This window comes from Adiantum capillus-veneris, chromosome 11, assembly GCF_014529385.1.
Source record: "Adiantum capillus-veneris isolate H3 chromosome 11, ASM1452938v2, whole genome shotgun sequence".
Lineage (NCBI taxonomy): Eukaryota > Viridiplantae > Streptophyta > Polypodiopsida > Polypodiales > Pteridaceae > Adiantum > Adiantum capillus-veneris.
This window is the reverse complement of record NC_140941.1, coordinates 158,971,063-159,043,151: the sequence shown is the minus strand read 5'-3', so window position 1 is coordinate 159,043,151 and position 72,089 is coordinate 158,971,063. Positions and strand designations below refer to the sequence as shown.

Here is a 72,089-nt window from a genome sequence, read left to right as displayed (position 1 = left end):
CATTTGATGCTGTAACAAATGTGATTTGTTTGTCGATGAGCGATTGACTTTTGGTGATTTCAGTCACTTGAGTGTAGCTTGAGTTAGATGCGAGTTGTTAGTTGTTTTTCGAGAGATTGACAACCTCTTGTAGCCTCTATGCACTAGTTGAGTCAGCTTCGTCCCATGATTTCACAAATTAATCGTGGTTCTCGCTAATACTACAATAAGATAGGATGGTGAGGTTAGACATGCGTCCCACATCCGCTCATGAGATAGCATCTTGTATGGTCTTCTTTGACAGCCTTACATTGTGTATCAATCGGCAGAGTCTCAACACAAAGCATACAAATGACGATCCCGAGCTTTCTGGTAGACTTTCAGTCTACTAAGAGGATGTCCAACCAAAATTTGGCATAAGTTCATTTCTTTAGACACTAAAGTATAAGTTTGTAACAAAGTGACTCTTGAGTATTAACAAGAATTGGTCTTGAAACAGTGGAAATGGTTTTTTGTACATTTTAATGATTGAACTAAGAACTTGTAAAGGAAGTTGGTATGGAAATGGCATGCTGACTAGTATGTGTATTAAAGAAGAGCTTTCCCTTTTATATATTCAAAATAAAATCCTCATGTGAGGCTCCTCAGAGAGGAGGACATGTTTAATTTGAAAAACGGACCTAATTACAAACAAAACTCTGCCAAAATTTTGGCAAAATTAGAAAAGATTTTTTTATACGTACTAAGGTAAAATTTGTCGAGTAGTTATGGGCTTATCATTTAAATCCTCATGTGAGGCTCCTAAAGAAGGAGGGCAGGGTTACTTTTTGAAAAATGTGTCTACTTACAAACAAAACTCTGCCATGATTTTACTAAAATATAGTACTTCTAGATTAAAGGTAGTATACATATAATCCTTTGAAAAGATCATCTACAGATTTTATGGCCCCAAACTTGATCTCTTTCTTTCTCTCTCTCTCTCTCTCTCTATCTTTATGTCTCTCTATATTCTCTCAAGATCTCACTCTTTCTAACTTTGGGATCGGTCCTTTAGGTTAAAATATAATCTCTGTACAAAAATGATGCTTGCCTCCTTAGTTGTCTCTAGCTATTCTCAGAAGATATCATTTCTAGCATAGACCACTAATAGACAATAATTGGTTTATGAAATTGTATTATAGGGTATGGTGCTTTCCATCGGAATCCCACATGCGGGGGAGATACCATCCTTTGAGAATGCCAGCCCTAAAACTCGCAAGCGATGTTACCTTTCCAATGGAAATTCACGTCCCTCCGCCATGCACAATTTTTCGGCAAGATGAAAACCACTTTTTCTCATCAAACCGGAAACAACCATTGTACCAATTGAAACTATGATAGATAAAAAACTACCAAACAAGCCTATTGTAGAAAATACCGTTAAAAAATGGATCATGCCTGGTAGAGTAGCAAAGAAAAAACTCCCTCAAAATGCATATAAGGAGAGTGAAGGGGTTTAAGGCTATGGGACAACAATAACAAACAGAATAGACTGTTTGGATACCATCTTCCCATCAAAGTTTCCCATGTGCTAACTGGCTGCTTGTGTTGGATGGTGGAAGGTATAGGTATTTTCTTTCATGGATTCTTAGGCTCAGTTAGTCTCCTACAAGAACTGGATGTGCCGGCATAAATTAAAGAAATTTAGCTTCTGATTGTTTTGTCTTTCTATATTGTCTACTGTCTTTTATGTCTTGTCTATTTGGTCAAGTGTCAATAAATGGTTCTCTACGAGAGGATATCAAATTTAACCTCTCTCTCTTTATTTCCCGAGTTGTCCTTGGTCGGACAACTACCATATATTGAACTTGCCTTCATTCTACACTGTTTATAATTTTGTCTCTTATAAAATCCTTTACATTGGCTGCATTGTATGTTTTACAGGTTTTGGTTACTCTGACAATAAAAGGATTCATATCCCTCCTATTGGTACACAATGCCTACTCTCGTGCTTCAAGGAGATGACTTTCATAAAAGTCTTCTGACTATGAGAAAAAGGTAATACAAGAACAAGAGCTTTCAGCTTTAAAAACAGCTTCTGTTAATGATTTGTTAAAACTCTTAGCCCTTGCTAGAAAAGATCCTACACAACTAATTAATGCACTAAGCTCTTTTTTATTATCATTATGCTTTATTGATGCTCAAGACTGCTCCAATTTAGACTTCTATTTCTCATCACTACCTCCCATAGTTAATAAGCTATATTTTATTAATAATCTCCCTATCCTTCCTCTTCCAATTAGGCAGTCTCGAGATTGTGAAATCGCTTTTAGATCTAGAGCTCTTAGATCAAGAAGAAAAGGAGGCCCTAGGCCTAACGGATGACCCTTCTTGTCAAAAAATTGAAAGGTCTATGCCCAGGCATTTTTCTAACGTCATTCCACTACTCCCTTCAGAAAAATTGAGCTAGATGCTATTCATCTTGAAAACGAACTCTGGGTTTTCTAGATATTAAGCCAATATGCTCCATTCACAATTGATTCTTTAACTCTACTTTGTAGTTTAACACCTAATGTGGTAGAACAATGCAAAATATCGGCACTTCAATCAAAGCATCTACTATCACAAGATAAACCTTTTACACTAAAACATATAAAACTATCGAACATTGAAAGTAAAAAGTGCTCTAACACTTCCATGGTTTCTTGTACAAAGGGACTATCACTTAATGAGAAAGAAAACAACATTCGAAAGTTCTTGAAGAATTGATGGAACACATACAGACCATTCATCAAGTGTACTTGTAAGATGAACCACGGTTTAAAAACCTCCCAAGGTTTTTCCCTTATTCCTCTGCATCCGCACAAGTATATGCTTTGATTGGATGGGTAACGTCATTTCCCATTGAAGTTCGACATGCGATAGTGGTTTTTTACGCTCTTCATGAATATCGGATTGATGTAGCAAAAGGTTTAGTATTATATACACCAGGGACTCCATTTCTCTCTCCTGTTTAGCATCACCCAATTGGCTTGACCATCAACACAATTTTCAAACCCTCTAGTAGTAGGGAACAACTAAAGCGTATTGCTAGCACACCAAGCAGTACGGCATCATCATCAAAACAACCTCGACAATTCCGTGGATCTGAGGACTTCGGCAAAACTCCAAGAATTCTAGAATACATTACAGATGACAAGGTACGACATTTAATAACTAGAACTAATGTTTGTAATGGTTTAAACAAGGTAAAAAAAGTAGACCGGTTTATTCACCTAACTTTCACTAATAAATTTATGGAGTTTGTACACCCTCACACTTTTTTTGATAAATTGTTTAAGGATATTGCAATCAAAAATAATCTCGGGTACTTTCACATTAAATTTGGATGGAAATACACGAACAATATTGGCCAGTATTTATATAAACCCTTTGACACATTTGCTTAGCCTTTTGATCTTAGTAAACCTTATATTTGCCATACCCAAAAAAGATTTAAAAACTTTCTAAAACATTTTGGCCATCTTGGTGAGCATGTTCTTACTACTCATGCAACTTTCATAAGACACCACACATTAAGGGATAATGTATCAAAAGGCCTCAACCATATCCCTCTTGTCCCTGTACATTTGCATTCAGTTAAACTTGTCGAGTTCAAGAAGGGTTGGGCAAAATTATGCTAATTACTAAATCTGATTTGTATGCCGTCTCACTTTCAGGTAATTGAAGATAGACTTGAAAAAACCTTCCATTCCATCTTTCCTAACTATAGGCATAATGAAATTCCATGGTTCATGGACAACGAGATCTTAGACGAAATAGATTTTATCCATAAACACATTTTTATATGTGGTTTGGAAAAATCGGCCCAAACGCTTATCTTTATTTGTAAATGAATCATTAGATTACAAGCAAAGAACAGATTGAATTCTTCAGAATTCATGCCTATACACGAATGCAATAACACCATTGTATCACTCATTAACTCACGATGCAAGGAGTTTGATGTTATACCTTCTCCTGATCGAGGTCTTCCCTACATTATGGGAAATTATAAAATTCATAAATCAAAGTTTAGTTGGATAACAAATGCCCATGATTGTGTTTTCTCCCCTGTGGCTAGTATGATAACTAAATTTTTGCATGGTTTATCTAGAGAACGTATTGAATAAACCGAGAACTTTCAAAAAAACCTTCAAACATTCTCAAAGGTTAATACAAACGCATACTGGATCATTAACAACCAGAATGAAGCTTTGATAAACCTTCGTAAACGGATTTACTCTATCCATACATACGATATTAAAGCTTGCTATGAAGAAATTCCCCACCATGGGAAGCATGGCCTAATGGAGTCTTTGAGAATCATTAAAAGATTAATAACTGGTCAAGGTTATAAAGGTTTTAGATCATCTAGAAACCAGATCACCCTTACAAAAAGAAGTCAAATGTAAAATGGTCCTTTGAATTCTCTGAAGCCTTAAATATCTTTGTGTTAGACAACTGCTTCTCAAGGTTAGCATCTGATACATACCAACAAACTAAAGGAATCCCAATGGGATACTCATGTTCTCATTTATGGTGCAATCTATACCTTGCTTGGTTTGAGCTAGAGTATGTTAGAAAATTATCTAGACTCAAAAAATTTGATATGCTTTCAGCTTTCATACACTCTAATCGGTATATGGATGATCGTCTATTCATCAATAACACGTGTATTACACGGTGCATGAATCACAACAAACCCTTGTCCCCTGAGGGCACCTTTACAATATATCCATTGGATATCATTTCAGTTAAACCAACTCATAAGGTTTGGCTCTACATATTTGAACACAAAAATAATTCTACATAGACATTTCATCAAGGAATACGCTACTAAAACAGCATGGAAAAAAGACGCATTACCAGGACACCAAGTATCTTTCGTACAAGTAGCCAGCAATCGCCCTACACGGTTAGTATACAAAGTATGTGTATCACAGGTCTTACCCATCATTTATAATGCATCATGCGTAGTTACATCATATAATGATTTACAACGCCTAGCTTTATGTTTACTTCTAACAGATTAAAAAATAACCACATCAAAACATTATTCAGACAGTTTCTTTTAAAGGGTAACTTTTTTGATATCAAATTCAAGGTCAAATCTTTGACAAATATATTGAACAAACAAGAAATAGAACACGATGTACATAATTGTGATAATAATATGACAAATATCTCTAAAAAAACTGGTTTGAATGCAGGAGAGTAATCAACAAAGCGAGGACACACAATGAAAAGAAACAATGGAGGACAGACATACCATTTCAGCACACAACATGATGGTGTCTTTTTATCTCTTCTGTAATTCAGATGACTTAATGTATTTTCAACAAAATTTGGATGTTTACCCCATCAATTCTTTGGAAAATGGAACGGGTACCATGACAGATGTACAAAAGTTTTTTCCTTAAAAATAAACACTGCAACATAACTAGTTACCTGATGTATTACAGTACTAATCATGTATAATATGGTTTGCATGGTCATGAATAGTATGTACTATTGGATAAAGTATATTTTGCTAAACACCAGATTTTGTAAGAATTGATACAGTCTCAAGTTGGTAGACAATTTAAAAATTGAGAACTTCAAGTTCATGATTTAAGACAACTCAAAATTTTAATCATTGGCGGAGGATATGTCCACCTGGTGGGCTATCCCCCACCAAGTGGACATACTCCCAAGGTTGGGGGTGGGCCTCTCTCTCTCTCTCTCTCTCTCTCTCTCTCTCTCTCAACAAGCACCTGAGTGTTTACTCCCCTAAGCCCTTAAAAGCCCCTTTTTTTTCACTCTATCTTTGGATGATATTGGGCGACATACAAACACCACCAAAGGATCTAAAGAAAAAGAAAAATTTTCTCATCCTCGCTATATAACTGTCTCTATCCATCTCTCTCTCTCTCTCTGAGGTAATCCTTGCCGAGATATGTGGAAAATCTATGTCAATACTTTTTGGAAAACATTTCTTGGGGTGGTAAAGACATCCACTTGTCTCTCTCTCTCTTTCTCTCTCTCTCACGCTCTCTTTCCCTTACACATTGGAAATCCAAGCTAAATAGGGAATGGAACCTAACTCAAAGAGGCTCAGTTATATTGTATGCATTGAACATGGATGGGGACAAACAAAAGAATGTTAAAAAATATTGAAGACACCGTGAGGTGCATGCTTGATAAGGAAATCAAAAAGTTGGCGTCTTACACTGAGTATATTACCACATGGTTGTACTGAAGGCACCAAATGGGGTTCTGGTGTGCTATACTTATAAAAATGCAGGTTTGGAAATCAGAAATCCACCAAACATATGCATATGCATAGCGCTCTTCACATATTAAGGTGATCATTAGGAAAACTATGAACTCTCCATGGGCCTTGTAGGAATTCCTAATTTCAAGGAAGCCTGCCAAGATTAAGGGGGACAAAGGCTTTAAATGGGGCTGTTTTGGTAGGATCTCCTCCACCTTTGACCCCTAAAAAGGTAGGGGGAAGGAAGGGGGGGGGGGGGGGGTAAACCATTTGAAAAGTAGGGGGGGAGGGGGGAGAATGCTATCTTCTCTCTCTAGATTTTTGGCCAACTTGTAAGTGGCCTCTTAACTCTCCCATGCCACCTAATCAAATCCGTGGGTCAAAGAGGTCAAAAAAGTGACTTTTTTTTCAAAAACTTTCAAATAAACTTTATTTCCGTCTAAAAAGTGGCCCCAACATATATACATATAAAAAAAAAGATTTTAAAGATAAATTACTCATAATTCAGTATTTTTTGACTTCCTCCAAAACTTTTAAGAAATCCCCCCCCAATATTGACCACTCTCCCTCCTAATCTAAGCTCCTCTCCTACACCCATCCCCCTTGCACCTGCACCTGCACCTGCTGGCTGCACCTACACACCCATCTCCTTTTCATCTCTCCATCCTACAATGCCTCTTGACGATGTGGCCAATGTCCTAGCAAGCTCTTCACACGGTAGATCTCCACGGCTTTTCCTACGCCTACCTCAAGAGTATGTTCCGACAAAGAAGACATGCTTGGGTACATTACCTTCAACCAACGAACACCGCGCCCAAGGGGAGAAGAATGTGGATCTCTAGATAGAGGGATGCTTGTACCCAAAGGATCCTTCTCTCAATGTCCATCTGCCTTTTACAAACCTTCCATCACTGTTGCAATATGTTGGAAATGAAGAGCAAGGTTTTTTGGCCTACTGCAAGAGACTCAACAGACACGAGATTGCTCGGTCCGAGATCTACTTGCGTTGTCAGGAGTTTTTTGGAGAAATGGATTGAGCATTTGTACATACACATGCATGGTGCATCGAATAAAGGATTGCCCATTTTCCAGAGCCAGGTGGTTACGTGGGGCCCACATGTGTACATGTAGGATAGGGTGTACATAGTGCATCGATTTTCACTATTACCAGTACCACTGTGTTTTTTCTACAATAAGGAGGAGTTGGTAGCGCGTAAAACTTCTTGAGGAAGCTATCCACGGGCCGACGACATGAGGTAAGCAGGTGCGTCAGATGGCATCGAGTGGCGTCAGGAGACCGAATGGGGTCAATATTTGCACGTGGATGAATACGGACACAACGTGGGTGTTTTCTAGTGAGAGTTATGCAGAAAGGTCATCATTAGGACCACTTTTTGGGGCCACTTCACGTGGTGGCGAGATGCATTATTGGAAAAAAGCTGAGTGCAAGGTGTGCGAATGATGCAAAAAGGTGACAACTATGCACTGCGAGGTCAGTTTTTGGCCTGTTCGGGGTCCGTTTGAGGTCATCTAAAAGGCCAAGGGTGCCCAACTAATAAAGCTAAGTGTGGGAACTGAAAAAAGAGAGAGAAGACCAGAAAAAAACGTGGAGAAGAGAGGAGGAACAGCCGCAGGTGTGTTTTTGCTCATTTTGGAGCCTGTTTTGGCCGTAAACTGCTCATCCGAGGTCGGATTTGAGCACTTTGACATTGTAGACTGGGGTTTTGGGCCGTTCCGGACGCGATGGCGCTGTCCATTTTGCCAAATTCCTCACTCTTTTCCTGCTGTTTTTCTGTGTAAGTTCCTCCTATGAGCGAAGTTTCTGCTCCAGTTTGTGATTGTATCTGGCTTCTTTCACCCATAGTGTGTGAGCTATTTGCCCCATTGGTGTTGGCCCAAGCTCAATTGTATCTAAACATCAGAAATTCTCCTCTTTTGAGCTGAGTTTTTTGGGTGTGTGTGTGTGTGTGTGTGTGTCTGTGTGGAGTGGGCAAGTGGATAGTCTCTCTCCTCTCACTCCAGAGGTGTGTTCCCTGTCTCGGCCAGGTGTGTTGTCTAAGCCGAGTGGTGCCCCATAGTGTGTGTGTGTATCTTCCCAAGAGTGTGTGACGGGTCGTTATAGAGGCGCTGTGTGTGTTTTCATCCCGCTCACATTCTTTTGGTGCCCCCACTGAGGATCTTCTTCGAGTACCTTCTGCTTCGAGCTTCGAGCTTCGAGCTTCGGGATTACACGTTGCAGGTTGCAGATTACAGGTTACAGGTTATAGGTTACAGGGGCAGGTACAGGTACAGGTGATTCACACAGGTACAGGTAGCTGGAGTACAGTGATATACTAGCAGTGATGTCACTTGCAGTTGTTGTGGGTATGCATCACTTGGCGCCTATTTGAGCGCATTGTCTGCTGGATTGTACGTTGCTTGTGGAAACTATCATTGTACGCATTTGTGGAGCCATACTTGGTTGTATTTGGCAGTCCCAGCCATTTCTGAGACTTGGTCTGGAAGATAGTCATTTCTGAGACTTGACTATACGCGATTTGCATTAGCCTTCGTGTGAGGGTCGATAGCGTGAGGTTTTTATTGAGCTGGGGGATTCTCAAATGTGGAGATCCTTTCGGTGATACAAGTAGCTAGAGCACCCTTTTTGTGACCTCGCCATAGGCTATGTACTAGTGAGTCCTACTTGATGCTCAGGTTCTATTGTTGACAGTTTATGCATACAGATACAGTCTATATTTTGGGTTCTCATTGCTCTACTTCTGGGGAAGCTCTGTCAAAATTTTTCCAAGTTATGATGGCTGGTCTTTTGGTCTTTTAAGCCATTTATGCTGTTATGCTGCTGAAATTTTGGCAAAATCAGTGGTTGAGTCAGGTGTGCCTTCTTGGGAGCTTCATGGTTGGCTTTAATGGATGATCAAAATGGCCCTCAATTCACTCCTTTTCATTTAACTCAAAGAATCCAGATTAATGTTCATGTGTCCAGGAAGATCTTTTTCCAGCAGCGCCTAGTCTTTATGTTCGGGTCAAGAAGATTAAGAGAGATACTGGAATGTCCTTTGCCTGTTGTAATTCCGATGATCAACTATGAAAACTCATTTGATGTGCATGTGTTTGTCCTTATCTAAAGCTGAGCTCCATTGAAGTTTCTAGGGATTGGGTAGTGAAAAGTTTTGGGTTCTTGCACGTGTGTTCGTAGGGGTTCTCAAAGCATTGTAACTTGGGTAACCATGGCTTTCTCTTATCCGGAATTTCATGGAAGAAGTGGTGAAGATGCGGAAGACTTTCTGGAGCAAGTCGAGGTGGCATGCATAAGCAACAATATGTGTGATGAGGACAAGATTTTGAGGCTATTTGGATTGCTTTTGAAAGATGAGGCCCGTGTTTGGTTCATGGATTTGGAAGCTAAAGAAGCAGTGGCTTCTTCTTATGGTTTGAGTCTTGACAAGTTTATAGAAGCTTTTTTAGAGCGTTTCCAGGTTGTGGAAGATGCAAATGCAGTATGGAATGAGCTCAATGCTCTTAAGCAAGGTTCTTGTCAAGGTGTTGATGCCTATATACAAGTTTTTACAGATTTATGGACTCATTGGTGTGTTGCTCTTAAGGATGAGACCCCTCCTTGTTCATTGAAGAAAAGTTTTTTTGTTGATGGTTTGTCACCTTGGTTGCGGTTCGAGGTTGAGTTGAAGAGGCCCGAGTCTTTTGAAGATGCGGTATGCATTGCAAAGCACAAGGAATGGAAGTTTAAGCGTCTTGAGGAACATGGTATCAGTACAGGTATGCATGTGCAAGATAGATTTGACATGGAAGATGAAGTTAAGCTTAAGCAGGTGAAAAGTAGCCTATCCTATGATGTTTCTTGTTTCTTCCCAAGGTCTATTGTGAAGCGTAAAGAGGTCTTGCAGGTTGACAGGTTTCTGGAAGAGCCTGAAGAGGTGAGTAATGCTTTGGATACAAGATTGAAAAGTCTTGAAGAGGATGCATTGGATACTTGTGTACCTTGTGATTCTGGGTGTGAGTGTGAGGTTGAGGTTATTGATGATGAGCACGTATCTTTGGATACTAGTTCCTTGGAAATTAGGGAAGAGGTCAAGGTTGAGAGCCATTTTGTGGATTTGTTGGATATGGAGCCTGTTTTGAAGCCATATTTTGATGTATGTGTAGTGATTGAACCGATTTGTGAGCATGATTGTGGTTTAGAGCAAGGATCTGTATTCTTGGAGACTAATGAACCCATGCTAGAAGCTATGGATAGTGGTGATAGCCATGATTATGATGTGGATGAAGTTATGTTTGATGATGAGTATGCTTATGATGATGAGAAGGGGTTTGGCATATATGAGTCCAATCTCAGCTATGTGGATGCCTATGCTAGGGATATGTGTGCTGCGGGGATACTTTTGTGCTTTGGATATCAACAACTTTACCTTCACACAATGCTTTTAGCTACTTGGGTGCATGATTTGCAGGTTGTTTCTATGGCTGGTGAAGCCAAGATGCCAGGTGATGAGTCACTTGAGTTGTCTCTATCGGTTGGGTTGAATGTGGCATGCAATATTTATGCTTTTGGAACTCCAGACAGGGCGGATGTGTTAGTTGGATATGCCTATGGTGCATTTTGGTTGATTGTTGACAAATGTAGGTGTGGTGTTATGATGCTTCTTGTGAATCAGGCGATATGCCTTTGGCCTTTTGATCCAGGTGGAATGAGCATCTACTAGTGCTGCTGCTGAGCATGAATGCTCTAGCAGGCTAGGGGGTGGGCAAATTATGTCAGGAGTTTTTTGGAGAAATGGATTGAGCATTTGTACATACACATGCATGGTGCATCGAATAAAGGATTGCCCATTTTCCAGAGCCAGGTGGTTACGTGGGGCCCACATGTGTACATGTAGGATAGGGTGTACATAGTGCATCGATTTTCACTATTACCAGTACCACTGTGTTTTTTCTACAATAAGGAGGAGTTGGTAGCGCGTAAAACTTCTTGAGGAAGCTATCCACGGGCCGACGACATGAGGTAAGCAGGTGCGTCAGATGGCATCGAGTGGCGTCAGGAGACCGAATGGGGTCAATATTTGCACGTGGATGAATACGGACACAACGTGGGTGTTTTCTAGTGAGAGTTATGCAGAAAGGTCATCATTAGGACCACTTTTTGGGGCCACTTCACGTGGTGGCGAGATGCATTATTGGAAAAAAGCTGAGTGCAAGGTGTGCGAATGATGCAAAAAGGTGACAACTATGCACTGCGAGGTCAGTTTTTGGCCTGTTCGGGGTCCGTTTGAGGTCATCTAAAAGGCCAAGGGTGCCCAACTAATAAAGCTAAGTGTGGGAACTGAAAAAAGAGAGAGAAGACCAGAAAAAAACGTGGAGAAGAGAGGAGGAACAGCCGCAGGTGTGTTTTTGCTCATTTTGGAGCCTGTTTTGGCCGTAAACTGCTCATCCGAGGTCGGATTTGAGCACTTTGACATTGTAGACTGGGGTTTTGGGCCGTTCCGGACGCGATGGCGCTGTCCATTTTGCCAAATTCCTCACTCTTTTCCTGCTGTTTTTCTGTGTAAGTTCCTCCTATGAGCGAAGTTTCTGCTCCAGTTTGTGATTGTATCTGGCTTCTTTCACCCATAGTGTGTGAGCTATTTGCCCCATTGGTGTTGGCCCAAGCTCAATTGTATCTAAACATCAGAAATTCTCCTCTTTTGAGCTGAGTTTTTTGGGTGTGTGTGTGTGTGTGTGTGTGTCTGTGTGGAGTGGGCAAGTGGATAGTCTCTCTCCTCTCACTCCAGAGGTGTGTTCCCTGTCTCGGCCAGGTGTGTTGTCTAAGCCGAGTGGTGCCCCATAGTGTGTGTGTGTATCTTCCCAAGAGTGTGTGACGGGTCGTTATAGAGGCGCTGTGTGTGTTTTCATCCCGCTCACAGCGTCATTGGCAGTTTCTTAATGGGAGTTTCCACAATCTTCAAGATCAGATGCAAAAAGCTACTAGTACGCTCGAGGAGGCAAATAGCACCATCGCAACCACGGAAAACAAAATTAAAATGCTTGAGGATACTCTCTCACACATGAAGAGTACTGCCATGGGAGGTAGGGTGAGGAAACGGGAGTTGTCCGAAATTCAGATTCTTGCACCACGTGGTGGGGCAAGAAAACGAAGGGTGACAGCTATGAGGTAAGATGTTCTGCCCCTCATGTTGTTTAAGTCTAGTATCGCTCATCATTGTTGTTTTGGGTAGTAGGAACTTTGTCCAAGAAACCTGCGACAGCGAGAATGCGTCAGCTCGGGCATCTTTACTTCGTTCTTGTTTCAACAAAGAGGACTTTATTGGGATGCTTGATGCTCCAGAGGCAAAACACTTGAAAGACGCAATCACTAAGAGAGTTCTTAGTGATTTTTCTAATATTGTCACTGACCTAAATATTCAGGATATTTGTGATGCTGTTGGGATTAGTACCAAGGGCTATCAAGCAATACATCAAGTGTTAAAAGATGCATTAAGAAGTCGAGGAGTCATGGAAAACCTATTCCCACTTTCTCACAGAGTGGCGATTGCCAAGAGGGTGTGAAATGAAGATGTTGTTCACCGATTAGGGGACTACTTGTATATTGAGGACACAATGCCTCTTCAACCGCTCCGTAGCAAATCACAAGGAAGGAAGGCCCGCGGGAAGGGAAGCGGTGTTGTTTCTAACAGTGTGTTGCGGACCGAAGGCCTTGTTTACAACAAAGTCAACAATATCTTTGTGGACTTGATATGATTGCAGCAGTCCATGGCTGTTTTCTACAATTTGAGTGATGCAGGTTAGTTTAGGGTTACCTACATGGTCTATGATGTGTCATAACATGCATTCTGAGGCTTTATATTGTTTGCAGTTCTTGATGGCAAGCTTGTGTTTGTGGTGTAATTATAAAAGGGAGAAAGTTGGAGAGAATGAGCATCACGCTTATGAATGAAGCCCTAGCTTATGCCAAGCAATCTTGCAGTTCGAGTGAAGAGACAAATCCCTCTTTTAGTGTGCAATTAGAGAAGGATATATGGTGTCTTGGTGCAATTGAAGTTCCGAACAAGACACATGAAGTCCTTGCATGGATTTTTAGTAGAATCCCATGGGTCATGGAGGTCATTAAAGCTCAAATAAATGGTGAGAAGCTCATGTTTCCAGGGCGTGGAGAGTTTGATGTTGAATGGCATTTAGGTGGTGATCTAAAGACCATAAAGTGCATGCTTGGATGCAAACAAGGTGCAAATTCTTTACTTCCCTGTCCATTCTACGTGAAAGGGCACAAGACAAGTTGAGCAACTCAAGTGGAAGGTCAGGACGAAGATAATGATGATCATATAAATAGGGAGTGGCAAACTTTGGTTCTTTCATGTGATACGCTAGAGGTGCCCAATAGGGATAGCAAAGATCCTAGGTGGAACCCCATAATTCCCTTCTCCCTCAACAATGTTCACTTTTGTACATTGCATGCATTTATGCGAATATTTGATAGGATGCTAAAGCATCACATTGATTATGCTTTCACAATGAAGCCCCTTCAACGGTCAAAAGACTCCTTGCAGGGGGTGGAGATGCTCCTTAATGAGATTGGATGTCATCGATCAAGGGTGAACATTGTAGCAGAGACTTGTAGGGAGAAGACATATGAGGTGGCACAGAAGGTTTCCATGAATGGAGCCAAGGCACATGAATTTTTCAAGAAAATATCAAAGTCTCCAATGTAGGTGTTGAGCTTATATGTGAAGCTACTCAATATATGGCTTCTCTATATATGACACCCAGGTACCCTCTATATATACATCATCTCATGTGTGTATTCTACACACTTTGGGGTTATATTTCTGTGCTCTCTCTTTTTCTCTCAACATGGTATCAGAGTAGTACATTTTTGTTTTCGATTTTTCTCCTTATCAAAACCGATTTTGCAGAAACTACCCGCAAAAGGACTGGAATCGATATGGTCTACAACTTTGCAGAAGAAAGTTTTTTCAAATTCTGCACCAATTTTGAGTTATCGTTCGCGGACTACGTACATACTTGAAAAGAAACTTTCTCTTTTTGTTTTCAATTTTTCTCCTGATCAAAACCGATTTTGCAGAAACTACCCACCATCGGGACCAGAATCAATGTGGTCTACAACTTTGCAGAAGGAAGTTTTTTCAAATTCTGCACCGATTTTGAGTTATCGTTCGTGGACTGCGTACATACCCGAAAAGCAACTTTTGCTTTCTGTTTTTAATTTTTCTCCTGATTGAAAACGATTTTGCAGAAACTCCCCGATGGAAAGCCCGGAATCGATGTGGTCTAAAACTTTGCAGAAGGAAGTTTTTTCAAATTCTGCACCGATTTTGAGTTATCGTTCGCGGATTGTGTACATGTCTGAAAAGCAAGTTTCGTTTTATGTTTTTGAATTTTATGTTGATTGAAAATGATTTTTCAGAAACTACTCATGTAATGGACCGGGATCGATGTGGTCTACAACTTTGCCGAAGAAATTTTTTTATCAAATTCTTCACCGATTTTGAGTTATCGTTCGCAGACTGCGTACATGCCTAAAAAGAAACTTTGCTTTTTGTTTTTTATTTTTCTCCTGATTGAAAACGATTTTGCAGAAACTAGCCGCTGTCTGCAGGCATCGGAATCGATGAGAAACTATTCGCTTGAGCCATCGTAATCGATGTGGTCTATAACTTTGCAAAAGAAAGTTTCTCTAAATTCTGCACCGATTTTGGGTTATCGTCTTGGACTGCGAATATGTTTGAAAAGAAAAATTTTACTTTTTGCTTTTGATTTTTCTCATAATTGAAAACTTCTCAATTATATTTTTTCTTCATCAATCATATATTTGTTACTGACGTAACTTTGCTGCAGAAGCCAGTTACATATCGTTCCGATTCAGTCGAGCCGTTGATGATCGTCCAAATTCTGTCGAGCTACTGTTGGTACATGATCTTTTGCTATATGATATACTCGTTCATTGATTCTTGTATAATTATTCTTTTAGAGATATAGTTTACGTCGTTTTATTGATTTTCTCGTTGATACCATAGTGATTTTGATGGTACCATGATGATGTTTTGTTAGTACTTTGGTGATGGTCATTTTCGTTGATACCATGATGATATTCATTGATACCATGGTTATTCTCGGTGATGCCATGATGATGTTTCGTTGATACCATGGTTATTCTCGGTGATTCCATGATGATATTTCGTTAATTCCATGGTGATTTTTGTTGATACCATGATGATGTTTCGTTGATACCATGGTTATTCTCGATGATACCATGATGTTGTTTTGTTGAGACCATGGTTATTCTCGGTGATACAATGATGTTGTTTCGTTGATACCATGGTTATTCTCGATGATGCCATGATGTTGTTTCGTTCATACAAAGATTATTCTCGGTGATATCATGATGCTTTTCGTTGATACCATGATGATTTATTCATTTTTATTGATACAATGATGATGTTTTCTTGATACTTTGATGATATTCATTGATCACTACGTTGATAAATGTTGTTTTATGTAGTATATACACATATCATTTGCATCACGTAATCACGCATCTTGTACTTTTACGTTCATACTTTATGTACCATATGTTATCGTGCATATATATGTCGTCAAAAGAGTGGCGTCGCGAACCATCTCTTATGACATTGTGAACGTAATTATTTCACTGACGATGCTAATAATTTTCATGACTATGTTTTTTTTTTTTTTGAGTCTGTGATCTATGTAGGATTGATGAAAAAATTGATTTCATGAAGAAAAACTTGGTGACAATAAAAGATTTATGAAGACATGTTTGGTGATGCCATATTGATGAGACACTTCTGATTACGAGCTAATCGATAGCCTTTACACCTCTTCATTGAACCTTTGTATTCATTATTGTTTTTATAGGAAAGGAGTAATGTAACTCCTCATAAAATATTCATTGTAAAAGGAGTGATGTAGCTCCTCATGAACATTTGTATAATCAATGATTCTAATAATATAACGGTGGGTGTATATAGAGCTATGGGTTTTTTCCTTGATCCCCCAAGGGTATTTTCATCCACAGTTAGGGACCCTTATTTGAGCGGGGGTGTTGAGCTTATATGTGAAGCTACTCAATATATGGATTCTCTATATATGGCACCCAGGTCCCCTCTATATACATCATCTCAAGTGTGTATTCTACACACTTTGGGATTCTATTTCTGTGCTCTCTCTTTTTCTCTCAACAGTAGGTACACAAGGCAAGTGTCAATCTAGCAAGTGAGAAGCGGTGGGAGTTGTGAAAAGATTTGTGTTCATGCACGACGGACAAAGATTCCAATGTGGAGGTTGCTAACCAACGCAAGCTAGTATGGTCATCCTTTCAAAAGGTTGTGCAATTGATGAATCTTTCAAGCACCACCGTTGAGCAGCGAGAGGAGTTCAAGAAGGTGCTTTATGAGTTCACAAAGGCTGCTAAGGATGGATGGTCTGAAAGCAAGATTACACACTACATGGTTTGTTTTAACAGACTTAATAGATATGCAATGTTTGAAAATGCAACTTTTCTATTGGTTTATCTCCTTTTTGGTTGTTTTAGCACATTCTCTATGCACATGGTGCATACTACATGGACCGCTATGGTTCGCTTGATATATGGAGTACACAAGGCGTGGAGAAGTCCCACTATCGAGCAAAAGGAGTCTACTTCAAGAATACTCGGCATGGTGGTGGTGGTTCACACTCCAACTACCTCCAAGAGATGTTTAACTGGTTTTTTAGGCACACCTTTGGGAGAACTCACACTATTGAGAAGGCAAGAGAGTCGATGTTATCAAAGCAGTTACGCAAGGCCTCCCGTACTGCAACATTCGAGAAGTGGAAATGCTCGCGAGCGGCCCTGGGCCATGAGGCTTGGTGTGCAACTAAGTATGGAAATGGCAGCGTTTGGGTGTTGCGTCAGTCGTCCGCATGATCCAGGTGTACTTGTTAAATTCAATTGGTTTATTTGAGTTTTTCACTTAATTGGCCGCATAGTGTGAAAGGGCCCAAATCCCAAAAACCCCTATTTAAAGGTTGAAGGCGCTCATTTTGTCATTTTCCATACTAGGTGCTACCATGGCAAGAACAAAACAAACGGCAAGGATTGCATATCCTGAGGGCCCGGATGGCCAATGAATTCCAGCTACAGCAAAAGAAGCTGGAACTTCACAAGTTCAAGGTGAGCTCCACACAAAAGAAGCTGGAGCTTCAAATCAACATGGTCAATCCTCTACAGCAGGAAAAGAGAGAAGAAAGCATCTCCTTGTTGTCTATTCATCTAAATCCAACGATTTTGAGGGCAACACGGCGGATGAGAGTGACCAAGGCAAAGAAATAAATAACCAAAAACAGCGGTCAAAAGGCTCCAAAGAGACGCAAACAGATGAACATCCCCCATGGGTTGGCATCAAAATACAAACTTATGCCGCTCACATGTCTACTAGGGATAAGGCACTTCCTAAAGGGAGTGGACCCACACCATCACATCCGCTCAATTAGTGAAGAGCACGAATTAGATGAAGAGTGGGTGGAATCGGATTATGAGGTGCTGGAGGTGCCTGTGCGGCTGAAAAAGAGAAAGAACATTGTCTACAAGAAGAGGAAGCAAGCTGCCCCAACTCGTGCACTAAATGCACCTCCCCATCCACCTCAGAAGGTGCGAAAGAGCAGCCGTACATTTGCAGAGATTTTCCACTATCAGAAGAGCACCGAGATCTTGATTCGGAGGGACCCTTTTGCAAGGCTTTGCAGAGAGGTTTTGCAAATGTACAACGCTGAGTTTCGGATGGGCGCCGTGGCCATAGAGGCAGTCCAAGAGGTAGCAGATCAATATCTAACTAGCATATTCGAGGATGTGAACCTATGTGCTATGCATGGAAAGCGTGTAACGATTATGCCCAAGGATATGCAGCTTGTTCGCCGTTTGCGCCATGAGCATTAGCTTGTAATTAGTCAACAAACCTTTTTTGTATTTACGGAACTTCCAAGATTGGGAAGAATTTGAATATAAGAGTCTTTTGATTGTATACTCCACTCTTTGTGCATTGTATTGCTTTAATTGTGTACCATGCAATGTAGCAGTGGTCCATGTTTTGTCTACATTCTTTTGTATGTATGTAGCTTAAAGCTTGGCTGTGGGAAAACTTGCCTACGTTAAGCACCTTGGCTAAGTCAAGCATGCAGTTCCTGATACATCCAAGCTATGTGAAGCATTGATGCAACCCAAATATCTTGAATGCATGGTAAAAGTTTCTGGAAAGCCTTGGAAAGGGCTTGGAATGCCCCCAAAATGGTTGCCACAAGGGCGCGCATTTGGTGCTTCCAAAGGCAGATGAAGGGACCAAATGTGCGCCCTTGTGGCAGCCATTCTTAGGGCATTCCAAGCCCTTTCCAAGGCTTTCCAGAGACTTTTACCATGCATTCAGGATATTTCCCTTGCTTCAATGCTTCACATAGCCTAGATGCATCAGGAAGCGCATGCCCCACTAAGTCAATGTAGCATAGATTTTTTGAAGCATACATGTAATTAGTTTTGGTTTTGCAACTGTAATTTATTTGGGCTTGTACAACAGCTTGGTTATGAAAGGATCTATGGTTGGAGTGAATGTTGGTTAGCCTTTTTGTCTTAATTCATGGGGAAAGGTATTGATAAGCCTTTATAAGGGTTTGAGATTCTCCAAAATGGGCTGCCACAAAGGCGCGCATTTGCCCCTTCCATATGCTTATGGAAGACCCAAATGCACGCCCTTGTGGCAGCCCATTTTGGGGCCTCCCAAGCCCTTTTGTAGGCATGTCAATAGCTTTCCCCATGATTTAATGCAAGTTGGCTGACCAATATGCTTTCCAACCCAGCATGCATTAAAAACTATGTGATTCACTAAGCACGGGTGCTTCTCATAAACACATTGGAAGCCAAACATATAACAAATTCAAAATCTTACAAGTAAGAGAGAGTCATAGACACCAAAAAGTAGATTCATTAAGGAAATCAACGCTTTACATGATATCCGGCTTTTGCTTTAGGATCTTTCAAATTACAATTTTCTGGCGCTTGGCCTTTTGGGGTGGCTCCCTGTTAAGCAAAGTGGTTGTAATTTATTGGGTATCATTAACCCCTACAGCTTGGTTCATGCCGACATGGGCGATGAGGAGCCCGCGAAAGTTGACGCTGAAAGTGGATATTGCAAAATCTTTCTTTACAAGCACTACAAGGTTGGCCGATTGGGCAAGCGTTGTTAAGCACAATGCCTTGGAGAGTGAATGGAGGACAAAAATGTTGTAGCATCCATTGGGGGAGTAGTCGGCATGCACAAACACCACGTCACCAGTCGAAAGTGTGCCAAGGTAGTGAGAAAGTGAGCAAGTGCCGAGGTAGTGAGCAAGTGCCACTTGAGGTCCGAACGGCATCCTCCTCCCCCCTGACCATTGCGCCCAGGCGTCAACCTCCAAAAAATCCTGCAAAACATAGGATTTGTGAGAAATATGGCGAAAAATTAGTTATAACATTAACAAAATCAATTGTAACAATCAAATTTAAGTGAGCATCTATACCTCTTGTCTACGATCCTCCTCATCAGCATCCGGGTGCAAGTAAAGATCCACACTTGACTTCCCCTTTGGATCAAGCAAAACAGGTTTTGTAGCAGGGTGATGGTGAATCCACTCTTGTGCGTTTATCCAAACACATGGCTTGCACGGCCACAAACTCCTCCTCAGAGACCTTGGCTTGCTCGACCAATGCCACCTCGGCTTGTGCGATCGCCACTGTGTCCGCCCCACTACATTCCCCATGGGCAGTAGGAGATCATCGTCATGGGAGTGGTGGTATCAACCTCAAACTTGCCATGGGCATCGAGGATGGAGAAACACTCATCCATGCGAAGCTCAAAGGATTTCTCTAGATCATGTAAAAACACAAACTCCTCCCCACCCACCACAATGGAGGAGAAAAGGGTAATCTCTACCTCAGGGATGGCATCCCGAGTGCTGATTCCTTCTGGCGGCCCCAAGGAAGAACTGATAGATGGAGAGGCCTCCAAGAGGCCTTTAATCCCTATAGGGTAGGTCAAGGAAAGCGTCCTCTCCTCTGCGTATGTGTCAATGGGCACGGGCTTGGGGTCCTTCACATCTGCAAGGAGCCCACCGATCTGCAAGTGTGGTAGCGCTACGTCAGGGCCTGTTGGGCACTCGTGAAGGAGGAAGATCATTATGTCCTAGACAGATACAAATGTGTTTCCGATCTTCCCCTTACACATTGCTCGCACATCATCATCTTCAACGGCACATATTGTCTAGCGGGTTGTGCTATGGTGGCAAAGAGTGCAAACCGTTGATGAAATGGCATGTCCCCTTCGTAGATGTGGTGCAGAAGGCCCTCAAGGACCCATTGCCCTTTCCGGTTTGGTAACTCAACAATGAATCTCCCCATGCACGTGGAAATGTATGAAGTGATGTGCTCAAGAAATTGAGAGTGGAGAGTCAAGGTGGTTTCCAAATCGGGTTGGGTTGTGAAAAATGCATGAAGCTCAGGGCGATTTGCATGCCCAGCCTCACTAAGGAATGCATCTAAAGCACTAGTTGCAGCCATGCTTTCTATTTGCGTAACTGGGTATGCTAGGTGTCTCTGCAATGCTGCGATGAAAATGGTAAAATGAGGAGGTGGTCCCCCTTTTATAGACATATTCCAACTCAAAAAAAATAAAAAATATACGTTTTAAAAATAAAATTACACAACACCTTAAAACTCAAGTACAACACCCAAAAAATTTTCAAAATCTTTAATAAAATATCCAATATATAAAAGAGTAAAGTTACAAGCCAATTCACTTAGACAAGATGACTTCATCTGTAGCCCAATCTTTGTAAACAAGCATAGTGGCCTCCATCCGCCTTCCAATCTACACAACCAAAAAATGGGCAATCAAGATACAAAAAAAGAAAAATTAAGAAAAGGTAGCTAATCAAGCACAAAGCAGACCTTGCATTGTTCCAGTTTGAAACTTGCATTGCCGACATCCTCGAATCCCATTATGACAAAATGTTCCCGAAGATTGGCAAGAGCCCAATGCGGGTTCACTGCAATCACCTCCACCTCATTATTGGACATACAGACACAAATTTCAAAGGATTGAACCTCTTCGATCGTCAGCTGCAAGGGTATCCATTTGCCACGTTTGTGCATCCACCTTTCGTAGCTAAACCGTGCATACAAGGTGCACCTTGCCTGCAAATATCGAAGGCAAAGTTGTGTGGGGGGCACATTGCACTTGTAACGGTCACCATTATGCAAACCGTCAACATAGCCCCAATTGACACCTAGAATGGTGTCCATTGCATCTAAGTCAAATTCTTTGCAAACAAACATTGTCGGTGTTTCCACAATCGGCAGAGAGCGGAATGCATGCATAAACAAATGGATGGGACAATGCCAAGTGAGACCCACCGATCTGGTTGCCTTACCAAACTTTAGGGGCATTTGGAAATCTTGCAGCACCTTGCGCTTGAAAGAAAGCAAGCCCCAATGGTCTGGAGTTGGCCATTCTGCACTCTGCAATGAGGGTGTCTCCACGGCTTCTAACCTACCATAGCCTTGGATTGACTTCGGTACCACGTACTTGTGGGAGTACATGAATATTCGCTACTCGGTAAGTTTTTTCGACAAGACATTAGGAAACATAAGCTCCCCAATGTGAGCATGCACAACCATGAACGTGCCTGAGAGGCACTCAAGCGGCTGCTCCTCAACTAAGCTGGATGGAAAAACATCTTTACAAATGCCCTTAGTCAAACAAAATGATCGCATGCACGTTAAACATGATATATGCATGGGATAGATAAACCATTAGGACTTACAATGAGGTACAAATTGAGTTGAAGCTCTCTGCAGGTGAATCTCAGCTGCACTGTACACGTGCTGCACGATGGCCACCATTTTGGACTTGGTTTCTTTGAATGCCAAAAGTCTTCCTTTCCAATGGCGTTCCAATACGCCTCAACTTCGTACGCAATGAGGTCCAACATTGGATGGTTGCATGTAGACCCATGAACCCTTCTTGAATACCTGTGGGATCCATCCCTCCTCTAAATTTTCTGTGTTGTGCAACACAATCTCCTATATCTCTGATTTGGGCCGTCTATGCGTGTTAGCGGTGGACATGCTTGGAAATTTGGGCTTAGGAAGGGATTGGAAATGGGTGGGAGGAAGGTGAGGGAGAGAAGTGGGCAAGGCTGTGGACTATTGTGTGTGGGTACTGTGGAGAGAGAATGAGGAGCTGAGGGGAGGGTGAGGTGAGCTGCCTATGGTGGCTATGGTGGCTTTGACAGTAGAGATAGAGAAAGAGGGGAGGAATGAGAGGTAGAGAGGATAGTGGTGAGTTGTGGGCTATGGGGTGTGGGACTGTAGAGGGTTGATGGAGGTGTGAGAGAAGGGGGAGCTATGGAGAGAGGAAGAGAGTGGTGGAAAGATTTTGGCTATGGCTGCCTTGACTGTAGACAGAGAATGGGAGGAGGGAGAAGAGGGAGAGTGTGGGAGAGAAAAGTAGTGATAGAGGGAGAGAAAAGTGGATTTTGGGAGGGAAATTTGAATTTTTGAAGTTACTATATGTTTTGGAGGCAAATGAGTCAATTTTGACACTTTTAAAATTTTTCATTTTTTAGGGTTTTTAAGCCTACGCATTTTTTCTTTTGGGGGGGGGGGGGGGGGGGTCCCTCCCTCTTTTATGACGCGTCTTTCCCCCTTTTACACACACCCCCCCCCCCCAGCCTCCCTCCCCCCACTCTCTAAGAACCAAGCATTGAAGAAGGAGACAATTAGGCTGCAGCCCTACCATTCCTTCCCCTCTAGGTGATATCCCAAGAGCCCTCTCATTGGTTCTCCCTTAAGCCTTCACTAATCAAAAAGGCCCAAGGAGAATCCATATTTTCTAATGTGCCCGTGGGCTCCCATCTACCCTATGCATACAACAGTGTTCGCCTGATACACAACACACACACACACACACACACACACGCAAGGTAGTTTTCTACCTGTTTCTTCTCATACACTATGCATAAACTGCATGCGCGCGCGCACACACACACACCCCTCTTACGGCACACTACCCCATCGCACAAAGACTATAGATCATCCCATATCGTGATTGGTAGCATTTTTGGGTGGCGGCAAAGAAACACATAACGAAGGTTTAGTGCTACTCTTCATCTCAAAAAACGATAATCAGACACTGTTTATTTATGGTTTTTTGTTTAAACGCTTTGCTTGTGATGGATTTTACTATAGATAATGTGATACACATGTATTTTAAAATTGTGATCAACTAGTAGTATGACTCTTTTCGGTGTAGCAGTCCTTATACTTGTTGAGCATAAATATAAAAGCATAGGAGAGGAGAACTATTCTAAAAGGAAAAAACCACATAGTCTGGAACACTATATAAATATCTACCAACTAGCATGGAATGAACCATGTGAGTCTTTAGGCTCAAAAAATAGACGAATTTTTCAGAAACTTTTAATATATAATGAAGTATCTCATCTGCATGGCAGTAGACACTGGCTGGGTATATGGGTTTAATAAAAAAATAAGCAAATAGCAGGCCGAACTAGCTCTTGATTTTCCATTAAAACATTCAGCAATAAAAACAAAACTGAGGTTATGAAAAACTAATCAGCATAGTACTTGGATATATGTTTTTAACTCCGTAAACATACAGATGATATACCAAAAGGTTTTTTGGGATAATACATATTCTAAAAGTTAGTACGGATTGTATTGAGAAAAACTTGGCAATAAGGTATGTACATAGTATTTCTTACTTAAAGGGACTTGTATACATATAATTGAACAGTGTTTAACTACTAGTCACATAATGGTGAGCATCCGCTCATGAAATAGAATCTTGTATGGTCTTCTTTGGCAGCCTTACATTGGATATCATTCAGCGCAGTCTCAACATAAAGCATACAAATGACGACCCCGAGCTTTCACATAGACTTTCAATCTACTGAGAGGATGTCCAACCAAAATTTGGCATAAGTTTGTTTTTTTAGACACTAAAGAAAATAAGTTTATAAAAAAAAATTACTCTTGAATATTAAGAAGAATTGGTCTTGAAACAGTGGAAATGGGTTGTTGTACATTTTAATGATTGAACTAAGAACTTGTAAAGGAAGTTGGTATGGAATCAATATGATGACTGGTATATATGCGTATTAAAGAAGAGCTTTTCCTTTTATATATTCAAAGAAAATCCTCAAGTGAGGCTCTTAGAGAAAAGTACATGTTTAATTTGAAAAACGGACCTAATTACAAACAAAACTCTGTGAAAATTATGGCAAAATAGAAAAGATAGAAAAATATGCTTTTTAGTCAAGTCCTGCATAAACCATATCCATGAAGTGAGATACGTAATAAGGTAAAATTTGTCGAGTAGTTCTGGGCTTATCATTTAAATCCTCATGTGAGGCTCCTCCAAGAAGGAGGTCAGAGTTACTTTTTGAAAAATGTGTCTACTTACAAACAAAACTCTTCCAAAATATTAGCAAAATATACTACTTCTAGATTAAAGGTAGTATACATATAACCCATTGAAAGTATCATCTACAGATTTTATGGCCCCAAACTTGATCTCTTTCCTTCTCTCTCTATCTGTCTGTCTCTCTATATTCTCTCAAGATCTCACTCTTTCTAACTATGTGATAGGTCTTCCAGGTTCAAATATAATCTCTATACAAAAATGTTGCTTATCTCCTTCATCTGCTTATTTGCTATAATTGGTTTCTGAAATTGTAATACAGGGTATGGTGCTTTCTATCAGAAGCCCATCTACGGGGGAGATACCGTCCCTCCGCCATACGCAATTTTCCGGAGGGATGCAAACCACTTTTTCTCATCAAACAGGAAACAACCATTGTACCAATTGAAACTATGATAGAGAAAAAACTACCAAACAAGCCTATTGTAGAAAATACCGTTAAAAAATGGATCATGCCCGATAGAGTAGCAAAGAAAAAACCCCCTCCAAATGCATATAAGGAGAGTGAAAGGGTTTAAGGCTATGAGATAGCAATAACAAACAGAATATACTATTTGGATACCTGTCTTCCTATCAAAGTTCCCCATGTGCTAATTGGTTGCTTCTGTTGCATGGTGGAAGGTATAGGTTTATTCTTTCATGGATTCTGAGGCTCAATTAGTCTACTACCAGAATCGGATGTACCAGCATAAATTAAATAAATTTATCTTCTAACTATTTTTTCTTTCTAAATTGTCTATTGTCTTTTATGTCTTGTCTATGTTGGTCAAGTGTCAATATATGGTTCTCTAAGAGGGGATATCAAACGTAATCTCTCTCTCTCTCTCTCTCTCTCTCTCTCTCTCTCTCTCTCTCTTTTGGAGATGGCGCTTGCATAGGGGCCGGAGGTTTGTGGAGGGGGAGACTACAACGCACTGGAGAAGGTCTGGATGGAGCACAACTTCATTTGAGATGCATGACTTGTGAGCACAATGTTGGAAGCATTTTTTTAAAGGCAAATCTGAGATGCAAATTTGTGCTCTGAGATGGCGTACAATGTGTCAGAAGAACCAAGGATAAGATGACGAGTGTCAGCCAAGCACGAGAGCAATAGGGAGGCACAATCTAGAAAGAACCTAGCATAAGCTTTGAAATGAAAAAAAAAAGTGAGTTTTGGGCTAAGGTGTCTTTGGCACGGGGAGAGAAGAAAGAGAGGTAGGGAGGTGCCATGTGTGAAGCCGAAGCTAGAGAGAGAGGAGATTTCTTCTGCGTCATTGAGCAGGTTGTGCAGGGAGACTATGTCGTGAGATTGTTCTTTCTCACAGGTGACAGTGTACACAATGGCACCAATCGATCTCAAGTCAAGGGTAGGGAGCCATGTTCATGGAGGCTTCTAGAACTCTCTCTCTCTCTCTCTCTCTCTCTCTCTCTCTCTCTCTCTCTCTCTCTCTCTCTCTCTCTCTCTGTGTGTGTGTGTGTGTGTGTGTGTGCCACAGGCCCACAACCAATGCTTCTCTTTGCTTCTCTCAATGTGAACCCATAGCTGCCATGTTCAGATGTGTTGTCCATCACTCTGGGAGGACACCATGTCACCGTCTATGTCAGACGCAATCCGAAAAAAGTAAATTGATCTTATTTATGACTATCACGATCAATGCCTTGCTCTGTCAGCCCTCCCAACACTGCCCATGGCCAACCTTGCATCATAGTGTGAGTCCCTCTACATTTCTTGCTAGTTGTGAAGCTGCTTCTCTCTTCATCGCCTGATAGTTGTTGCCAAGCTGCCTGTCTATTCATCGCGCGCTATTCACGGCCTCAAATGGTGCCTTTAAGAAACCTTTGCTAGAGATTGGAATCTGCTAGGATTCCACCTTATAAGAAGGGACCGGGCAGAGTGTAGCAGTACCATCCTTATGTGAAGTTGCACATTATGAAAGCAAACAAATTGGAAATTAGTTCTTGGGTAAAAGACTTCATCATACAAAGATCGCATGTGTGTAATAAAACCAAGGTGAGGAGTGAGGAAGGGCACCTCAAGTGAAGGATAGATGAGAGTTATTTATGGGGAGTAGGTCCAAATGAGAGTTTACAATCACATGTCATTTTTGTTGCCTTTTAATATAAAATTATATTAAATTATTAAATTAACCAATATACACACATTAAAAAAATGCCTTATATTTCAAGAAAAGCACCACTAGAATGACAAGGTGAAACACACAAATCAACAATTTAAAAAAAAACAAAATAAAAAGAGTATAATAAAGAGGTCCGTTGAGATACTAAAACAAAAGAATAATTTAATCATGCTTCCATAAGAAAAGGTAGATCTAATCCATAAGAAAACAAGTGAAAGGGTCACGACGAATTTCACAAACAATAAGAAAGTGATAAGATTGTTAGGTTGAATTAAATTGGTATTAGTGTTTAGGAAAGGATTGCCTCAGCTTAGTCTTGAGCCGATTGAAAATCGAGACTAGCTAATTACAAACCATGGTAAACGGAAGAAAAATTGATGAGATATGTGAGAAAGTCATCCAAACATTTTGCAAATCTCAAAATTTTTGCTAGTATTTCTGATTTTGTGAGGAAGAAACTCGATTAAGAACGCTTAATAAAAGAGACTTTCTCGAACGTTAACACTGACTAGAATCAAGCTATAAAATGCAAGAAATGTAAATCCATGTGAAGTTGTGAAATGAAAGGTGAAATAAAAAGAACTAATTAATATATATGTGTATAGAATTTATTAGAATTATGCAAAGTGAAGCTTCACTTTAGCATTTTAAAACAATAGAATGCAAAAAAAACATGTGTGTGTGTGTGTGTAAAATTTACTAAAATTTATGCAAAGTGAAGCTTCACTTTAGCATTCTAAAACAATAGAATTCAAGAAAAGTAAAGATATGTTACCAAGATGTGAAATGAAAGGTAAGTTTCCATCATGCACCAAAAACAATAGAATTTAAGAAAAGTAAAGACATGTCAAGATGTGAAATGAAAGGAGTCTCCCTAACCCAACAAAACACTAAGGGTTTCTTTTAGAAATTTTAGAAAGCCAAAAATCATTGAGTCATTCCTTGACATCATGGGATCAAACTCCTATCCTCATAACTCCAATGAATGAATTCTCTAGACTCCAAGGCTTTTTTGGAGCACACCAAAAAGCTACACGAATACATCACATGCATGTACTATAGTGCTAATGAAAATGAGCGTGCACTAAAAGAGGTAAAATCTTGTAGGCTTGCGCCGATGCCATATATGACGGAGGGCAACTTTTGTTAGTTTTTTTTTTTTTGGGGGGGGGGGGGGAGGGGGGGGCGAAGATATATAAGGAGTCATGCATGCATGAGGTTAAGCATGGATACGAAGCTCAATATATTGAATAGATACAAAAAAAAAAACATCCTAGAATGGCACCCACTCTTCAGCTTAATGCCAACAGCCCTCATCATGCTGATGATGAGCAGCTTGGCACTGGCGCAGCCGGAGCTGCCAAGAATGGCCACGTCCACCTATCTGCAAGAATCGGGAAGGAGCTGGGCGTGGCCGATGTTGGGGGGTACTTGGGCCGCCACCCTAACATCGTGATTAAGGGGGGTAGCAGCTGCACTAGAGAGGAGGTGGTGTGCGCGGTGTTGCATTCGCTTTTGCACCGTAGCCCCTCTACGAAGCACCACATTCTACACAGCGATAGCCCCTTCTGGCTGCTTGACGTGGGGTGCACCCAGCAGCTCATGGCCGAGTGGACAACCGCCTTCCCACGTGTGCACCCATTCTACACCGTCAAGTGTAACAACCACCCTCTCTTCCTGCGCACCCTCGCCTCCGCAGAAGCAGGCTTCGACTGCGCTAGCAAAGAGGAGCTCCAACAGGTATGTTGATGGCATTCGATCTCCTCAAATGCTCAGTAGTAAAATGAAGACACAGTACAGTAGTCCATTTCCTTCGCTAATTGGTAGGTTCATGTGTTATTTTCTGTCCCTCAGATTACCTTGTTGGGCGTCTCCTCCGAGCGCATTGACTTCGCCAATCCCTGCAAGCTCCAATCCCACATGGAGTTTGCCACCGCGACTGGAGTGCAATTGACTATGTTTGATAGCAAGGTGGAGCTGCACAAGATCAAGAAATCAATGGAGTAGGACAAGGTGAAGCTGCTGCTCCGAATTGAGACCAACGATGAAGGCACCACTATCCGCTTGATATCCAAGTACGGAGCGCATATGAAGGAAGTACCCGTCCTTCTGCGCAGCGCAAGGGAGGCAGGGCTGGCGATGGTGGGGGTATCTTTTCACATTGGAAGCAGAGCCACAAACCCAAATGTGTTCGAGGAGTCCATAGCCAACGCACGGAGTGTCTTTAAGCTGGGGAAGCAACTACTAGAGAAGCCGATGTATGTGCTAAATATAGGGGGAGGGTTCTGCTCATCCAAGGAGGAACTGAAGGAAGGGAGCACCAGAGGAGGGATAAGCGCTCGAGAAGTGGCACCGATGATCAACAAGGCACTGGATGGGTACTTCCCCGATCTTAGCACCAATAATGGCAGTGATGAGACGAAGATAGAGATCATAGCGGATCCGGGGCGATATTTTGCCCACGCGTCATTCACGTTGGTGGCACGCATCTTTGGCAAGCGCGTGCGAGGAAGCGGGAGAGAGTACTAGATCAACGATGGATCCCATCATAGATTCCCCATGATTTTTCTACCCCTCAACACGCACGTGCCGCCGCCCATCCCCTTCGCTTGCGGATCCAAGCCCTACAACATGAGTTGCCAGGGACTGCCTCTGTTTCCTTCCAACGTTTTTGGCCCCACCTGTAGCGCCCTCGACACTCTCCTCAAGGGACACCCCTTGCCAGAGCTCGATATCGGCGACCTATTGGCGTTCCCCTTCATGGGTGCCTACACCAACTCTCTCACTACCTCCTTCAATGGTTTCGGTGTCACCCACATCCCAGCTTTTGGCTTTGTTGTCGCTGACTAACCAGATTGCATTCTTGCAGGCCGGTGACGTGGCATACTGGCATGCTGAAAAGTTCCCCACAACTCTGAATTTAATAATTTCAATTGATTTTTTGTATGCCCTATTATTTGGCTCAGTGCAGTACTAGCCTAGTATACAATCTTTTTGGTAAACAATGCTCCTTGAAAAGCTTGTGTCAGTCCTTCTAAATCCAGGTCAGTATTCATGCCTACATCAATGTGCCTCACAATCTCTGTTGACAAAATCATTTTTGCTAGCCGAAGAAAATAAGGGTAGACATAAGATAGTTCCGGTTTTGAGGTCAAAATTTGAAGCATTTTTGTCACTAACTACACTAAACTTGTTATATTTTTGCCGGGTTTTTCAGGTCAAGCATGATTTTGGAATTTTAACCGATTAAAATATACTACACCCTTCAGTTTTTTGCACTAATTATTAGTATATGCCCCTAGATTCTTCTTAATCATTCACTACTAACCATCTTCAAATATGTAACTTACATCTTGCTGCTTATTTGGCAAGGTTTTCCACATTCAATTAACAATTCACCATATTCGGATCAAGACAAATGCAATTACATGCACCATATGCAAGAAACATGATTACTGTATATGCAAAAATCACGTGATACATATGCACTACACAAAAAATCAAAATTGTCCAATTGATGTAGAAGAAGGAGGGGAGAGAGAGAGAGAGAGAGAGAGAGAGAGAGAGAGAGAGAGAGAGAGAGAGAGAGAGAGAGGTTGATAGGATGGGGTTAGTGAATGACAATGAGTGGCATCTCCGAGGTATTCCACTCACTTACAATATTTCCCAAATTTTGCTAACATACTTTGATCGAGACAGATCCAATTACATGCACCATATGCACGAAACACAATTACTAGACTAGTCCTTACAAAGTTTGACGTAGGTATAGGTTTACATGCCTATAGAAATTCCTTACAACTTCTCATCGGGATTTGCCAAAAACATTCAAAATTTGAAGCATTTGCTGGCAACTACACTAAAACTTGTTATAATTGTTGCGGTTTTTTCGAAATCAAGTTGGGTTACTGCTCTCATCAAGCTGACTGGATTTCATCGACGTTAGAGATGAAGGTAATCTCAACAAAAAGCCTTTCCGATCACATGCCATTACACTTACAACTCAAGAAAGATAAAGGGGGGGGACAATTCCCGGGAGGGGAGAAAAAGCTCCTTGTTAACAGGGACACACCTGTTCAAAGACCGTCTCTTCAGAAGCATCACCAAGAAAGCGTTGGGAAAGCTCAAGAAAGATGTGGGGATGAATAAACCTAGTGCTTGGAATCTATGTGCTCGGAGTGTACAAAAATCAATAAAAACTTCAGGTCCTTGGGTTAAAAAAGCCAATGAGGCACATATCAAACATCTCACAGAGAAGGTAGCGCATTTAGCCTCTAGAAAGGCTGCCGGACTGGCTACCGAGGAGGACCACAAGCGATGGCTTGAAGCTAAATCTCACCTGGCCAACGAACAGCTAGAGGAAATCAAGAAGGCGAGATTGATTTCTAGGGAAACGTTCCTTCAACCAGAGCCTACTAACCAAACACATTTTTTTAGGGCTTTGAAGGTGAGGAAGAGTCGAGGTCACGTGCACTTGCTCAATGATTAGAAAGGGAATACAATTCAAAACCAATATGAGATGTCTGGATTGCTCCATTATCTCAGCCAAATTATCGGCCAGCCAGAGACCCAATCTTAGGAAGTGGAAGAAGCCCGAGTGTCCTTACTTGGGAGTGTTGAAAAGAAGGTTCCCCAGGAGGAAGCCAACCGCATGAAATTGGCCTTTTCTGAAGAGGAATTCTCAGCGGCACTTAAAGCTCTTGGCAATGAAAAGTCCCCTGGCTGGGATGGACTCAAGGCTGAATTCTTCGGGGAATTCTGGGATGATCTCAAGGGTCCAGTCACACGGATGGCCAATCAAGCGATTTTCGAAGAGTCGTTGGATGCAAGTGTGAAGAGAGGGCTTATCAAGCCCATTTCCAAATAGATCTGCTGCTCTCAACTTAAACATTGGCATCCCATTACAATGATGTCAGTAGCATACAACATTATTTCCAAGGTGGTAGCTCTCAGACTTGCCCCCCTCCTGAGTCGGCTAATCTCTCCCCATCAACACGGGTTCATTAAAGGGAGATCTATATATGACAATATCTTGGCAACAATGGTAGAAATTGAGTATGCATCCTTCTCTAAGCAAGAGTGCATCTTGCTGCAAGTGGACCTTGACAAAGCCTCTGATAGAATAGTATGGTCCTATTTAGAAGAAGTCATGGGAGCTGTGGGCTTTGGGCCTCGCCTTTGTCACCTCATACGCACACTAGGCGTTGGCAGCCAATCATAGCTCTTGTTCAATAACAAATTGTAGGCTCTTTTGAGGTTAAAAGGTCTATTAATCAAGGATGTCCCCTGGCCCCCATGTTGTTCGCCATCGGATCGCATCCTCTCATTACGATGCTCGAAGCCAGTGCTACGGGGGGAGAGATTCAAGGCCTGGCATTACCGGGCAACAACTAGCTACTGGCCAAAATGTTCGCAGATGATTCGCTCCTATTCTTGAAGGTGTGACCTCAAGTGGTCAGAAGTGCTCTGGAGATTGTGCAAACATTTGTCGTGGCCTCGGGATCTAAGTGCAATATAGAGAGGTCAAGGCTTATCTCCCTGTCGGAGAACGACTCTTTTGACCATTCAATCTAGACAGGAGATGTTATCTCAAAAGGGAGTGTTTTCAAACACCTGGGAGCCCCCGTAGGGGTGGAAGTAACCCAAAGGCAAAGATTTTAATGGGTCCTTGAAAAAATAAGCTAAAAAATGAGAATATGGGAGTTGTGCTCCTCCCCTTCCAAAGCTGGATTAGAGTGATTAACTCTATTATGATCCCGTATATTGCTTTCCTCAGCCCCGTGCTTAAGATGGCCAAGTGCCACTGGAAAGAATTCTTAAAACCGGTTAAAAGATTTCTTTGGAAAAACAGCACCAAAACCTCCCGACCATGGTAGTGGGCTAGATGGGAGGTGGTTGCTCGCCCGGTAGACCAAGGAGGGCTCGGCATTCTTAACCCTGTATCCCATGTTGAGGCCATGTGTGCCAAATTTATGGTCTCATTGGCTAAACAGGACCAAGCATGGGCTATCATGACCAAGGAAATACTTGATGCAGTAAAACTGAGATCGAAAGGGGGAAAGTGGAAGGGGGTTGTGATGCACGACAAACTTCTCGCCCCGAAGTGGTCTTATCTTAGATCTGGTGTACTCTTTGGGGAACTGATGAGGAAGTGCAAAAGAGCAGCTGAGGTTTTGGAATGGGGGGAAGAAACTAGATACTTTAAGAACTCCATTTTGCACTGGTCCCCTTGGCTCTCTAAAATATTGGGGCCGTCGCAAAGCCCCTATTGGATAGAAATGTGAATAATAAGGGGCTCATTCAACTAGAGAAATTCTGGGATGGTAACAGTAAGTGCTGGAAAACTGCTGACTCTATAGCAATCCAATTTCAATTGAATGGCTTTGAGTTATTACTAGTATACAGAGTGTTAAAAGAGATTGATAAGGTGGTGATGCCAATCTATGAATCCAATTTTGAATGGGACCATTAGGAAAATTTTGAACTCATTTTTGGGCCTTTTAAGAGTGCCACATCATCAAAGTTGTACAAAAGAAAGCAACCCGGTAGACCCCTCTAAATATTGCTTAGAACCCCATGATATGACCTATCATTGGAAAGTTCTTGAAAAATGGATTCTAAAGAGCCAAGGTCCAAAAATTTTGGATGACTTCTATGAACATTATGCCAGTTATTTTCAATCAACCAGGTTTTGTTACCATTACGGTAATCTAAAATCACCTTTTTCTATATCTACATGAAGGCAATGTCTGATACATGCATGCTATATATCAATAGATAGCATTTGAAGAGTAGATTCTAGATATCCAAGCTCTGACAAGTTTGGATCTTATTTGCAAAAAATTATCGATCCCCCCTTTTTGAAAGCTATGCCACATCAACAATTCTTACAAGGCCCATTTTTGAGTCCAAACTTTTCCTAATGACTTGGAGATGGCCCGGGAGTAGTAGCCTCTTTCGGAAACCACATTCTAAACGCATTTACCATGCATTAATGTATGAGGCTAACTGGTGTAGCCCCCTCAACAAATTATGGGTGAGGCACTGGACCGAAAAACGGTGGGAGGGAGTCATGGAGAACATCTGGAAGCCAAGGTGGCCTTAGTATATGAAGGTATTTCTATAGAAAGTGATGTGGGGTGCTCTACCGATGGGCATAGAGATACAAGAAAGAGTAATCGGGTCCAATTTTTGCTCAGGGTGCATAATAGCTACTGAAGACCTAGCCCACCTTTTCATGGGATGTCAGGCTATCAGTGGCATAGTTGGGAAAATATGCAAGTGGATTCAAAGGACATGGAAAATTAAGTTCTTCAAGACTAATCTGCTCTTTGGTAGTAACAGGATGGGTAGTCCTGCTCTCCTTATGTGCACTCAAATAATGAGATACTACTTCTTTCACCATATTTGGCAAGCAAGGAACTGTCGCATGTTTGAGGGGGATCTGGCTATGGCAAGCTTTTGTGAAATCATGCAAGAGAGCAAAGTGACGATCCCACATGATCGGAGGCAAACAAGCCTCAGAGGATTGGTATAGAACCATACATGTCATGGTGACAACTTGTAATAAGTAAAACTTTGGAGTAGTTGTGGTCTCCCTGTCAGGCAGAAAACTTGTAATCTTTTGACCCTCAAGGCTCGGTCTGAGCTTGAGGTTGGTGTATTTTTATGATGTTCTTAATACTATCCACTCACAATTGTGAGTTTTGCAAAAAAAACAAAAACAATTCAACATAATTGGATAGAGACAAATGCAATTACATGTACAATATGCAAGAAACATGATTACTGTATATGCAAAAATCAAGTGATACATATGCACTATTCGAAATTGTCCAATTGTTGTAGAAGAAGGAGGAGAGAGAGAGAGAGAGAGAGAGAGAGAGAGAGAGAGAGAGATCCTTCGAGGTTGACAGGAAGGGGTGAGCTAGAGACAATGAGTGGCATCTCCAAGGTATTCCACTCACTTACAATATTCCCCAAATTGTGCTCACATACTCAGATCGAAACGGATCCAATTACATACACCATATGCACGAAACACAATTACTAGCCTAGTCCTTAAAAAGTTTGAGGTCGATGTAGGTATACATGCCTATAGCAATGCCTCACAACTTCTCATCAGGACTTGCCAAATACATTCAAAATTTGAAGCATTTTCCGGCAACTACACTAAAACTTGTTATATTTGTTGCAGTTTTTTTGAAGGCAAGTTGGGATTTTGCAATTTTAGCCGGTTAAAATACACTACACCCTTTGATTTTTGGCAAGCATTGCACCTTGTTACTAATTAGTATGCGCCCCTAGGTTCTCCTTATTCCTTCACTACTAACCATCTTTCGATATGCAACTTACGTCTTGTTGGTTATTTGGCAAGGTTTTGCACATCCAATTAACAATTTAACATAATCGGATCAAGAACAAGTGTGAGCGGCAACTAGCTTGTGTTAGGATTTAAGGAGTAGCTAAATAGAGATTAGAGTGGTTTACTTAGTGGAGAGAGATAATTTTCACACACAGGAGAGATAATAGAGAGAGAGAGAGTGCACATATGTGGTTCAGCCAAGTGTGGGCTACATCCACGGGAAAGCAGCTCCTTAATGGCTTTGCACTTCAATCTAGAAGTAGGTTACAAAGGGATTAGAAACCTTTAATGAGACTCCTGCCTTGCTTCACTCTCTTACACCACCTCACACACACTTTCGCTTCACCATACCTTACAACCATCACACTTTTTGGTGTGTAGAAGAGGCCTCGTTTTATATGCCCAAATGGGCTACCCTCTCTCATGAGAGACAACCGTGTGTAGCCACCCTTGTGTAGACAAACTCAAGTAGAACTCTCCCATGCATCCATGTGTAAACGCCCTTGGGGAGACAAGTCCGCCTAGAAATCGGCCACTAACTATTGACAACAACCACCGTCCATTGATTTTTGTCACCGGCAAAAGACTTCTAAGCACCTGCACCACCAACCAACCGAAAAATGCTAAGTAGTAGTAAAATGAAGACACATGAGTATGGCAGTAGTTCATTTCCTTCGCTAATTGGTAGGCTCATGTGGTATTTTTTATCCCTCAGATTACCTTGCTGGGCTTCTCCTCCAAACACATTGTCTTTGCCAATCCCTGCAAGCTCCAATTGTTAGGAAATAAGACATAGCTAAATAGATAATTGAGTAGATTACTTAATGGAGAGAGACAGATTTATATACATGAGATTATAGAGTAGAGAGAGAGAGAGAGAGAGAGAGAGTACACACGATATACGTGGTTCACCCAATGTGGGCTACGTCCACGGGAAAGCAGCCACTCAATGGCTTTAGTACTTCAAAACAAGAAGTAGTTTACAAAGGGATTATACCCTTAATGGAGCTCCCGCCTTGCTTCACTCTCACCACCTCACACTCACCTTGTTGCATCAACTTCACACTATGAAATGCATGTAGAAATGGCCTCCTTTTATAGGCCAAAAGGGCTGCCTTCTCTTATGAGAGACAGCCATGTGTAGCCGCCCTTGTGCGAATAAGTCCAAATCGGACCCTCCAATCCGCTCATGTGTGGCCGCCCTTGAGAAGACAAGTCCGCTTTTGAATTCGGCCATCGACCATTGACTTCCGACCACCGGCCACCGGCCATTGACTTCCGACCACCGGCCATCGTCCATTGACTACCGACCAACCGACCGGTTGTTTTTCGACCACTTTTCGGCCGCCGTCCGACCATAATATTCCGACGAAAAAGAATATTCCGGCGGAAAAAAAGTCTCGGGGGACTCTGCCCCCGAGGCCTTTAAAGTTGTCCCTGATTCTTGTCCGTGGAAATTTTGGTTTCCGGTGAGTGATTTTCCTTCACGCACGATGGCTTCTCCTCATAATGGGGGCCTTACAAATGTGCGCTTTTACCACAGAAAATTACAAGGGTAAATCAGGCTCCATACTTAACAATCTCCCACTTGGAGACTAATCTCCAAACCAAACCTGTGACTGCTTTCCATTCTGGCTTCTTATCCTTGAATGCCGATTGAAGATGAGCAAAAGCTCAACTTCTCCTTGTTGACCACCTTTGTAAACATGTCTGCAGGATTTTCACTTGTATGCACCTTTCCTAGCTTTAGTTGTCCCTCTTCCAAAAGAGTGCGTATGAAGTGATATCTCACCTCAATGTGCTTTGTCCTTGAATGAAAGGCTGAGTTCTTTGCAAGATGGATAGCGCTTTGGCTATCACTGTACAAGACACAATTGTCTTGTTCGAATCCAAGCTCTTCTAAGAATCTGTGAAGCCATAGAATTTCTTTGCTTGCCTCCGTCATTGCTACATACTCTGCTTCCGTGGTAGAAAGTGAAACCACTTTCTGCAGCTTTGAAGCCCAGCTTACTGCTGTGCCTCCAACCGTGAACACATAGCCAGTAGTGCTCCTTCGAGTATCTTTGTCACCTGCCATATCTGCATCAGCATACACTTCTAGAAAAATATCAGTTCCTCCAAAATACAAAGCATTTGTTGTTGTCCCTTTTAGATACCTAAGTATCCACTTCACAGCTTGCCAATGCTCTTTACCTGGGTTGTCCATGAACCTACTCACAACTCCCACTACATGTGTAATGTCTGGCCTTGTCCAGACCATAGCATACATTAGAGAACCTACCGATGCAGCATATGGAACTTTAGACATATAGGCTATCTCCTCTTGTGTCTTTGGACACATATCCTTCGTTAGTTTAAAATGACCAGCCAAAGAAAAGAAAACTGGTTTTGCATTTTGCATTGCAAACCTTTCTAGTACCTTCTTGATATAATCTTCTTGAGATAGCTTTATTGTCTTCTTCGTCCTGTCCCTTGATATTTTCATACCAAGTATCCTCTTTGCAGCACCTAAATCTTTCATTGAAAAAGATTTGGACAGCTCCTCTTTTAGGTCTTTGATGTCATGCATGTTAGCACTTGCAATCAACATGTCATCAACATACAACATTAGGATGATGAATTTCCCATCTCCCAAATTCTCCGTGTAGACGCAGTGATCCGAGTTGCATCTTGTGAATCCATGATCCAACATCCATCGATCAAACTTCAAGTACCATTGTCTTGATGCTTGCTTTAAACCATACAAGCTCTTCTTTAATCTGCAAACCATTTTCTCCTTACCTTTTACTTCATACCTCTTTGGTTGAAGCATGTAGATTTCCTCCTCTAAGTCACCGTGATGGAATGCCATATTTACATCCATTTGCTCGAGATTTAGATCATGAGCAGCCACAAGTCTTAAGACAAGCCTAATTGAGTTCATTTTTACAACAGGAGAAAATATTTCATTGAAGTCAATACCTTTCTTTTGAGAAAAACCTTTTACCACAAGCCTAGACTTGTACCTTTTCTTCCCACCTTTTTCTTCCTTCAGCTTGTACACCCATTTGTTTTGAAGTGCCCGCTTACCTTTAGGCAACTCAACCAACTCCCATGTTTGGTTGCGATGTAGTGAGTCCATCTCCACTTGCATGCTCTTCGTCCATTCTTCTTTGGATTCATGTTGCATAGCTTCTTCATATGATTCCGGCTCTCCAGAATCTGAGATCAAGAGATGGTTGAAGGAAGGAACAAACCTTTTTGGAGGTCTACTTGCTCTTGTAGATCTTCGGGGAATAGGTTGAGGCTCCTCATTTGGTTGACGTTGTTGCACATTGTCACCGTTTGCAGTCCTTGAGTCTTCACCGTCCTCAAGCTCCAGGTACTCATCACCTGTTTCTTTTGTTTGTTTTCTTTCCAAGTAATCTTTGTACATATTTTGTTCGTTAAAAATTACATCCCTACTCCTTAAGATTTTACCATCTTCAAGATTCCATAGGCGATACCCAAAGTCTCCTTCTCCATAGCCAATGAAGAAACACTTTTTGGACTTTGCATCTAACTTTGATCTTAGGCTTCTATCTATGTGCATGAAAGCCTCACACCCAAACACTTTGAGAAATGAATAATTCACCGGTTTACCTGTCCATGCCTCTTTTGGAACTCCCCCATCCAATGCCGTTGAGGGTGAACGATTGATTAAGTACACAGACGTACTTACAGCTTCCGCCCAAAGCTCAAGCGGTAGGCCTGCATGTAGCCGCATGCTTCGTGCTCGTTCCATGATTGTCCTGTTCATCCTTTCCGAAATCCCATTTTGTTGAGGTGTCCTTGGGGTTGTCCTTTGCCTCCGAATGCCATTGCTAGCACAAAAGCTTTCAAAAGCTTGGCTGCAATATTCGCCTCCATTGTCGGATCTAAGGCATTTAACCTTGGTACCTGTTTCATTCTCCACAAAGGCTTTCCACCTTTGAAATATGGAAAATACATCGGATTTATTCTTCATGACATAAACCCATGTTTTTCTAGTCGCATCGTCTATGAATGTTACATAGTACAATGAGCCACCAAGTGATGGTGTACTTGCAGGAACCCAAACATCAGAATGAACCAACTCAAGTTTTTTATTTTTTCTTTCATTTCCTGATTTTTGAAATTTTACCCTCTTTTGTTTACCATAAACACAATCTTCACAGAACTCTAAGTCCACTTCTTTCAAACCTGGTAGAAGCTTCTTTGTTTGAAGGATTTGCATTCCTTTGGCACTCATATGCCCAAGTTGGTAGTGCCACACCGCACTGTCAACTTCTGTAGTTGCTGCATAAGTTGAAGGTTGCGTGCTAACAGTACACAAGTAAAGTGTACCGACTTTTTCACCCTTGGAAACCACCAAAGATCCCTTTGAGATCTTCCACCGTTTGTTTCCGAATGCAATGTTGTGACCTTCATCATCCAATTGTCCTGTAGAGATCAAATTTTTGCGAAGAGAAGGAACATGCCTAACATCTTTAAGCTTCCATTCATTTCCGTTAGCAGTTTTGATAGAAACTGTACCTTTGCCGACAATCTCACAAGCTTCATCATCTCCCAAGTATACATACCCAAAGTTACCTTTGGTGTAGTCTTGGAAATGTTGCTTGTTTGGTGTCGCATGGAATGAAGCCCCGGAATCTACTATCCAGGAATTAGACACATTGTCTAATGAGAGAATTAGAGCATCTTGCTCTACTTTACCTGCCACATTGGCCTCCAATGTTGGCTTGTTGTCTTGAGACTCTGTCTCCTTCTTCTTCTTGGACCAGCAATCCTTCTTGACGTGGCCCTTCTTGCCGCAGTTCCAACATTCAAGAACTGACTTTGTGCGTGACTTGCTCCGCCTTGAGCGATCACGACCCTTTTGGTTTTTGAACCTCTCCTTAAGCCTTCCTCTTGTTTCCACTGATAGTGCAGCACTTGATGATTCTCCTGTGCTTCTCCTTTGCATTTCCTCGCTTAGGAGAACACCCACAACATCATCAAACTTAAGAGTATTTGTGCCAGAGATAGAATTACTTACAGCCATCACAAGGCTGTCCCAACTATCCGGTAGAGATGATAGTATAAGGAGAGCTCGCACTTCGTCATCGAAATTGATTTTCACTGATCGAAGTTGACTTATGTTTGTGTTAAAGTCATTTAGGTGTTCTGCAACTAAACCATTCTCTGCCATCTTTAGATTGAACAAGCGCTTCATAAGAAATACCTTATTGGATGCCGATGGTTTCTCGTAGAAGTCGTCAAGTGACTTCATCAAGTCCTCCGTGGTCTTCATCTCCGAAACATTGAAGGCCACTGTTGACGCCAAGCTTAACCGGATTGTTCCCAGTGCCTCTTGATCAAGGACAATCCATGCTTCATCTGCCATTGTTGCGGGCTTCTTTGCAAGACCCCCTAGTGGCAAATAGAGGTCCTTCTGGTAGAGATATTCTTCAATCTGCATCTTCCAATGTTGGTAATTTTTGCCGTTGAACTTCTCAATCTTGAGCTTCCCTTCCTCCGCCATAACTCCCACTCAATTCAAGGAATCCTTTCCTTGAGATAATTTAGCTACGAGCAAACCTTGCTCTAATACCAGTTGTTAGGAAATAAGACGTAGCTAAATTGATAATTGAGTAGATTACTTAATGGAGAGAGACAGATTTATATACACAAGATTATAGAGTAGAGAGAGAGAGAGAGAGTACACACGATATACGTGGTTCACCCAATGTGGGCTACGTCCACGGGAAAGCAGCCACTCAATGGCTTTAGTACTTCAAAACAAGAAGTAGTTTACAAAGGGATTATACCCTTAATGGAGCTCCCGCCTTTCTTCACTCTCACCACCTCACACTCACCTTGTTGCATCAACTTCACACTATGAAATGTGTGTAGAAATGGCCTCCTTTTATAGGCCAAAAGGGTTGCCCTCTCTTATGAGAGACAGCCATGTGTAGCCGCCCTTGTGCAAATAAGTCCAAATCGGACCCTCCAATCCGCTCATGTGTGGCCGCCCTTGAGAAGACAAGTCTGCTTTTGAATTCGGCCACCGGCCACCGGCCATTGACTTTCGACCACCGGCCACCGGCCATTGACTACCGGCCACCGGCCAACCGACCGGTTGTTTTCCGACCACTTTCCGACCGCCGTCCAACCATAATATTCCGGCGAAAAAGAATATTCCGGCGGAAAAAAAGTCTCGGGGGACTCTGCCCCCGAGGCCTTTAAAGGTTTCCCTGATTCTTGTCCGTGAAAATTTTGGTTTCCGGTGAGTGATTTTCCTTCACACACGATGGCTTCTCCTCATAATGGGGGCCTTACAAATGTGCGCTTTTACCACAGAAAATTACAAGGGTAAATCAGGCTCCATACTTAACACCAATCCCACATGGAGTTTGCCACCGTGGTAGGAGTGCAGTTGACTACGTTCGATAGCGAGGCGGATCTGCACAAGATCAAGAAATCAATGGAGTGTAGCTGACTACGTTCGATAGAGAGGTGGATCTGCACAAGATCAAGAAATCAATGGCGCTACGCAAGGCGAAGCTGCTCCTCCAAATTGAGACCAACGATGAAGGCACCACCATCCACTTGAGCTCCAAGTACGGAGCCCATATGGAGGAAGTACCCGCCCGTCTGCACAGTGCAAGGGAGGTAGGGCTAGCACTGGTGAGGATGGTATTTCACGTTGGAAGCGCGGCCATCAACCCAAATGAGTTTGATGGGGCCATAGCCACTGCACGGAGTATCTTTGAGTTGGGGAAGCAGCTACTAGAAAAGCCGATGTATGTGCTAGATATAGGGGAAGGATTCTGCTCATCAGGGAAGGAGCTGAAGGAACAGAGCAAGGGAGGGGGGATAAACACTCAAGATGTGGCACCGATGATCAACAAGGTGTTGGATGGGTACTTCCCAGATTAAAGCACCAATATCGCCGCAGTAGCACTGATGAGACAAACATAGAGATCATAACGGAGCCGAGGTGATATTTTGCATGCGCACCCTTCATATTGGTGGCGTGCATCTTTGTCAAGTTCATGTGAGGAAGCAGGAGAGAGTATTGGATCAGCAACGGATCCCATCACAGCTTCCCCATGATTTTGCTACCCCTCAACACGCCCGTGCCATTGCCCATTCCCTTCGCTTGCACATCCAAGCCCTACAACATGAGCTACCAGGGCTTGCCTCTCTTTCCTTCCAACGTTTTTGGCCCCATCTGTAGTGCCCTCGACACTCTCCTCAAGAGACACCCCTTGCTAGAGCTTGAGATCGGTGACCTGTTGTGGCGATCCTCTTTGATCTCTCTCACTACCTCCTTCAATGGTTTCGGTGTCACCCACATCCCAGCTTTTGGCTTTGTTGTCACTGACTAACCAGCCTGCATTCTTGCAGGCCGGTGACGTGGCCTACTGGCATGATGAAAATTTCCCCACAACTCTCGATTTAATATTTTCAATTGGTTTTTTGTATACCCTACTCTTTGGCTCAGTGTAGTACTAGCCTAGTATACAACTTTTTGGTAAACAATGCTCCTTGAAAAGCTTGTGCCAGTCCTTCTAAATCTAGGTCGGTGTAGGTATTATTCATGCCTACATCAATGTGCCTCACAATCTCTCTTGCCAAAATCATTTTTTTTAGCAGAAGAAAATAAGGGTAGATGTAAGATAGTTGGACCGATTTTGAGGTCAAAATTTGAAGCATTTTTATCACTAACTACACTAAAACTTGTTATATTTTTGCCGGGTTTTCCCAGGTCAAGCACGATTTTGGAATTTTAGCCGATTAAAATACACTACACCTTAGGTTTTTGGCATTAATTATTAGTATATGCCCCTAGATTCTTCTTATTCATTCACTACTAACCATCTTTAAATATGTAACTTACATCTTGCTACTTATTTGGCAAGGTTTCCCACAACCAATAAACAATTCAATATAATCGGATCGACACAAATGCAATTACATGCACCATATGCAAGAAACATGATTATTGTATATGCAAAAGTCATGTGATACATATGCACTACGCAAAAAATCAAAATTGTCCAATTGTTGTAGAAGGGGAGAGAGAGAGAGAGAGAGAGAGAGAGAGAGAGAGAGAGAGAGAGAGAGAGAGAGAGAGAGAGAGTGGCATCTATGAGGTATTCCACTCACTTACAATATTTACCAAATTGTGCTCACATACTCGGATCGAGACATATCCAACTACATGCACCATATGCACGAAACACAATTACTAGCCTAGTCCTTAAAAGGTTTGAGATCGGTGTAGGTATACATGCCTATAGAAATGCCTCAACTTCGCATCAGGACTTACCAAAAACATTCAAAATTTGAAGCATTTGCCGGAAACTACACTAAAGCTTGGTATATTTTTTCTGGTTTTTTTCCAAGGCAAGTTGGGATTTTGCAATTTTAGCCGGTTAAAATACTCTTCGGCCTTTGATTTTTGGAAAACGTTGCACCTCGTTACTAATTAGTATCTGCCCCTACCTTCTCCTTATTCCTTCACTAGTAACCATCTTTCGATATGTAACTTAGATCTTGTTGGATATTTGGCAAGGTTTTGCACATCCAATTAACAATTTAGCATAATCGGATCAAGAACAAGTGTTAGTTGCAACTAGCTTGTGTTAGGATTTAAGGAGTAGCTAAATAGAGATTAGAGTGGGTTACTTAGTGGAGAGAGATAATGTTCACACTCAAGAGATATGAGAGAGAGAGAGAGAGAGATCTCATATGTGATTCACCTAAGAGTGGGCTATATCCATGGAAAAGTAGCCCCTTAATGGCTTTGCACTTCAATCTAGCAGTAGGTTACAAAGGGATTAGAAACCTTTCATAGAACTCATGCCTTGCTTCACTCTCTTACACCACCTCACACACACTTCCGCTTCACCATACCTTACAACCACCACACTTTTTTTGTGCGTAGAAGAGGCCTCATTTTATATGCCGAAATGGGCTACCCTCTCTTATGAGAGACAACCATGTGTAGCCATCCTTGCGTAGACAGATTCAAGTAGAACTCTCCCATGCATCTATGTGTAAACGCCCTTATGGACAAGCTCGCCTATAGATCGTCTACTGAACAACGGCTACCGGCCATTGATTTTGGTCGCCGGCCAAAGACTTCTAACCACCTGCACCACCAACCAACTAGCCATTGACCACCGACCACCAACCAGTTGTTTTTCGGTCACTTTCTGGCAAGAGTTCAACATAAGGGGTTTTTTTTCATTAGAAAAAATTAGGAGAATAGAAGGGGGTTTTTATTTTAATTTGGGAAAAATCCGTAAGTTTCTTAAGAAAAAGGGGTTGTTTTATTACTTTAGGGCATGTAAGTAAAGTTTTTTTTTTAACCCCTTTGAATGCATGTGATATAGGTGATTTTTTCTAAGTGCACCCCCCCCCCCCCCCCCCCCCCCCCCCCGAGGACATGAAGGAACAACGTCAAGAGGAGCTCCATGGAGAATCATTTCAAAATGAGATCAAGGAAGACTAGACTGATAGCACCTTAGAAGAAGAAAGTAGCGGCATCATTACTAAAGAGGATTCTTCCATTGAAATCATGGGGGTAAGGTTTAGGCCAAGCAACTAAGAAACATGTTGTCAAGTCTTGGAGGAGGTAGGTCCCCAAGAGAACCAAGGTGTGCAAGATGAAGGGATTCTAGAAGGTATGTTGTCAAAAATACTTACAAAGGAAGAAAGAGAGGACTTTTAAAGGTGTGCTAAGAAAGTCTCCTAGGATTTCTGTCAGATTACACAAATGTGCACGGAGTAGATGTTGTTCAACACAAGATCAAGTTAAAGCCCGAGGCCACACCTAAGACACAAAAGCTACAAAGACTGTGAGTCATCAAGGAGTAGACTCTAATCAAAGAGGTGAGGAAGCTTCTAGCTACAGGGTTTATCTATCCTGTTGAGAATTTAGAGTTGGTCTCTTCAGTAGTGGTCACTCCTAAAAAGAATGGGAAGTGGAGAGTATGTGCTAACTATAGGCCTCTCAATGATAAAACCAAGGGAGATCATTTTTCCCTTCCATTTCAGGATGAGATACTAAATGAAGCAACTGGCCATGAAAAGTACATTGTGTGATATGGCTATTCATGTTACTTTCAAATAGGAATTTCATTAGATGATCGATTGAAAACAATCTTCATCCAAGCCCTCATCCCTCCTTGGGACTGCTTTGATTTTAGACTCTAGCAATTTTTCAATGCTTCATAACCATGGTGTTTCAAGAATTCTTTGGGAAGTCCATTAGGGCATTGATTGATGAGTTTTTCTTGTATTACTCAAAATCAGTGCACCTACAGAAGGTAGAAGAAGGTTTGAAAAAACTCTATGACATGGGAGGTCAACTCAATCCCGACAAATGTCACATAGGTAAGGATGAAGTTATTTTGCTTGGTCACTAAGTTTCTTCCAAAGGCATCAAGGTGGATCCTTCAAAGGCAATGGCTCTTATTGAATTCCCATCCCCCAAAAGTCTCAAGGCGGTCATTTCATTCATTCAAAAGGTGAATTCATACCACGCTTCATTTACTTAGTCTGAGAGTTACTTCACCCCTGAAATTGACACAACAAGTAGAATTTTTTGGTTTGATGACCTTGAGAAATATTTTGTAACATTAAAGTCATTTTGTTAGAACTCTAAATTCTCAACAATTGAGGAAATTCCAGCCATACTATAAGGTTTACATGAGGAAGCATGTGGTGGTCAGTTTGCCCAAGAGAAAATTGTGAAGAAGATTTTGCTTGTGTGGTATTCTTGGTGAAGCTTGCATGTGGATGTTCAACACTAGTGTAGAAGCTGTCATAATTGTCAGGTCAATGGAAACAAAAGGTTTGTGCATGATCCAAGGAAAATAGTGCTTGCAAATTTACCCTTTGAAAAGTTGGGCACATTGATGATATGGATACCGTCTACCTAGAACAATAAATGGTAAAGTTTTCATTCTAGTGGTTGTAGACTGATATGGGTGTAAGCATGTTAACGTGTCACGCTTTTTGTGTTAGTTAGCATGTGCCAACAAGCACACATCATTAGCATAAGGAAAATATTTAGGATGAGTATATGGAATTGTGTATTTAATTTGAGTGGGGTGCAATCATGTAAGGTTGAGTGGTGGGACATTTTTCGAACTGAAATTTTAACATGGCGAGACAAAACTCCCTTTTTCCATTCCAAGTAGTGAGTTTCGGCGGGGATGTTACTGAGTGAAGTGAATTGATGAAGCACACATAGAAGCGGGGTGTGGGGGCCACAGGCAAGATACATGGGGGCTTTGCCAAGCATCCATCATTTGTTGTTCAGCATGCTACAAGGGAGAGAGAGAGCTTGGACTACCAACGAGAGACCTCCAAGGATTCATCCATCCATCCACTAACCAAGAAACACAGTAGGTCCAAGTCTTTTATTGCTTCTCCTTCACCTCACAAAAGAGTGACGTTTCCTGATTCCCAATGACACAATTCATGCATGCATGCAAAGGAAGGAACGACTCAATTTCTCTCTCTCTCTCTCTCTCTCTCTCTCTCTCTCTCTCTCTCTCTCTCTCTCTCTCTCTCTCTCTCTCTCTCTCTCTCTCTCTCTCTCTCTCTCTCCCCATGCGTGTGTGTATTCCTCTCTTTAGTGTCCCCTGCATGAAATCTTGGATCGGCTCCCCCATGAGCACTGGATTTTCCATTCACGGCCAAAGACAGAGGGGCATTACATATGTAGATGGAATGTATTTTTTCAAGTTCTACTCTCTTGATCATGTAATCTTTTGGTTTTTTATAAGGTTCCTATTGCATGTGTGCAATTCGATGGACATCTCCCAAGGTGGAGATCCCATTGCATGAGAAATTATGTGTAACTGTGGAAGATTTCAATGATACTTATGGCTTCTTCGTGACTAGTTCAGATCCAAAATTTCTAAGGTGGGAGCTCAATGATTTGGAATGGTTCAGTGTGTTTAAACAGACGAAGGATCCCAATCAGTACCCCATTAAATGCAACTACTTCCGGAGTAACATGTATGAGCAAATGATGCAGTTACACTATAAGGTCTACCATAAGCGTGCAACAAACATGGATATCAACTCCACATTTGCAAAGGGATTTGTCAAAGAATTTAGTCATGTATTGAATGCAAGCGGTACAGCCATGAAGCTCAATTAGACTGAGTTTGTTGTGCTATATTTGTAGGATCTTCATGAGAAGGGCTACTTCTAGGGCCATGTTAACAAGTGGAGGATGCATAATTTCCAGCATCAACTTCTAAAACATGAGGATGAACCAGCTGAAATGTGGGAGGGCAACTCGGGCCGAGTAGGTATGAGCAATAGGTCAGCTTCCAAGGGCACACCACCCTCTCATCGTAGCACTCGGTAGGAGGTAGAAAGGCTTTCATTTTTTGACTTGGAGGATTTGCAATGCATCGTAGCAATTGTCCTTTATCTGAGAACACAATTGCAAAATGCTAAAAAGGATCTCAGAAATGCACAATACGAGCTCGAAGCCACAAGGGTATTGCAAGCAAGCAATGTGAAGGTCAGTCCATTTGTCGCGGCGATGCGACAGAAGCTACGTGAGGCTGCCATCTGCAAACTTTATCACAGAGCTATGATCTGAATGCAAAGCGAAAATGAATCACAATGTGAAAATAGAAACAATGACACTACAAGAGGTTATGTGCACTTGTGACGCTTTTAGCGATAGAAATACATTGGGTTTTTATACTCTCCGACGTCGCCAAGACCGTCGTTAACAGCATCGCTACGGGAAATGTCGCTATAACCGTCGCTATACACATTGCTATATAGCGACACATATAGCGACGGTTATAGCAACGATTACAATTCTTCTGTAGCAACGCGTATAGCGACGTGGCAGAACCTTATGTAGAGACGGTTATAGAAATGCCCGAGAGTAAAAAAGTTTGGGTGGTAGGGCATTGAATGCCCTGGCACCCATTAATCATATTGAATGTTTCCAGAATAGAGTAAACCTAAATGAATCCAAGATAAGCCCAAATTCACCTTTGAAAGAAAGTGCAAGGTATAGACCCAAAGTAGTCACCCACAAGAAAATATAACCATTAACTCCATCATGCACAGTATTGTTTGCAGTATAAAGATACAAAACTGACAAAAGTGATTGGACGAAAGTTAATTGACAAAAGTAAATCAATGACAATTATACACATCATAGGCAAAATCACTTGATTATTAAGCTTTTCAAATGTAATAGTTACAACTACACAATTGTCATTATTGAGAAATACATGGTTTTCAAATAGTTACAATAAGACGTATACATGTCATCTCATTATACATGCTATGAAAAAAGGAAACTAATGCTATTTGGCTATGGCTAGACTGATGTCGTCTAATTAGACGTCTCATCGCATCCAAGCAGTGTATCTATTGGATTCTGCAAAAAAAAAAACAATAAGACTTTCTGTAAGTATAAACATATAATTACAAAACAATCTATTTTCTTAGCTTATCATTAAAATACAACAAATGTAAAAAGTAAAGTGAAATACTAACCATGCCGCTGCGAGAACTCAGAATGTCCATCAGGGCCTTTAAGCTCTTTCTGCCTGCGTACTCGCGCTCGTACGGTGTGGGGTCACGTCCTGTTCATCGACCACTATTCAAACAAAGAATCCATTATGTTAGAATTTAAAAGTACAAATAGACGTAACTACCAAACCTAAATAGCAATGCAAAAACACTTACAAAAACAACCTCAAATGATGCCTACCCGTCGCTCCCCAAGTGGTGCGAGCTCCCCCTCTACCCGTGCTTTGGCTGCCTCTTTTTGTTGCTTCCACTTGTCATAATTCTCGCGTGCTGCTCGCTTTGTATTCTTCCAATCTTCTTTGGCCACCCAACCTGGTCTATTCCACCCATGCTTTATTGTTATTTGTACTTCAAACTCTTGTGCTTGCAGTATTCGCGCGTTTGAATATTCATCAGCTCTTCATTGAAGAGCTCATCCCGACTTGACACGGGAAACTCGTCATGCAGCATGCTGATGACTCTGTCTTTTAATTCATTTTGCACTTCACTCTGAATTTTTAGTATGTAGTGTCTAAACACCTGAGAGAAAAGACCGTGTATGCACGCGATCACCTTCTTGCCTTTGTCATCCAAGATGATGCCACCGCTGATGTCGATCGAGTACAGCAAGCCCTCTCACCTGTGACGCGTGAACCTGGGTGTCTCAACAAGGGTCTCTAGCAACGTTTTGATGGGGATACGGACGTCAGGTGTCTCCACTGGATTCTGGGCCCCGAAGCGAAGAGTGTCGACTGGGGTGACTCCCGGAGGAGTAGCTAGTGGTATGTAGTCAGGAACGGCCGATAGCCGTGCAAAACGTGGCGTAGATGGCGTATGCTGTGGCTGGTGTCGGGGCGGGAAAAGAAGGGGAAGTTAAGGAGCCTCGTCGAACACAAGGCGGTGTCGGGGCATCAGTGACAGCATCTCCATAGCAACCGTCACCGCCATCACTAGAGCATCGGTCCCTAGATGAGTGTGAAGATCGTCTTGTCGACACTGAATCTTTGGAGCGCACTGAATGCTCCAAAACGGAGGGAGACACTGAAGTGAAGCAGTACGAGCGGAAGTGCGATGCAAGAGAGAGTGCGAGAAGAAGAGCACGACGATATGGTGAACTCGCTCTACTGTAATGTGTAGAGCATAGTGAGTTCTTATTAGGTTTTTACAAAAGAATATGTGTACATACCTGGCAGCCCGCCCACTTACCTGGGCGACCACATTGGGCTTTATACCCCAACAACCTCCCACTTAAAGTCCAATGTGGTACTTTAAGTGTGAGAGAAGCTACTATACAAGCTAATATACAAGAGATGTAGAGAAGTGATGTACTACCCTACACCTAACTGCTTGCGAAAATGCGCAAAGCTCTCTGAGGGAAGTCCTTTTGTAAGTAGATCAGCAGGATTTTCTGTGGTGTGAACTTTGACAAGCTGAAGTTGCTTATCCTTGAGCATTTCCCTGATGAAATGATACTTCACATCCACATGCTTTGTCTTTGAGTGATAAACTGGATTGCGAGCCAATTGTATAGCACTTTGACTATCACAATATAACACAGGCATCTCTTCTTTGATTCCCAAATCTGTTACTAGTCGATTAAGCCAAATTGATTCTTTGCATGCCTCTCATGCTGCAACATATTCAGCCTCTGTAGTAGACTGAGTAACACAATCTTGTAATCTAGAACGCCATGATACTGCTCCACCAGCCAATGTAAAGACATACCCTGACGTAGACCTTCGGTTGTCTAAGTCACCTGCATAATCTGAGTCTGTAAAACCCTTTACACTTAGCTCCTGACTCCCATAGCATATACGCATACTCTTTGTAGCTTTCAGGTATCTCAATATTCCTTTCACTGCCTCCCAATGTTTCTTGCCTCGGTTTGACATGTATCAACTTACTACTCCCACTGCAAATGCAATGTCTGGGCGAGTAGAAATCATTGCATACATCAAACTACCCACTGCATACGCATATGGAATCTTATCCATTTCAGCATGTTCTTCCTCAGACACAGGACAATCTTGTTTTCTAAGTTTCACATATGGTGGCAATGGAACACTCAATGCCTTTCCCTTCTCCATATTGAAACATTGCAAAACCTTGTCAATATACTCTGTTTGAGATAATCAAATCAACTTCTTTGATCTGTCTCTCTCAATGCGCATACCAAGTATATGACTTGCCTCACCCATGTCTTTCATGTCAAACGATTTTGCCATCTTTGACTTCAAAGCTGAATTTTCTTCCAAGTGCTTGCCAGCAATCAACATGTCATCCACATACAAAATAAGGATCAGCCAACTGCCATCCTTAGCCTTCTTTGTATATAGACAGTGATCGAACTCACTACGTTTGTAGCCTTCAGAAAGCATAAACTTGTGGAATTTATGGTACCATGCCCTCGGTGATTGTTTTAAGCCACAAAGACTCTTTAACAACTGGCATACCCAATCTTCCTTGCCTTTCTCAACAAACCCTTCTGGCTGCTGCATGTAAATTTCCACATCTAAATCACCATGCAAGAACGCTGTCTTGACATCCATTTGGTGCAACACCAAATCTAATATGGCAACCAATGCAAGAAAGCATCTCAATGTAGTCATCTTGACCACAGAAGAGAAGACTTCATCAAAGTCAATGCCTTGTTCTTGCTTAAAGCCCTTGGTAACAAGCCTTGCTTTGTACTTTGGCTGACTATCATGAGCGGTGATCTTATACCTGTAAACCCATTTACAGGGTAGAGCCTTTTTTCCCTGTGGTAATTTAACTAGCTTCCATGTCTTGTTTTTATGCAGAGCTGTCATCTCTGACTGCATGGCCAATTGCCAATTCCCGGAGTCCTTCATTTGCACTGCTTCCTTGTAACATGAAGGCTCATTGCAATCAGTCAACATGACATAGTTCATAGATGGAACAAATCTATCAGGAGGTCGCGTGACACGTCCAGATCTACGCAAAATAGGTGGCTCAGGCTCAGCCACAACCTGTGGTTCCACTCTATCCTGTCCTTGCCCCTCTTGAGCCCTAACATTTTGTCTTGCACGTGCAGGTCCATCTTCTTGGAAGACAACTCTTCTAATCTCCTCAACCCTCTCTCGTTTAGAATGATATTTGGATTCATTAAAGTGAACATCATTGCTGCGGGGATAACCTTTCTAGATTCGGGATCCCAAAGTCTGTACCCCATCTCACCAAAATTACCATAGCCTAGAAAGATGCACTTTCTACTCTTTGGCTCAAGTTTGTTCCTAAATTCCTTTGGAATGTGAGTATATGCCTCACAGCCAAAGACTCTAAGATGCTTGTATGAGGGCACCTTGCCTGACCATACCATCTCTGCCACTAAATCCTTCTGCAAAACCTTGCTAGAGATTTATTTATAAGATGAACAACTGTTGATACAGCTTCAGCCGAAAACCCATTTGGCAGCTGTGCATTAGACAACATACTTCTGACCTTCTCTTGTATGGTACTATTCATCCTCTCGGCAACACCATTTTGAGGAGGATTGTAAGGAGCAGCAAGTTCACGTTTTATACCTTTTGACTCACAAAAGTCCTGAAAGGCCTTTGAAACATACTCTCCACCATTGTCAGTGCGTAAGCATTTAAGCTTCTTGCCACTCTGATTCTCCACAAGTGTCACAAACGTTTTGAAAACACTAAACGCTTCATCCTTGTGCTTGAGAAAGTAAACCCATACTTTCCTCGAGTAATCATCTATAAATGTCATAAAGTAAGAAGCTCCCCCTAGAGATAGGTTAGGCATAGGTCCACACAAATCACTATGAACAAGTGCCAACTGTGTATCTCTTCTACTCCTTCTATGCTTATGTGGCTGCTGTGTTTTCTTACCATACAGACAATGTTCACAGAATTCAAAATCACTAAATGAAAATCCAGGCAAATAACCAGAACGAGACAAGATTTCCATTCCCTTCTTGGACATATGTCCTAACCGGCTATGCCACAAAGAAACGTTCAGCTGCTCGGTTACATTGATTACATTTTTAGAGACATTTGATACATAAATCATGTAAAGTCCTCCATACTTTACTCCATGTGCTACTGTCATAGAACCCTTGGATATATTCCACATGTTCTGTCCAAAAGTGGTGACGTAGCCAGCATCATCAAGTAAACCTGTGCTGATCAAGCTCTTTGTAATTGCGGGAACATGTCTCACATTCTTCAGCGTGAAAGAAGAGCCATTCTGCAACTTCAATTGAACATCTCCAACACCTAAGATCTCACATGTCTGCCCATTGCCTAGCCAAACATGATCTTTAGTGGGCACATAAGAGGTAAACCACTCCTTGTTTGGAGACACATGAAGTGATGCCCCTGAGTCTATAATCCAGTCACTCAATACATTTCCATCAGATGCTGTAAGAAGAGCTGAGTCCATTGTATTCTTCAAGAAGTAGATGTCTCCTGACACTAGACTGTCATCCACTGCAACAGTGTTTGTCACATTTATTTCTTGAATCTTCACTGAGGACTTGTTCTTCTCACCATGGTCTTCAGCTTTCTCTTTGCCTTTTTTTGCTTTCCATTCTCTGCAGTCTCTTTTCATGTGACCCTTCTTGCCACAATGGTAGCATTCTATGTCACTCTTGCCTTTAGCACTGCGGGACTTGCTACAAGACTGATTCCTCTTTCCACCTTTGTACTTTTCTTTGGTCCTTTCCCTGACAACTAATGTTGTTCCTTTGCCTTTGTCCATTGTCTTTCTATTAGTTTCTTCAGTAAGCAGACTTCCTTCTACACCTGCTATGTTCAAACCATCTGGAGGTGCAGAATTACTCAAAGCTGTGCGAAAAGTGTCCCAACTTTCCCGCAATGTGATCAACAGGAACATAGCTCTAACAGGTTCATCAAACTTGACACCTTGAGCTGACAACTGACTATAGATTGTGTTGAATTCATTCAGATGATTGGACATAGGTGTCCCTTCTTTCATCTTCAAGTCAACAAGCTTTTTAAGCCCGTATACCTGTGAAGCTGCACTCTGCTTCTCATAAAGATCACTCAGCTTTAACCATGCTTGATAAGCCAACATCTCGTCTGCTACATTGAAGTAAACGCTTTCTGCCAAAGTCAACATAATGGTAGAAAGTGCCAATTCATCCATTTCGCTCCATTCATCTTCGTCCAGATTAGAGCGAGTTCACCATATCGTCGTGCTCTTCTTCTCGCACTCTCTCTCGCGTCGCACTTCCGCTAGTACTCCTTCAACTGGTATCAGAGCTCAGATCGAGGCTCGGGACAGCACTGCAGGAGGCTAGAGTCACCAACTCAGATTGGAGTGAAATTCGACAAGCGAAGACACGGCCCCAAATATCATGGGCAAGCCCAAAGGGCTTGGTGTTGTCAGAATTTCATTCTGAGGTCATCTCAGCCACCGTTCGGCTTCAACAAAGGTCTATGCAGGCCATTTTCGTCTACGTGGTCTCGACGGGTGCAGATCCGACTCTACAAATTTGGGGTTTACGGCCTACGACTGCAGGTGCTAAGGATATCGACACTCCCACAGTGTTGATTTGTGGCTGTCTACACATCAAACGACGGCTCACAGTTCTTGGAGGCGTGTCACATACGACACGGGCGCATCTACACACAGACTGTAGGCGACATCCACTAGTTCATCAGGTAGCTTGTGTTTGCTGCTTGATATTCCAGATTTCATCCTGACATTGCAGGTACTTCCAGATGGGATGTATTGTCAGAGATGATGTATGTCTGTTGAGGGTTTGCTGGCTGTGAGTCACGCGGCAAACAACCGCCGCAACGGTAACAGCATATAGTGGGAAATTTGTGGATGTATAACTTTGTGGGAAGTCTATGTACTGTCAGATTTACTGCAGCCTTTGTTGAGGGTCGAGTGAGGTTTTATTGAGCTGGGGGATTCTCGAATGTTGAGATCCTTTCGGTGATCTAGGTCTTGGAGCGATCCCTCGAGCACCCTTAGATAGGCAGCTAGGATGTATTGACTGTGAGTTAGACAGTTGGGATTGCATCTTTGCTTTACTGCCGTTGAGGCATTGTCGCAGTCTATGCTTACAGGACAGTGACAGGACAGTCAGTGACAGGACAGTCAGAGACAGTACAGGTGCAGGACAGGTTTACCCACAGCTTACAGTGTTAGAGAGACAGTGTTTTTTGAGCTGTTTTTTGGTCTGTTTTTAGTACACCAGAGCCATTTTACAAAGGAGACTCTGCCAAAATTTCTGTAGAATCTGAAGCTTTCTTGGTTCATTTGACAGGTTGATATTGGTTCAGAGGTCAGTTTACAGGGGAAACTCTGCCGAATTTTTCCCAGGAAAGTAAACTACTGTGAAGCGTAGCTATGGCTAGATCACAAGACACTGCTCTTTACAATATCAAGAAGCTGGATGGAACCAATTTCCCATTGTGGAAGAAGCAGATTTGGCACGTGTTGGTACAAAAGAAGCAGATAAAACCTATAAAGCTCAAGGGGATAAAACCAGAAGATATGGACAGAAGAAGAGCACAACGATATGGTGAACTCGCTCTACTGTAATGTGTAGAGCATAGTGAGTTCTTATTAGGTTTTTACAAAAGAATATGTGTACATACCTGGCGGCCCGCCCACTTACCTGGGAGACCACATTGGGATTTATACCCCAACATGAAGGAGTGGAACGACGCGATGGTGCTCCAGAGCGATGACGCTCCTCGTACCACCTCCTCTGCTGGGGTGACAAAGAAGAAAGAAACTCATCATCATCCATACCTGCATTAAACACACGAACATTTAATCTTAATATTGAATGGATAAAAACATGGACAAGTTATAATCTATACTATAGATAATAGGGAGAGGGATTCCTGTGTAGAGAGAGAGAGAGAGAGAGAGAGAGAGAGAGAGAGAGAGAGGACTCATAAAGGGGGAGGGATTCCTGTGTAGAGAGAGTTATAATCTATACTATAGATAATAGGGAGAGGGATTCCTGTGTAGAGAGAGAGAGAGAGAGAGAGGACTCATAAAGGGGGAGGGATTCCTGTGAGGTTCTGTTGAATTTGTCTCCCGTGTGCATTCTACGTATCTTGTAAAAGCTATGTCTTGGACAACATGCCTTTTATATGTAGTTGTGACAAGAGACTCTAGTCATAAATTAAATTTCTTTTCTATTTGCCAAGTTTTCTCGATTACTTGCAACAGATCTTTAACTATCACGAGAGAGAGAGAGAGAGAGAGAGAGAGAGAGAGAGAGAGCGGACATGAGTGGGAGGAGAGATAAGTAGCATACCTGGAGTGGAAGCAATGAAGATTAAACACAATTAAAATTTCTCCAGTATAGCATATAGATAGGAATGAACAAAAAGGCACGTGAATACAATATATATTATAAAACGGAGCAAAATTGTTCAAATACAATGTTTATGGCTTTACGATGTCTCTCTCTCATCCTCGCATACCTCAGCATAACTCCCTATGTCTATATAGATTTCTTTGTTTAGACAGATGTCCTCCGTTTCATTTTGTTGATCCTCTGCATGCACCCCATAGAGAGTAGCAGCTTGATGCTCGTCTGGCACCACCTCAATGGCTTTTAACTGAACATCTTCTCCGATCTCCTCCATTGATGTCGTTGTGATTGGCACATGGTAGCCCTCATACGTCCGTGCACTACAAGGGGCTACGTCTATGGCGTACCACCAGTTTGATGCAGACTTTGTAGGATGAAATATCACCTGCCAGAGCCACATAACTTACATGAGAGCTTCCAAGCACATAACTTCTAAAATTGGGTGTTAAATATTTACAGACTGACTTGTTCACAATGCTCGGGTAGTACAAAAGTGTCTCTTAGGTTGGTCCATTTTTTAGTGGAATCCACCCCAAGGAAACCAAACTCTCCTCTGCGCACAATAGCGTGGCGACCCTCCATGTTTATCTTGAACCATTGCACATCAAACAAGTCGACAAAAAATCCTCTATAATCGATCCTCAAAATCCCTTGTAGCGTGCCAAAGTAAGTGATTTCCTCCACCACAGGATCTGCATCAGAGGACCGTCGTCGACTAGACTGTTCAAATTATGCCATGATTCCACAATCTTGTGTAAAACGCTTTTTGTCTATCCGCTCCAACCTAAAATGTCGACCTTTACACCATGTTGCTGTGTATGACTTATACTACAACCAACAAAGATTATGAGTGGCCGTTCAAACATCTAGAAAGTCGCTAGTCGTACATTGCAAACTTACCTTGGTCGTGTAACCCCGAGAGTACTCCCACTCCTCCTCAGTCACTTCTTCACCGCACTGTTGTGCGATTTTCAATTGGTTGTGCAACCATCTTAAGCTAATGAATGTTGGTAGGCTCTCCAGACCCGCCGGATAATGCATCGGTGGTCATCTTCCCCGTCTCCACTCGATTCGTGCCCTTTTTCGCTCTTGCTTTGCATCCTCATACTGTGAAATCCACTTTTGCATCACTGGATTGTGAAGCATGCAAAATCGGTTGATTTTAGCCTCTAGATCTTTCGTCATCTTCTTCTCAACACCGAGATTGCACATGACAATCCCAAATATGCGCTCATCATCTATGGTTCGCCATAGCGTGTCTCGAGCTTTATCAAATCCTTCTAGCCACTCTCCAATGTAAATTAGGGACTCTGATACCAGCCAACCTTCTGCCATGCTACCCTAAGGACGTGACTTTTGACACGCATATCTCTTCAGCGTTTTCATAAAACGTTCTAAAAAGAACATCCATCTTGAATGTACTGTGTTAGCTATTTACACCTCATCAACTATGTGAACAAGAAGATGCACCTAAATGGTTAGCATGGTAGTAGGAAAGTGTTTCTCAAACATGCACATAATCTCCACAGCATTTAGTTTGGCGAATGGTATGGAGTCTACATTGATCTCCTTTTGTGAGATCCATTGCACCAACTTCGCAAGTTTGTAGATTGTGTTACGGACGTCAGGAGACAAACATCACTCAATGGCCATCGGTAAAATAAACTGCAAAACATGTCTAGCAATGATATTAAAGTCCACACACAAATTTGTTACACAATTCTCACTATGATATATTCCACTTCAAACATACCTAACACATTTTATGCCAGTCGTTTGACCTCAAACCGGTGAGATTCCCTTCTTTAGTGAAACACGTTTTGAGAAAGTGCATTACACCATTGGGGTCTGCACAAATCGAATGGTATCTTTTATTTTTCCCTCTTGGGCTCCTGTCAAAATCCATGGTGCTTTAGGGAGTTTTATCGATCCATCGGGTGTTTTCTGCGGCCAATATTGCTCCATAAGATCCACATTTCTAAGGTCAACCCTGGCTCCCAAAGTATCTTTCTTGCCATTCAAATGGTCCCACATCAGATTACCCACATTCTTGAATATGTGCATTGGATCGAACAAGTGATTGATCATGAGTCTGGGCCAATATAGTAAATGGTACCATAGAGAGATTCTCTTCATCCCTGGGGGAAAACCTTCATCACACATCTCCTTCTAGTATAACCATGCTTGTGCAGACATCCTCGGTGGCTCTCTTTCCAAAAAGCCATCGTGTAACTCATGATTCTCTGGAAGATACGCTTAATGACCTTCGTAGATTTGCTTCTTCAGTGAGGGCGCCCGGCGTGCATTAAGTCTAGGTCCACATGTGACACATGCTCTATATCCGCTTGTTTGAAGCCCTGCATGTATACACATGACAATGGATAAACTTGAGAAAAACCAAGATTTATAGTGTTTGAGTTTGAGTGTAAATCACCTGAGCATTCTGTTAGTCCGGGGTAGTCATGCATGGTCCACATTAGAACGTCTCTGATCAAAGCATTCCATCGACCTGTGTGTCGGCTCATATCCACCACTTCTATGCCAATCCACAATTTTTGTAGCTCTTCCAATAGTGGATGAAGATACACATCCATATTATTCACGTTATACCGCCCCGACACAATCAAGCTTAGAAATAGGTGCCCCTTCTTGGTAGTCAACCACGGGGGAATGTTGTAGTTGACGATGACAACGGGACATACACTGTAAGATGTTGATCTCTGACCAAATGAATTCACGCCATCCATAGCCAGGCCTATGCACAAATTTTGAGCTTCCCTGGCCAAATCCGTCCATGTATCGTCTATATGTTTCTAGGCTGCATAATCTGCCGAATCCGTAGCACACCATCCGAAGATCTATTCTCCTTGTGCCATGATGCTATGGAGGCCATGGACTTACATTCAAAGAAATACTTGATGCGAGGAAGCAGAGAAAAATGTTGCAAAACCTTTTGTGGAATTTTTTGCCCGTGGAGATCTACTCGATATCTCTCGGAATCACATTTCAAACACTTCTCCATGTCTATGTATTCCCCTCTGAAAAGAATGCAGTCTTTAGGACAAGCGTGAATAGAATTGTAATCCATCCCCAAGTTTCGCAAGATCTTTCTTGCTTCCTCTCTGGAATCTGGCATCATATTGTCAGCTGGCAGTATGTACTCTTTGAGCAATCTACACAACAAAAAAAATGCAATACACGTGTGTAATTAATCTATCAGATCATTATACATCTAGAGTTTTTTATTGAAGTAAACACGTTGTAATAGATCGCCTAAAAAGCGTTGTGATGCTAGTGTCACTTCATCCAAACTTTCCTTACATGTTGAGAAGAACCAGGAGCGCCTTCAATCTAGACACACGTGCTCCATCATACAATGGCGTATTGGCTTCACTTTTCATATCATCATAGATCAACCTTTCTGAATCCATGATGGTCTCGATCATTTTATCATTCTCGAGCTCAAACATTACCTTGTTGGAAATGTGCTATGCATGATCATCCTCCGAGCTGTCAGAGGCTACATCTTGTGGCCTCACGTATGCTGCTTGACCAAAGCGCCTGCGAACACGTCTATTGAGTTGCAAGATTGTTGCATGTTGACCAGCGTCAAAGTCCGACGAGTTATAATTGGCAACAACTCGATCTATAATAGATGGATCAAACTCGCCAAATTCATAAACGTGCTGCAAAGAAACTCGTCTTATCTGTCGCACAACATGCTTGCATTGATTACAAGGACATAAGATCCTTACTGAGAGGTAGATGTTTTGGTTGGACGGCCCCACATCCTCATCACTATTCATAATGAATGTAAAAACCTTATAACCTGAACATAAATTTAATCTTCTATTGGCAATCTCTCTCTCTCTCTCTCTCTCTCTCTCTCTCTCTCTCTCTCTCTCTCTCTCTCTCTCTCTCTCTCTCTCTCTCTCTCTCTCTCTCTCTCTCTCTGTACCACCTTCCTTGACCTTCACGAGCACCGGAGTTGTTGTATGCCATTGATCTTTTAACTTTTTTTTGTTGTAAATGTCTGATGGCTTGTGCTGTTGCTGAAGAGGCCAAGACTTCTTTTGCCTGCATTCGATGAATGATTCTACGATAGAACCATTCAAATAGTTCTCTCAAACTGTTAGCCTTGATTCGAGAGTCACCATGTCGTGTGTGCCTGAAATAAGCATTTCTCGCCATGTAATGAGACTTTTCCATCCCTTGGGTATTCCATATTGCCGGGCTCCCATACTTTTGTATAAAATATGATAAATGATTGAAAATGATGTGTTGGATATGAAAACAGATTACTTAGAATGTTTTACACTCACATAGTTACACATAAAAGAGAATCAAATACACAATAATACCATGTAGTGAGTAATCTGGGTGTCTATCCATGCTGTCTTGAATGATTTTTTGAGAAGGTTGAGATTCTCCTTGAACTTGTTCAAATCACCTTGTGACCAGTCATCTTTGTCGCACATCAAAAACAGGATGTCTATTGATCACCAAACCTCAGCCTTCGCGTTACAAGTAGTTGGTTCTTGATCTTTGACTGCAATATGTAGCTTTTCCCAGCTCTGATACTCTACCTTGCTAGCATAAGATGTGTTATATATTTTTCCATGTTTTGTTAGCTTCGGATCTAGTATTCCTTGGGGTTTAGATAAAAACCTCCGTGCCTTCACCCCACCGATGGATGGTTTGCATGGGGCATCCTTCTCAGCAGTTGATCTCTTTTCATCCCGCTGGATTTTCACATTGCCACCATGAAGCCCCATATCCGACAGTACCAATTCTAAGCACTGGAGGGCCACTTGTGGCTCTGCTGAGTTCTTGATTTTCCAAGCAAACCCGATATATAAGTAAACCAATTTCTCCACAATTCTACAAAGGGCATGCATTGTATAGATGTGGACATTCACAAGTGGTATTTTCAAAACTGGTCGAAAAGCAGGGTCCTCAATGTGACGTGTTGGAGCTTTTCTCCACCACTTTGGGTCCATGACCTTTGCAGGCTCCATGCAGAACAAACACGGTGACTTTGCCATTGCACCCATTCCACAATTATACATGCACTTTAATGTTTTGAGGTCACCTGCAAGATGCCACTGAACTTGAAAGTCTCCCCTTCCATCTAGATGTAGTACCTCTCCCTGGTTATTCTATCGATCAATCACCTCTGGAACATTAGTTTGATGGAACACCCAATATAGAATCTCATGATCTTCTTTCTTTACCTGCAACACAAAATAAATGAGACTTAAGTAGATGTGAACATTTGAGCTTAGCTGAGAATCTCGCTTACCTCAAACGCACCAAGCCACCATATGTTAGATTCTGATTGAACACTAAAATACAAAGGATCATCATTGGGACACTTTGAGAGGGCTCTATTCATTAAAGTAATAGTAACACGCTCTAGCTTTTTCTCTTTAACAAGCTCACACTCATCCAGTTTTAACACAAAATGTAATACCCCTCATGACTCTTCAAATGTGATGTTGTAAAACTCCACCATTCTCTTCTGCAACATCTGCAAGTCCATAAAAATATTATTGAACTCATCATATGCCATGTTTGCTCCATGGCCACTGTAAGTTACTTTAATATGAAAGGGCTGTCCAAGATATTTTCCCTGTGCATCGTTAAGCTGAAGCCTCTCTTTCCAAACACTTGAGGCTGATGGTAAAAGTTTGGATTTTATACCCTTCTTAACAAAGGTGGATGAGGCAAATTTTTGTGTAGCCGAATATCCTCTTTTTCTTACACCAAGTGAATCAAGTGTGCCTTGTATCTCTTTTGTAGGCACTGAGTTCTCTAAAATAAAGCGGTCCACTACATTTCGTGGTAGGACCTTAAACTTCTTGTCATGTACTATATCTGTTGCAAGGCTTCTACTTATAAGTGGCTTCAATCTCTTTCCTATATTGGCTTTGGGGTCAATGTTTTCCTTATCAGGATAGATTGAATCTCTACATGAAGACAATGCATAAGTAAATAACAGAAAATTTACTTCACTAACACTATTTAGGCACATGAAACAATGCATAACAAGAAAAAACAAAAAAATTACTTAACTAAGACAATTTAGCCAACCAAGAAGCATCACCTTAATGCTCGGATTCTTTTCTTGAGACCTTCAGATGCAACCTGCAATGTTTCAAGATTGCGCAATTTCTTCTTTCGGATACGACCACCCAAGGTGGTGTCCTTCATTTGACAACTTCGTACCTTTCCTTTCAGTTCCTGTACCTCTGTTTTGTGTTGAAAAATGATAACCTGATTTGTAGAATGTAAATGTGAAAGACGAACAATCTCACATTGTTGAGCTTGGAGAATGCCCTTATAAGTTTCAGCTTCCCTTGTAAGAGATTTACAATAACCCAGAAGGCCCTTTTCTCCATCACTAGCAAAGGTCAATAAGCTTGTAGGATTGACAAACGGTGGAGACGCATTAATCATTGGATTTTAAGGATAGAGAGAGCCTCTCGTCCAGATATCTATGTGTTTAGCTCCCTGAGCTTTAGTGTGTCTATGGATGTGGGAGGTATATGTGTGTTTGCTTTACTACGCTTAATCAATGGTTGGTACTCATGGTCCAAATCAATGTGAAGGTGATTTTGGCTCATTTCTCCGTAACATTTATGCCATTTGAGGAGTGCGCCATTAGCCAAATGTGCAGGTTTAATGGAAAGTGAATAGGCGGTTGCGCCTTCGTCCCTCCATGTTAGCCTCATTCCCTCCATGTTGATGAGGTTCATTCAATGCAACTAAAAAGAAGATTATCCCTCAATCATTACGAACGAATGTTCAGAAGAGTAAAGAATCTACTTAAAGTACACTTTTTGAAATTTTACCATGAAAGACCCACCTCTATTATTCGCCATATTTTCTAGAGAGAGAGTGTGAAAAATACATTTTCTTAGAAGGCCCTCCAAATGACCTCCGAAATTTCCTAATGCAAGGGTTGAGGGAGGGTTTTGATCATTCTTGAGTGTCATCTCCACATCCCTAGGCATAGATGGAGCCATCATTTTGGGAACACTCTTTTTGATGCCCTCAAGATGTGCTCTCTTTGCCTTGAGCGCCCACTTAGGAAGTTTGTCTTCAATACCTCTTGGGGGTTTTTTGCAAGCTACCGCATTTCCAGGAAATTTGAACACAGGTTCTTTTATCCTGTGAGAATTTCCGCTAAAATTATGGCCGCAGGTCTTACACCTCAACTTTGATGTAGTCGTTCCACTAACCAATTCATCTACGTAGTTCCACTCATATCCTTTCACCATCTTCTTAAGATCTGCAAACTCAAACAACACTACTTACTAAATACACATTTAAAATCAAACTCTCTATTGTTTTCAAAAAAACATAAAATTTCAACCTCTTAAAATTCTAAATACCAATTTTTTTTTTTCAAGTGTGAGCTTTCACTCTATTCTTGAATCATGATAAATAAATCGCTTAATCCATCTCAATAACTTCCAAGTGTGAGTAAACTCTACACAAACCAAGATATCTTTAAAAATCCTACCTAAATTACCGCCAAGTGTGAGTGTAACGCTACACATGGCAAGAAATCATGATTCACTACTTATCTAATTCTCTTCTGTCCGCGCTTTGAATCTTATTGTAAATTGTGTTTGGTAGGTGGTTGTGGTGATTTGGGACTAGATTTAGAAATTTTGCTATCATCCACCCTGGCATCACTTCTTTTTACTTTGTTTTGTTTTATATTTTGTTATTTTGTTGTTTAGGTAAGATGTAGGAGTAGTAGTTAGGTTAGCATTGCATTTTGGTGTTGCTTGAACTATTCAAAGTTTCTTTTGGATGCCATATTGCGACTTTTGATGGTAAAGTGACTGAATAGGCAAGAAGTGTGAATAACTTGAGAATTGAGAGTGTGCATTGATATATTCTTGCTTGTACACTTGCATATACTCTAGGGTAGCATATCTAAAATTTTTGGTTAATGTTTGAGTCATAAGCTATCAGTTAGAGTAGATTTTGCAGTAATTGTCTAAGTTGGACTTAAAATTTGGATAAAGGTCAAAAAGTGGTCATTTGAAGTGATAGAGGGTGTCATTGGGAAGCCCTAGAGGTAAGGAAACCAAAGAAAGTGACTAACCAAGAAATTGATACTAGGGGCAGCTACCACGATTGCTGCTACCTACCACATTTTCACCTCCAGATCATATCAACAAGATCCCTAAGCCCTGTACTTGCCAAATCCACTTTACATAGGTCAAAAAGTTTGGAAAATTGGGTAAAACCAACAAAAATTTCCTATGTGACTTGGGGCGTTCACTATGTAAAATTTTCCTATATCACATGCGTTCACCAAAATGGATAAAAACTACCCCTTATAGGCCTTATGTACACATGTTTTTGTATCTTTACAAGAATAAAAAATCCCTTCCGTTGAACCACGTGCTATGTTACATATACTTTAGTGAACTCACCTGATTAAGTGACAAGGCCCGGGAAGTTAACTTGAACTTTTGACAGGTCAAATTTTAAAATTGCGAGTGACATATAGGTGCAAAAGACTATACAGGTGATTGGTAAACCACCAAAAGTGCGAGAATTCTAAAATCACTCCAAAGTCAGCTACTGCAATAGTTGCCATATGTGCAAGGTTGGAACCAACTTGGTGTCATTTGATTCCTAGCAGTGCAATGATCCCAAATATACCTTTCTTGCCTCATTTGGACCAATAAAAGTCCCTATAATCACCCAAAAACTGAATGCTAAAGGCCACACTTCATACAAGTGACTCATCAGTTAAAGGTCAACCAGTAGGAATTGACTAGGCTAAAAAAATCCCACCAGTGTCACCAACCGTGGTTGCTTCCATTTGGTCTAGCTTGGAAATTTGACCCTACTTGCCTATAGGCCATCTTGCTAGGTTTCTAGAATTACCTTGGTTGAAATTCTGCTTATTATCACTTGGTCCTGGTTACCTGTCTTTGGATACTGATTAGTATTATCTTGGTACTAGTTAGGCGCAAGTTGGTATAGAGATTGACAGTTAATGTACAACAACCTCAAATACTAAACAGAGAAAGTGAAGAATAACAAGAAAAAAAAAATCACGAGGAGAAAAATATATAATCTATCTAGAAGAAAAAACCTACTTCGGGGTTCTAGAATTGTGTTTCAAGTAACATGGATGCACCATCATCGCTCTCTATACATATGACATGCTATTGTATATGTTCTCATATACTTCAGTAGATAACTTGAGTTGATTAAGGACTCTTGTTATACGCTCCATCGGGAAATGTAGCCCTCACAAGATGTGAGTAGATGATGACTGGAGATGTTTGATCCAATAGTCTATATGTATCAGATTTTCCTTCAACTTGGCCATAGTAGAAGCCTTCAACAACCTTGCCTCTTCTAACAATCTTGTTATGCCACTTATCCTTTTGTGTTGTCACCATCTGGTACAACACTTTGTGCATTTGATAAGATAGACATCCTCTTTAGCCTCAACTGCCTTTACTGCAAAGTTATCGCCAATGGACAACATTCCACATAACATTTCAGGGCATCCTGCATACAATGACAAGTTGCAAACTTGGCTCATCAGCATATAATTTGAATATCCATTATCCTCCTCATCATCCTCTTTGTCATCCCTTCCTGTATGACCAGATTTTGGTAGTGGTTTGCTGGAAACATATTTCCATTTTTCTATGTGCACTCTATTTTTGCATCTTCTCTATAGCCCACTCATACATGGATCACAAAATCGTGAAAGTGTTCAAAAGCGTACGACGTGGGTTGTCCTTTGAATACCCATTAGTACAAGGAAACGAGTGGGAGCCCATGATGCAATCACAATCCCAGTAGAGATTGGACTGCAGATCATCCACACCAATATGCCAAAAGACTCTATGTGTACTACACTTGTGAGACTGTTCTCTTGGCTGAAAAGTAACATTCACATACTTCATAGGCAAGCCATGTGGTTTCAATTTCTCATGCGTCAAGGTTCTCTTGATGACTGCTTCTGCCCCATCATGTTGTATTTTTCCATGCCCGATGCTAAGAATTTATGTATCATGTGAAAGCCTATCAACTGATAGTACCTGGCCACAAAATAGTACAGTCTATGGGCTTTGAATTGTGAAGCGTCACCATCTGACCACACCCAATGGTGCTGCAAACAATGTCCATGTTGTTTTAACCACTTGTCATGAAGCATGAAACAATGCTCTACAAACAATGTATCATGCTGCCTATCATCTTATAATATATAAAAATGTAGTGTACTTTGAACATCACCTGTTGCATTTCTTACATAAGTGATGTGCACAAGTATTGTGACTTCAGTAGACCACAAATGCATTGATTGAATCTCATTCTAAATTTTAAAAGAATAGTTATCTGCAAAGTCCATAGTTGAAACAATGACATTGCTAGAAAACTTGAGCAAACAATCTTGAAATGGTTGGGCTTGCCAGCGGAAGACAAAGGTGTGCTTGATGAAGCTTGTGAGGTGGGTTGAAAATAGGCTCAAAAAAACCGCACTTTTAATTTGTTTCACAACAATCAAGTCCTTTTGCTTCTTCTCACTCCCACGTGCATCAACCTGTCCCATTCCAACATCCATGACAACCTTCACAAACACCTCCCTGCTATCCTCTGCTATCTATTGGGAAAAAATGTCAACTTTTGTACACCGCATTGGGAGAAATCCCCCATCAAGCATTTCTTGGCATGATACTCACTATTTGGAGGCTTTGGGAACATAATGGATTCCCGCATACCAGTGATGTGCTGACATACTACTTGGTTTGCAAAACACTCTCCTATATCATTACCTCTACAACATATGGAGCAGGTGCAAAGGTGACCTTTTTCTCGTGATTCCCAAATTTATTTTGATGCATTCGATTAAAAGACTCTCTGAAATAGAGCATTTTCACATGGGATACACAACAACAAGTATAACACTCTTTCAACTTCCAAACAAATATGGATTTGATGTTTCAATGCATCTAGGAGACACTCCCACTGTAGGGTGGGCCTTCTTGAATCTTTGGTATAGCTCAATCTATAGCACCGAAACAAAGAAGGTTCAAAAATTCCAACTTCATGCAGATGGTAAAATGCCACTTGTGCAGTTGTGTCAAAAGTGGCTTTAAACAGTACCAAATATGGTACTATAGAACCATCTTTGGTACCAAAATTAAAAATCCAGAGTGCCAAAATGTCTTGTTGGGTAACCAAAATGATTCATTTCTACCTTATTTCGTACAATATAGGACCAATACATAGCAATACACAACAAAGTGGGTTCTTCCATATTTGGTATTGTCTATAGGCTTTTGGTACTATGTACAAACATTGGCATGCAAAAGAGTACCAATTGGGTAGCTCAAAGGTGCTTGGGTACTATTCATGCAACCTTTGGTACTATAATAGACTATTTCCATATTTGGTATTATCTTTGATAGGCTTTTGGTACTATGTACAACCATTGGCATGCAAGAGAGTACCAAACTAAATTGGTTTTGGTATTGACTTTAGGCTTTTGGTACTATGTACAACTATAGGCATGCAAGAGAGTACCAAATTGGATAGTTCAAAGATTATTGAGTATTATTCATGCAATCATGGGTAGTGTAACATACTATTTCCATATTTGCTACTATCTAGTAGGCTTTTGGTACTATGTACAACCATTGGCATGCAAGAGAGTACCAAATTTGGTGGTTTACAGCGGCTTGGGTACTATACAAAGACCTTTGTACTATGGAGGACCAGTGCCATATTTAAAAAAATCAAATTTGGTACTGTCTTACTGCTTTTGACTCATAGTAGAACTCCACAAAAAGAGTACCCATGTGGGTACTTTGCAAATGCTTTGGTGATAAACAAGAATGCTTTGGTACTATAAAGGGAGTAAGTTTGGTACTGCACAAAGACTTTGGTACTACAAAATTAGGCTTTGGTATAGGCTGGCTTATGCACCTCTAGGGAAGGAAAAGATACTATACAGAGGCTTTGGTACTCTATAGATAGGATGAGTCTTACCATACCCCGAGCAAAACTTTTTGAGCGAACAAAATCTCGAGCGAGTATTCATGTGTATTGCCAATAGAAACTTAATACTTTTGTTATACAAAATACTTTCAAGTGGTAGGGTGAACACTCATTAGTTTTTCTAGGCCTAGCTAGACTCATATTCATCATGCCTGTGCCACAATCCTCCACATCATTGTCATAATGGCTATTTGATGCCATGGACTTTAGTGATGCCTCAACATACATTGTTGATAAACTATGACCAAAAAGGATATCAAAACACTAGGTTAAAGACAACTCATCATACATGAAAATATAAGCAACAACCCACTAGTAGTGCAATACATATGTATTGTTTGTCTATGGCATACAACCACATAAAATGCGGAACCATAAATGTGAAGGTCCAAGAAAGGGTTGTCAACATCCTCTCCCACATCCCATGATGCGCAAGTTGTTGACAACTCATCTCTTCGATTTGCTCATCTAGACCTTGTGAGGTGGGATTCCTTGTGGCTTAGCCATCCGTGTGAGGGTTTTTCCAAATTCTACATGTGCAGTGATGTTCCATATTTTCTCTAACTAACCACTTGTGGCCTTGAGGCGGGCATCCTATTCCCTTACCAATGTTCCATTTATTCCCAAATTATGGATCATAGGATTTTTATGGAAGTGGCTTGGGCATTTGAGTTGCTTCCCCATATAGGGAGGGAGAGCCTCCCATTTTGACATTGTACTGTGTAGGACCTTGTACTCTCTTGTTAGCAAATTCTCGTGCAATGCTTGTCCACACTTTCTTTCCATTTTCACTCTCAAGCATTTTTCTCTCCTTCCTCTCTCTCTCTCTCTCTCTCTCTCTCTCTCTCTCTCTCTCTCTCTCTCTCTCTCAAGCGCGCGCGCGCACACACACACACACACACACACACACTCCCTTGTCTCCTCGCATGTCACACACCTTCCATTGCAATTTGATAGATGCACATCCCTCAACCACTTATGCAAGGGATCAATGGATGCACAAAAGAGTACATCAACTCCTCATCCACGCCAATGCAAGCACAAGCAATAAAAGAGACTCATCTATACTAAGGATAAAGGAGGAGGGAATTCCGGTTCCCCTCCCTGCCACGCATCACAACCTCCTTCAAGCGATGGGTGTGGCTTGCAGTTCCGGGAGCACAGTGACGCAGAGAGAGAGAGAGAGGCCGTCGGCTGTACTAGTAGGACTAAAAATTTCCATCATCTGACCCTCTAATGTTTTTTAAAACATTGTAACAATTGTGGAAAAGACCCGTCAAAGCCTTGGCTGATCTATCTTCTTGCGAGTTATCAAGGACTTTATGATTCAATCATTCAAGGAGGGGATTTTGACATGGTGTTGGAGGGAATGGATGCAATGTGTTAGCCCAACATTCAAAGAAGAGAATTACAATACAGGGCCTAGAGGCTACAATATTTAGCATACTAGCCCAAAGACCAATGGAAGTCAGATTTTATCTATATTGTGAAGACAAGATGGTTGGACGATCGACATGTGGTGTTTGGACAAGTTTTGGGTGGGTCACATGAGGTTGATGGCTCAAATAGACCTAGAAAAAATATAGTAATCTCTAATTCTAGTCTTCTTGAGTAAAAGTCTCTATGCTGCTCAACACTAAGTTAGGGTCAACATAAGCTGGTTAATACTTTTAGGGTCATCTTGAGCATGGCATGCCTATTATACGGCAGCAACAATAGGTTGTACTTGAGTTTTCTTTCACAAATAAGATTGTATGTCTTTGACAAAGCACATGAGCTTATGAAAATACATTTTTACACTCTCTCTCTCTCTCTCTCTCTCTCTCTCTCTCTCTCACTCACACACACACACACACACACACACACACACACATGTCAAGCGTGAACGGTTCTCACTTTGGCATCTTCTATGAATCCTTATGTCGTCAGAGTTATTGCAGCTCTATTTAGCTTATGCAAGGTTTTTCATGCCATTAGCCTACCTTTGGTTAATAATATTGCAATAGAGATGCAAGGTTTTTCACGCCATTAGCCTACCTTTGGTTAATAATATTGCAATAGAGATGCAATATAGTGGTTATTTACATCTCGTTTAGGGGGTTCATGGGGCTGCAACACAGAAACACAGAGAGCGCAAGGAAGAGAGAATCTTTTTAGAAATCTGCTCACCCGATTCTTAAAAAGCGCTCACCAAAAATTGCTTGCTTGAAAATATCCCCCAGGGGTTGCCATGCCATTGATATTGCAGACATCTCATTATTATTAATGATATGTTAGTTTTCCTTAAGAAGTTTCTAAACGCTGCCCTAACAACCCATCGCCAGTGCGCAGGCAAGGCTACGAGTAACGGAGTTCTACATGGTCTCATCTCTCTCTAAAAAGCCCATTGTTGGCGAGCAGGGGCTACAGGGCTACGAGCAAGAGAGCCTCATCATTGTGCAAATAGCCATTGTCGGCAACTAGCTCTACACTCTAACCAAGAGGTTCTACACATCACCACAAGAAGTTTTGGACAAATTCTCACAATAATTCCCACATTGTGACTTACCTCAACATCATGAGCTTCTGTGAGGGAGGCACCGCAGATCTAACTAGGTACGATTGGGGGCAAAATAGCCCATCACTGACCTCCCATCTCCTGCCTTCACCTCTTTGGCCCTTCGCTATTTTTTTCCCACTCTTTAGTGTTCTAAATAACTAAGGTTTTGGCGTAAAAAGTGCCTTAGCATAGTATTGAACTCTTAGGCCTTGGTTTGGGGAAAGTGTCCTCAACTTAGCCTTGAGCCCCTTAAAAATTCAAGATAGTCATCAGTTGAGAGGAGAGAAAAGGAAAAATTCCTCTTGGCTTTTGATGCAAGTATGGCTAAAATGCATTATAATTTGCAAAATTGATGCTAAAGCTTGGCTGAAAGTATTTCTATATGTTTAGGATAAAGGTTTTCCCAAACAATGCGAAGTTAGGAGCAATTGTAGATCATTGGGTAAAGCTTTGTCAATTAGTGTCACATGGCAAGTTAATGATAGCAAGCTTTGTTTCTTCCTATTTCTTGCAATAGGGGCATTGACTGAGGCTCATCTCAGCAAGGAGGCAATTCAAGCAGGTTGAATGCACGTAGTGATTTCACACATACGCACCACATGATAGATGTAGAGGTCGGCATTGTTGTGGCAAAGCTATAGGGGCTAGAAAGTTGCAAAACGGCAATAATGTTGTGCAAAAGGCTCTAAGATTAGAGGTGTACAAGCCGAAGCAATGCATTTAGCCGTTCGCCCACCTTTATGAATTGAGACATTCATGATTGAGGGGCAGGGGATTCAAAAATATCCCCTATCCTCAAAATAATATCCTCTATCAAGTGTAAACATGGGAGACATGTTTGAGGGATTTGGTTGGTTTTGCTACACAAGTACCATGCAACACTTGAAGACTACATGATATGGTTATTGCTCCTCTACACCCCACACCAAGTATGTGGGTGGTGGCACAAAGTACATGCTTACTTGAAATCAAAGGAAAACAGGTAAGAACGAATGGTTTTGTGTTACATAAAAATGGAAGGACTGTGTGCCATCTCAACATAAATATAGGGTAGCTGGTGCCTTCCCACCAAGGTATAGAGATGGAAATCTTGTGACTTGAAGATAAAAAATAACCAAATAATTTCACAGTAGTATAGATGATCTTGGCAAAAGCACGGTTTTATAAGTTGTGAAAGAAGAAATTGTGGTGTACAATGGAAGACATATTTTATATGTGAGCACGGAAAGGTTCCATTGCAAAAGGAGTGACATAGTTTGTCATTATGAAGAATTTCCCCAGGTAGCACTCACAATTTCAACATATCTTAGCAGA

At 41.6% G+C, this 72,089-nt stretch overlaps 1 protein-coding gene and 2 pseudogenes across 1 annotated transcript; all 3 read left to right on the top strand.

Annotated features, from left to right (window-relative positions):
* The first annotated feature begins 17,402 nt into the window (after positions 1 to 17,402).
* LOC147448307 (histone H3.1/H3.2-like) lies at positions 17,403 to 18,218 on the top strand. Its single transcript, XM_086523784.1, has 2 exons — positions 17,403 to 17,456; positions 17,823 to 18,218. The coding sequence occupies exons 1-2, from the start codon at positions 17,403 to 17,405 to the stop codon at positions 18,216 to 18,218; spliced, it is 450 nt and encodes a 149-aa protein (XP_086379910.1).
* Positions 18,219 to 28,205: 9,987 nt separating this feature from the next.
* Positions 28,206 to 29,777, top strand: LOC147448306 (ornithine decarboxylase-like; annotated as a pseudogene).
* Positions 29,778 to 31,578: 1,801 nt separating this feature from the next.
* On the top strand, positions 31,579 to 42,662 carry LOC147448305 (lysine decarboxylase 1-like; annotated as a pseudogene).
* Positions 42,663 to 72,089: the final 29,427 nt, after the last annotated feature.

Bases quoted from the DNA above. Each gene is read 5' to 3' on its own strand.
- LOC147448307 (XM_086523784.1), top strand. From the start codon at position 17,403: ATGGCCAATGAATTCCAGCTACAGCAAAAGAAGCTGGAACTTCACAAG. The intron at 17,457-17,822 runs GTGAGCTCCACA...TCGGATTATGAG, and splicing joins TGGAACTTCACAAGTTCAAG to GTGCTGGAGGTGCCTGTGCG.